The sequence below is a fragment of the Anomaloglossus baeobatrachus genome, unplaced genomic scaffold, assembly GCF_048569485.1.
Source record: "Anomaloglossus baeobatrachus isolate aAnoBae1 unplaced genomic scaffold, aAnoBae1.hap1 Scaffold_691, whole genome shotgun sequence".
NCBI lineage: Eukaryota > Metazoa > Chordata > Amphibia > Anura > Aromobatidae > Anomaloglossus > Anomaloglossus baeobatrachus.
The window spans coordinates 29790-101878 of NW_027445065.1; the positions used below are offsets into that span (position 1 = coordinate 29790).

The 72089-nt window shown below is 48.4% G+C and overlaps 1 long non-coding RNA gene across 1 annotated transcript; it reads left to right on the top strand.

Annotated features, from left to right (window-relative positions):
• The first annotated feature begins 9595 nt into the window (after positions 1-9595).
• On the top strand, positions 9596-30336 carry LOC142286653 (uncharacterized). The gene is made up of 4 exons (XR_012747740.1): positions 9596-9666; positions 10471-10527; positions 14202-14246; positions 30052-30336. It is a non-coding gene; the product is annotated as an uncharacterized LOC142286653 (long non-coding RNA).
• Positions 30337-72089: the final 41753 nt, after the last annotated feature.

A 72089-nucleotide genomic window follows, 5' to 3' on the forward strand; every position in this document is an offset into this window, starting at 1 on the left:
ATGCACACTGTCCAGCGTCAGATGTGGTTGTGCCTCCTCGGAGGCCTCTGATGTCACGGCGGTGGCTCCGAGTGGTGATGTGGCCGTAACGGGCGTGGACGACATGATTTTTGTAATGGGGATTAAAAAATAATATTTAAAAAGGGGAGAAAGAAAAATAAAATAAATGGAGTTTGTGACGCCAGTTGGGATGTTCGGCTGTGATATGGCCGGGCACTGCTGGTGGGCCCCAGGAGTTATGTGGTGATGTGCAGTGCCAGAGGGTTGTCCTCTTGCCCCCCAACTAGGACTCAGTCCTGGGTGATGTTGAGGTAGGGATGGCACAGCAGGGAATAAATCAGCCAGAGACAGGACAGAACAGGGAGCTTTCACCCTTTACTGAAGCTCAGCAGGATGTTAACACAGCATCTAATGATGGAGGTCCTTCCTGCCCTGATGGGAGTCTGGCTTCTCTGCTGTATGGTGATAATGTACTCGTCCCTGCTGCTGTTTCCCTATCTGGGAATAGGTATCTTGGTATCCTTGGATTTCCAAGACAAGAACAATCCAGATTTGTAATCTCTTCTGGAGAGCAGGTGACTGGAATAATGAAGGAAGACTCTCTACTTCTTCTAGAAGTTTCCAGACTCACACGTGCCACTGAGCTCCCAGGCAAATGTCACTGCCCCTTAGGCCTAAAACACACTTCCGCAAAAAAAATGCACGTGTCTTACGGTCCGTTTTTCGGGTCCGTGTTCCGTTTTTTTGGGGTGTTTCTCCGGTACGTATGGCATCCGTGTGATGGCGTATGTGAGCCGTATGTGTGTGGAATGTCTGTATTGACATAAAATACGTCCGTGTGCAGTCCGTTTTTTAAGATCCGTATTCTTACCCAATTAACGATTTTAATCATTCATCATGAGATCCTGGTGCTGTTGTTTGCTTTTAATTGACCTGATAGATTGGTAACAAGTGTTTCTGATTTTGTGATGAAAAACGGACACAGACGATACGTGCTGAACACGGACATAATCCGTGTGCGGTCCGTGCAGGAACGGACCCATAGACTAAAGCGGGTCTGTGCCTGCGTGCTGCCGGCCAAAAACGGACATGTCGTCCGTGTAAAAAAGCACACACACGTACTTACCACTTGGACACACGTTCCGTGTGATTTTACGTGTGTGTGCCATCTACCATAGAATAACATGGGTCTCCGTGTGTACGTGTCTCCGGTACGTGCAAATTCGTACCGCACACGTACAAAAAAAACGGATGTGTGTTGCGGGTCTTATAAAAAGGCTGCAGTCTCTCAGTTTTGTCACCGGCCTTGAAGGCACCGATGACCCAGGGACTGAGACCCTGACAGGTTTCTAGAAATCACCTCAGGACAAGAGCTCTCCTCAGTGCACTCCTCACACGTCCACTCACTGCTGCTGACTGAAATTTACCTCACAACTCAGCTCCTCCTTTCTCCTCCTAGGGGTCACATTCAAGACATAGATTTTCTCTCTAGTGACAGCCTCACTAAGGGAGTGTGTGTAAATGTGTGTTCTGTTGTGAGCAGCAGAGAAAACCAAACTCTCATTAAGACTATGTGCCCACGTGTGCGCTCTGCACCGCAGCTAAAAGGTGCGCTTCAGAGCGCAGTTGAACAGCTGCGTTCTGAAGCGCATGGTGCCGGCAGAGAACGTGCACTCTGCATGCTGCCTCTCCCTATAGACAGCATGCAAACCGCACGGAAGAAGTGACATGTCACTTAGAACGCGCGCTTCGGGCAGCAGCCGAAGCGCTGCGCTCTAATACGCCACGTGGGCACGGCCCCTGCAAAATCTCCAAAGATTGTGCAGGGGACGCAGGACGCATGCAGTTACGCTGCGGTGCAGATCGCAGCGTAAGTGCATGCAATACGCACACGTGGGCACATAGCCTAAGGCTGCTTTCATCCGGTTATTGCTGTGTGGAACAATCTGGCACTTTGCAGAAAAAACGCAACCGTTTTTTTTTTGCCGCCAGTTGCGTTTTTTCTGTGCCCCATGGCCTTGCGTTCGGTCCGTTTTTTGCCGGATGCGGCATATTTAACCAATGCGGCGACCGGATGGAACGTTGCCTGGCACGTTTTTTTGTCTGGCAAAAAAAAACCGCATCACGCCGCATCCGGCCGATGCGGCGCTTTTTCCAATGCATGCCTATGGACGCCGGATGCGGCACGATGCAGCAAAAACCGAATCCGGACGCCGCATGCGGTCTTTTGCACAGCGCATGCTCAGTAGCGTGCCGCAACCGGCAAAGAACAGACGGGCCGCATGTAAAAACATATGCAATGGATGCGTTTTTTTTACCGCATCTGTTGCATAGGTTTTAGAGCCGGATTTAGCCGCACTGCTAAAACCGGATGTGTGAAAGCAGCCTAAGGCTAACAATACATGTTATACAGATGGCAATACACATGTAGTTATATGATATTATTTGTGGCGACTAGGCACAGGGCGCCACATGGTGACAACGGACAGAGGTATGCGCATCACCGCTGATGACGCTGGGCAATGCGCATTGAATAGCATGGTAGCACGTCCCTGTGGGCCACTGTGAGCATACTACCATGCTAAGAGGGGGGAATGAGGGGAGGATGTTCTTGTGTCTAGTCCCCGTGCTCATTAGCATATCATAAAGGATCCTTAGAAATACTTTTTCTAAAGATGCCTTTATCTATGCTACTAGATAGAAAAACAGTTAGGCCGGGATTAGAAATACACACTCAGAACTGCTCGTAGTACTGCATATTGCACCTGACAGGTTCCCTTTAATGATCTTCTGCTTTTTCATGGTGATCGCTAACTGGAACTTTTATTTTATAGATGTTCTTTAGAATAAGATTGAGATGCGACATCCAGAGCTGCTATTGCCACTATTCTATTAATATAAGGACATCATACACATTAGTCGAATACGGCAATATCATTGGGTTTGGCCAACAGTCATCTGGGAGATATTGGTCAGGCGTATCTGATTTTGGACTCCAGGAGACATCAGACATGCTCCTCTATAGGAGAGGCGGCCAAGATGGATGTTGACCAAACCGACTGATCTAATGCAGAGGCGGATCTAGGTTTTCCAGCAACAAGGGCAAGAATTAGGTTTGGTGCCTCCAACGCCACACTCCATTGAGTAGTTGTCCAATCATTCATATGTGATTTAGAAACTTACCGTCACGTGTCGGCGAGCTGCTCCTCCTAATTCTCTCAATGTTCAGTGGAAAACCACAGTGAGAGACACAGGAAGAAAAGTCAGTGGTCACTTTCCTGTGTCACACAGAGTTTTGCATGAACTTCGCCAACGGTCATGGCGGCATTGGGCTCTATTCAGATTGCAGATTCTGATGGTTTCCTTGGTGTCTGGGATCAACACTGGCAGACTCGGGTGTTGACCTGTGTGCTGTGTGCTGATTTACAGGCAGGCTAGCAAGAGTTGATCTCTGCTGGTCTGCATTAGAGATGAGCTAACCGAACCGAACAAGGGCTGTGTTCGCCATCCTTTATCAAACCTTTATCGAAGCTGTATCAAACCGCATTGAATTCAATGGAAGGCCAAACATAAGGCACAGGAAACACCTTTTAGGTGATTAAAAAGCTTCCAAAACAGTACAAATATGTTTTACAGTCCAACTGTCATGATGCACTTAGGGAGAAGCTGAAGTTACAAGCAAATGCAGTTAGCAGGCAAACCACCAGAGGGCAATAGAGTAGTCAGAATACCGGGTCAGCAGTAGGAAGTCTAGACAATAGGACAGGGATAGACAAATCGTGGTCAGGTGATATCCAAGGATCAGAAGCCGATAAGTCTCAGATACAGCAAAAGGGAGAGACAGAGGCCGGAGTCATGAATATGGCTACAGGTCAGATGCCGGGAAGTCCAAGTGTAGCACCCACGGGGGAAGGGGTTAATGTTACTCATCGCCAGAATCGGTGATTTCGAGTCTGGGGATGTCTTTGGTGGCCCTCGCCCGGTTTCGTGGCCCCGAGGTCTACAATAAAGAAGGGGGGAAAGGTGATGATGGTGGAGGATTTGTCTTGTAACGCCACCTGTGGTACGCGACCAAGGAATAGCCGCCGCTGCTGTCGCTGTCCTCCGGGGCGGATGGTTATAGCAGCTAAGATGGTTTTGCTCCTCACAGGCAGAGCGGGGCCCCGGGGAGGAAAGATAGGGTGGTAGTCTATGGTGTTGTAAACTGGGGAGAGGGGCTGAAGACACCTACAGTAACTGGACGACACAGGCTGGTAGTTTCCTTTACCTTTTACTGGTCAGTTGTTATAGTCCCAGTGTTACGGGGGACCGGCAGATTAGGACCAGGGGTATATATCCCAATCGCCAGTCGGGGCCCACTGTGCTCCAGATGGTAATGGAGCTGCTGGCACCCTGTGGGTTAGGCAGAGACTATAGAGCTGGATGGCTCTGAGATAACTCAAGGAACCGGTCACGTGTGTAGGGACACGTCAGACCGGACGACAACCCAGTTAGCGTTTCGGTGGAGCGGACGCTACTCCGACCACGTGTGTAACAACACGTCAGGCCGGATGGTAACCAGTTAGCGTTGACCGAGAAGACCGCTGCGACAGCGCCCTGTCGGCCACGTGTATAAGACACGTCAGGCCGAGCGGTTCTCCGATTAGCGTTTCTGGCCACCATTCGACTGGCCACGTGTGTAAAGGACACGTCAGACCAGGTAGTCACACCAGTAGCATTTGACTGGGAAGCCGAGGAGGATAATAGGGTTCACACACCCAATCCATAAACACCCTGTTAACTTCACAGGGGTTCTGGGGTGCGCTGTCCGTGCGCGTAGAGGGCACAACCGGACAGGTGGCGCAGCAGGTACACTGTCCGTGTGCATAGAGGGCACTCTCGGACAGGTGACGCAACAGGTATTCTGTCCGTGTGCGTAGGAGGCACAACTGAACAGGTGACGCAGCAGCCGCAACCCAGTTAACACAACTGGACTGCTCTAGCACAACAGGAACGGTAGCAAGAAAGCACGGCGCCTGACCCTCATGTGCTGAGCCACGAATCTTGGCGTGACAGGCACCGTTCGCCTAGCCCTACCTACCGCTTCCAACAAGGCTTATGCCACCAAGAACTCTAAATGAAGACTGCGCACCTCCATGTTGTCTCCAGCCCCTTTTATAACCTGGGTCCGCCCCAAAACCAGGGTGGAACCACTAAGGTCCAATAGCAGAGTGCCATGTCATCAGTGACGTCACATGCGACCTATCCGGAACCGCCACGTCATTGATGACCTAATGGCAGCCACACCCCAAACACTTCACCAGTTATCGTCTGACGACCAATGGGGAGGTGCCAGATCATAGCGGCGGGCCTCTGCGAGCCAGTACGGAGTTGCCACATCATCAGGACACCTGACACCCTCTGCCCTATCAGGGCCTGCCACCTCACGGACATGCTCAGTGAGGTCCTTACCGGACCTAGCCTCTGATGCACTAAGTGCCTGAGCATGCTCAGTAGCCTGAGCAACAGGCTCAGAAAGCAGACTATCAGTTTGAGCATGCTCAGTAGGCACATCCCAGAACTTAGACACAGCACGAAGTCCAAGTACCTGTGCAAAGAGGCTGTTAGGGTTAAGTGTGGGAGCATGCTCAGTAGCCTGAACTGAGGACTTAGTCTCAGACATAACACAATCAGGCTGAGCATGCTCACTAGGCAAAACACCGTGCTTAGACTCTGGCTGGGGTAAATCGCCGCACGCATGCATACTAGCCGCCTCTCCACACTTAGACGTGGTGGAAGGAGCAGCCAACTGGACGACCCGAGGCACGGCCAAGAATGGCAGCCGGCGCCTGGGTGCAACAGCAACCGCAGCAGGCTGTTTGCGGCTATGGCAGCGTCGGTTCGTAACACCCAGGTTACAGTGGTCCGGTCAGCCAGGGAGCAGTGAGAAGTCCCTTCTCTGTCAGGTATGTTGGAGGCCTTCCTTAATGCGCTCTTAATGTGGGTCGCTGTGGCCTGGAGCAGCACAGCGCCCCTCTTCCTAGGTGCAATTTGCCTTGTCCCTTGTGGCAGGCAGCGTGAGCCAGATGTAGGGCCCGCCTATACTTCTGCGACCCCGGGCTTTATTATGCTACTGTGTGGCACCCCTGAGGCTTCCGTCGCCACAGGAACATTGCACCCCAGCCAGAGGTGTGATGTCCCATCCTGGGTAAGGAAAGGAGTGAACGTCGGTCCACAGGCAAAGCTGCACTACACCTATTGTTAGGTACACACAGGGACCAGGGACAGTGGCAGCAACCCTCCCATGCTGCATGCTGGGAGGGGCCGTAAGACCCATCCCTGCTCCCATAGGGTGGTAGCTTAGCAACTGGGGGGTGGGAGGAGCCACCCGAGAGCAGAGTAGTAAGGAAGGTCAAGAGAAAGAGTTTCAGTTTACCTCAGGGAGGAGGGGAGTGAGGAAGTCTGCGGGAGGCAGAGAAGTGAGAAGTGAGAGTCTGCAGAGAGAGCTGAAAGGAAAGAGCTCTAGTCAGTCAGGAGCAGCAAGAAAAGAAAGTGACGCTTCCTGGTGAAGACCCTGGAACTCCGAGGGTCCAGGTGACACCAAGCAGAGAAAAGAAGGGATTCCAGGGCCACAGATAGCTTTCAGGCTGGTGGCCCGTTCCACAATAAGAAGGTTCAGTGGAGGGATCAAGCTGCACACAGGGGACGGTCCCTAGAAACTGGAGGAGGAAAAGTCATCTCCAAAAGTAAAAACCGAGGCCCAGGGAAAGCTGCAAGCTCCCCGGGCCACAGCCCACAGCAGAACCTCTAGAAAGGGGGTAAATAACCGACAGGCGAGCCCCTGGCCCGGAGGCTGTAGTGGAGGCCGAGCCAGGTTCAGCCAACAAGGGCAAGGCTTAAGGAGACAGCTGAAGAAAGGAACACATAGAGGGGTGCACCGGCTTTCATTCTAGGATCTACTCAGAATCGGCGGAGGTCCCTGACAGTGGGTTCCAGTAGTCCAAAGGCACCAGTGTGCTGCAGCCCAGGAACTGTGAGTAAAAACATCTTGAAATTGCATCCCCTGGTGTTGTCTCCGTTATTCCGCCTGCATTATTCCATCACTACATCGACACTCACAAGCACCAACAGTGTGCCCCGGGGTACTGCTCCACCTGTGGGGGGCAGGACCATCCAAGCTGCCATTCCACCAGCCCTGGAGGCCCCATACAGCAGCGGCGGCTTAATAGCCGCAAACTACAGGTGGCGTCACGAATATTAACTTTACTTTAATCACCCCCACTGAAGCCATATTAATTGACCCCACCAGGGTACGGAGTTGGGCCCAGCCACCACTGACGATCCCCGGACTAGTCCGGCCCGGCACCGGGTATCCCATAGCCCTGGGGTGGGCGAGTCAACTGCGCCGTGGGAGTCTCTGTTGGGCCAGGCAGCGTGGAACCTCCTGCCCTCCGGGTTTACTGCTGGGCCGTTAGTACCTGACAGTCGAGGGCCCCGGTGTCCTGATTCGGTGCTTGGTCCTGGAAAGCTTCAAACAGCTCTCAAACAGTGACAATTCTCTTTCACTGCTACTAGAGTTCTCACTTTTCTCTTCCTGTTCCTCTCTCTCTAACCCCTCCCCAGCCCAGAATGCACAGGGAAGCTCACCCTAAACAGGACTTGAGCTCCCCCTTCTGGCCTTGATTAGGAAATGTTGTGTGTGTGTGATTGTACCTGGCATAGAGGGCTCCCCACTTCTTCCAGGCATAGCATTACCCTCCAGTGAGAACAATGCCACTGTGGCTCCCATGACCACTAGGGTGCCACACAAGTACAAACAAAGGAGGAGGAAAAACAGGTTGGGACCAGCATAAGACAGACAATGAAGGGTACACAGTACACAGGAGCAGGTAGTCAGGGACTGAGACAGACGGACAAACAAAGGAGGGTACAGGTCAGAACAAGATAACAGGCAAGCAGGACAGATCGGGTAACTCACCTGAGCCAGTAATACACGCTGCAGAGCATAAACTATCACTGGCACTGAACTAGAGATGCAGCACCACAGGATACAGCATCCCGGAACCGGAATGGGGTAGGGAGGAAATAACCCCTGACATGACCAGGCCGGAGCTGGATGAAACCACAGTAGCAGATACCAGCCTCAATCATGACACCAGCACCACTTTTTTGGCATAGTGATTAGCTTCCTAGGCTATTGCCAGAAGAAATACAGAGGTGGATGAGAGACAGGTATAGGGCTGATGCCCCCATACCCCTGCTAGTACAGACAAGACACAACTTGGAGGCCTATTTACTAGTCTCAACATTCAAAATCCTTTCATGGACAAAGAGGTACAATAACATCAATTGCCCCTCTTCCCATAGGGCGTTAAAAGACCAGGGCGGTACGGTCCATGTAACACACAGGCCTGTGGGCCGGCATTTTAATTTGATAAAGTGAGCACACCCCGACTGTGTTTATGTTTACATTTAATTACATGTATAAATTTAAACCGTATTTATTTAATACTGTTACATGTCAATTAATATCGATTAAAACATGCTCTTCATGCTGGTTTTACAGATAGAATTAATTTAACTCCAAGTTCCCAGGGAATTCATGTGTTGCTTCATAGGAGTTTGTTCTTTTTTTTTACTAATTAATATATTTTTAATTTATTTATTAATAAATTAATATTTCAACTACTCTCCTCGCATGAATCTCTTTTAAACTGTGGAGGTTTCATTTAGTTCATGGTTTTTGGTATATAATCCTCTGATTGGAATGTCTGGAAGTTAAGAAATGATAGGGACTCAACAAAGAGAGGTCGCCTTGCTGCTGGCTGTTGGGCTCACATAAACCTGGTCATTTTTGTGGCTAAGTATCTCAATTTTTACATGTTTTCCATAGCAGTAATGCATGTCTTTATTCCCATATTCATTGCTCTACATATCTGAGCACTAACGAGTGCAACTGTCTCCTTTTTGTTACTATGTTTCATACTCAGTTTGCACCTGTTCACATTAGAACGGTAGGATGTGCCATCAGTCTTTTTCTTAGATTACAGGGTCGTGCCTTCTGATTGAGCTCTTGCTTTTCAGTCTCAGGGGATTTTAATTCTCCATTTGCATGTTCCTGTCCTCCCATAAATTGTAGGTTTTTTAACCCAGAGAGAGGCAATAATTTGATAGGGGCCCAACAAAAGAGGTCACCTTGCTATTGGTTGTTGAGCTCAAATAGAATTGGCCATTTTTTGGTGCCAAGTATCTCAATTTATACATGTTTTTCATAGCAGTAATGCATGTCTATATTCCCATATTCATTGTTCTTAGCACTACAGAGTGCAACTGTCTCCTTTTTAGATACAAAAGTAAGATATTGGCTAAGACAAAAGTCAAGATCACGTGTGCATAAGTGTGATCCTGTGCGTAGCAGATATTGGCTATTACACAGATACAGAGCAAACCAAGGAGAGACAAAGAGAACCAGTGTACTCTGTGCTAGATGACTGTAGCACCTTGTTGCCAAAGTTATATAAGGACATAGAAGACTATTCTGTTATGTTCCAGTTATTGGCCGACGTTGTGCAGTCTATTGTATCCCTTGGAATCGCTCTTCTATAAATTACATCTCAGGGAGCACAGCGCATCACACTGACTCCTGGACGCTTGCTTGAGCCATCACTGACTACTGAGGTCTCACCGGTCAGTTACTACTTATTTAATTTATCCTTGATTAAGATTATCAAAGTAACGAGTTTTAGATATAAATCTGTTTGTTGACCTGTATCTGTCTCTCCTGAACTGTCGGCAATCGCTTCTTTATATAAGAAAAGGAATAAGAGCCACCAGAGCTCGCTTCTTTTGGAGATACAACAGCACTTTGTACATGGGCCATGCCATTTATTGCAAATGATTACAGGTTGATCTGCAATATCAGAGAGAGGACAAGAATAAGTGTGCCACTTTGTTTTTATACCCTGCTTCTTTAACCAATAACTCTATAACCCTATAGTTTACCTATACTGGTCTGGTGAGGTGTTGTGATCCAGACTTACTGGTGGTTGTTGTGGATTATTGCTGTGAGTGGTTGTGGTGTTAACGCTTGTTGTCTTTTTCATTGCTGCCTTCCTGCTCTTGCTTTTCTGTCTTTTATTGTTTGTTCCTGTGAGTTTGCAGTGTGTCTGAGTTTTGGTTTCCTCTGTCTGTGTTTTCATCACACTCCTGCCACTTCATTTCCTTGGAGGGTATCAAATTAGAACATTAAGGCATGGGACACTCAGGCGTAATCTGGAGATCAAGGATATCCTAGGGTATAGACAGAATATGACTGCAGACTATATCTTTCTCTGTCGGGCTCCAGCTGTCCTGGACTGCAATATGATGGCTTACACTTTTATATTATATTTATACCTTTATGCATCCTAGAACTTTATTTGCTTTGCAGCTGCAGACTGGCATTGAGCTTATACATATAGAAATACAGTGCATGTACTTTATGTTTTCCAGACTCTACAATCTACTTGGACATGGCTCTGCTGACCCTTTTTCTGGTGATGATCCCCGGTATGGAGCATTAATACATTTGTATCTTCTAGTTATTACTTAGGTTAGCAGATGATGTTGGGATCAGAAGCTTCCTGCAGGGACAGATGTACACAGGGGGGGATTCAGACAGTTCTCTCTGGTTCAGGGGAACCAATTGTTAAACATCCGATTCCCCAGACGAGGGAGGAGCAGCATTCTGGGGGCCGGAATTGGGGATTATGTAGGGGTCAGGATGGATGACATATGGGGACCAAGATGGGGGATTGTATGGGGACCAGAATGGAGGACATAAGAGGACCAGCATGAATGACATATTGGAACCAGGATGGGGGATTATATGGGGATCAGGATGGATGACATCTGGGGACCAGGATAAGGGATTACATGGGGACCAGGATGGGAGAATATATGTGGACCAGGATGGAGAACATATGGTGATCAGAATGGGGGACTATATGTGGACTAGGATAGAGGACATATGAGGTCCAAGATGAGGGATTATATGGATATCAGGATGGAGGGCATGTGAGGTCCAGGATGGGGACTAGGATGGGAGACTATATGAGGACTATCATGGAGGACATAATATATGTCCATATATGAGAATATATGTGGACCAGGATTAGGGATAATATGGAAATCAGGAGATATATGACGTATAAGAACCAAGATAGGGGATTAAACGAGGACCAGTATGGGTAATTATATGGGAACTGGGATGGAGGAAATATGAAGACCAGGATACCAGGACAGGGTGAAAGACATATAGTGATCAGGATGAGGGATGATATGTGGACCAGGATAGAGGACATATGAGGTCCAAGATGGGGGATTATATTGGGAGCCAGGATGGAGGACGGAAGAGGACCAGGATGACATAATGGGACCAAGATGAGGGATTATACGGGGACCAAGATGGGGATTATATGGGAACAAGAATGGAGGAAATATGAGGACCAAGATGAAGGATTATATGGGGGCCAGGATAGATAACATTATGAACACCAGGATGGGGGATGTTACTGCATAAAGACGTCAGGATGGGGGACATTATTACAGGATGGAAGACATTATTACAGGATGGGGACATTATTACAGGATGGGGGACATTATGACAGGATGGGGGACATTATTACAGGATGGGGACATTATTACAGGATGGGGGACATTATTACAGGATGGAGACATTCTTACAGGGTGGGGACATTATTACAGGATGGGGGACATTATTACAGGATGGGGACATTATTACTGGATGGGGACATTATTACAGGATGGAGGACATTATTACAGAATGGGGACATTATTACAGGATGGGGACATTATTATAGGATGGAGGACATTATTACAGGATGGGGGACATTATTACAGGATGGGGGACATTATTACAGGATGGGGACATTATTACAGGATGGGGACATTATTACAGGATAGAGGATATTATTACAGGATGGGGACATTATTACAGGATGGGGACATTATTACTGGATGGGGACATTATTACAGGATGGGGACATTATTACAGGATAGAGGATATTATTACAGGATGGGGGACATTATTACAGGATGGGGACATTATTACAGGATGGAGGACATTATTACAGGATGAGGACATTATTACAGGATGGGGATATTATTATAGGATGGAGGACATTATTACAGGATGGGGGACATTATTACAGGATGGGGGACATTATTACAGGATGGAGACATTATTACAGGATGAGGGACATTATTACAGGATAGGGACATTATTACAGGATGGGGACATTATTACAGGATAGAGGATATTATTACAGGATGGAGGACATTAGTACAGGATGGGGGACATTAGTACAGGATGGGGGACATTATTACAGGATGGGGACATTATTACTGGATGGGGACATTATTACAGAATGGAGGACATTATTACAGAATGGGGACATTATTACAGGATGTGGACATTATTACAGGATGGGGGACATTATTACAGGATGGGGGACATTATTACAGGATGGGGACATTATTACTGGATGGGGACATTATTACAGGATGGGGACATTATTACAGGATAGAGGATATTATTACAGGATGGGGACATTATTACTGGATGGGGACATTATTACAGGATGGAGGACATTATTACAGAATGGGGACATTATTACAGGATGGGGACATTATTATAGGATGCAGGACATTATTACAGGATGGGGGACATTATTACAGGATGGGGGACATTATTACAGGATGGGGACATTATTACAGGATGCGGGACATTATTACAGGATGGGGACATTATTACAGGATGGGGGACATTATTACAGGATGGGGACATTATTACAGGATGGGGACATTATTACAGGATGGAGGACATTATTACAGGGTGGGGACATTATTACAGGATAGAGGATATTATTACAGGATGGGGGACATTATTACAGGATGGGGACATTATTACAGGATGGGGACATTATTACAGGATAGAGGATATTATTACAGGATGGGGGACATTATTACAGGATGGGGACATTATTACAGGATGGGGACATTATTACAGGATGGGGGACATTATTACAGGATGGGGACATTATTACAGGATGGGGGACATTATTACAGGATGGGGACATTATTACAGGATGGGGGACATTATTACAGGATGGAGGACATTATTACAGGATGGAGGACATTATACAGGATGGGGGACATTATTACAGGATGGAGGACATTATTACAGGATAGGGATATTATTACAGGATGGGGGACATTATTACAGGATGGAGGACATTATTACAGGATGGGGGACATTATTACAGGATGGGGACATTATTACAGGATGGGGACATTATTACAGGATGGGGGACATTATTACAGGATGGGGACATTATTACAGGATGGGGGACATTATTACAGGATGGGGACATTATTACAGGATGGGAACATTATTACAGGATGGGGGACATTATTACAGGATGGAGGACATTATTACAGGATGGGGGACATTATTACAGGATGGGGACATTATTACAGGATGGGGGACATTATTACAGGATGGGGACATTATTACAGGATGGGGGACATTATTACAGGATGGGGGACATTATTACAGGATGGGGACATTATTACAGGATGGGGACATTATTACAGGATGGGGGACATTATTACAGGATGGGGACATTATTACAGGATGGGGACATTATTACAGAAGGTGGCCAGGACAGAGTAAATTGTCACATGATGGGGGACTTTATTACAGGAAGGGGCCAGGATGAGTGACATAATTACTATACGAGTCCCAGAATTAGGAACATGGATAGTTGCTTTATGGTGACAAGAGGGAGACATAATTACTGAAGGGGCCAATTAGGGGAAATTACTACTGCTGTAATATATATTTACTATTTACTTTTGAGGATACTGTTTTCCATAGTGTAAATATGTATATACTGTGTGATGGAGACATATAAAGGAGACGCAGTGACTCAGAGCCGGGGCCAGCCGTGATTTACCTGAATTGTCTCTTGATATCATGGAAATTACATCTTAGTAATAACCACTAATTACACTGTTTTCATTTTTATGACCCAAAACATATGAGAAATGATGAGAAATGGAGATAAAGGTTATTTCCGCAGCCTGGTATAAATGATATGTGATACATACTGGCAGGGAAACGGCTCTAACCTCTTCTAATCCTAATTTTGTGTCCACAGTTGTGCAGTGTCTAAATGAGAGACCAAGACATTGGAGGCTTCCAAGTAAGAAAGATTTCTTGAGTATTGTCACAAACCACCGGGGGGGTCACTCAGAAATCCCCCGCGCTGGCTACCAGTACGTCACAATCGGGGGGTAACAAGTGGGGGTCACCCCTCCTTTATACCTCCCGACCGACAGACAGAGCACGTGACGCGCTCTCTAGCGCCCCTCTTATAGTCAGGCCAATTATGGAATTGCCCGACAATAAGCAAGGAGGCCGCTATACTACTTATGCCGATTATTGAAGGGTCCCCGGTGAGAGTAGGGTATATATTCCCCCGACCTCCGCGGGCGGAATATATAATACCTTCCCGAATCTCACTGGCCTCCCCACAATAATCCTTGGCACAACTCGCTGCCACCAACCGCTTCACGGTAACTATTAGCCGAACACACAGACGTGGGATTCAAGATCGAGATAACAGAACAGCCCAAGATTAATTATATAATTTAATCGCCTAAAGCACACTAGAAACTACAATATATACAATAGGGAATCTACAGAATATACAGTTATGTCAGAGTACAGTTACAGATAAAGCATGGGTTATAAACAGGTATGCAATTACATCAGTTACCTTGTGTGTCTGGCCACAGGGGGGCGCTGTAGACCAGGTTTCCAGGAACTCCCACAGATGTTTCCTACACGTGCCCCCAGCGAGAAGAACGCTGGAAAATGGCCGAAGTAGGGTTATCAACCTGGGCAGATCCAGGTCCCCTCCTACCTTCGTGACCTCACAGGGAGCACTGCCACTCCCCCTGCATGGATCAGAATTATCCAGCAAAGGGGATATTGGCCATAACTTTGCCTGGGAGCGTCGTAGGCGGACGCCAATGCTCTCATTGTGACAGTTATGAATTTAGCTACAGAACGAGGGGACTCATGACCTGTCTGCCAGTTCCCCATTGGCTGATATCACGCCTGGGGCATTTCCCAATGTCCTGCTCCCATAAAAAGGGGGTGCCGGCATCGTCCACATGCGGAGACACCATTTTTATGGTTGCCATATTTATCGGAAATATGGCTTGCGAGATATGAACCATTTTTTACTGGAGTCGTTCTGTCTGCTAGTTCCATAGCCTTGCTAATGAGATACAACTCTTGTTACAGGGTGACGGCAGGGAGTCATCCTGTGTCCTTTGTCCTAAAGCCACCTAATTTCCATATCACAGGACATGGCCATGGAGTTTGTTGCTAAACCAGTTGTGTGAAGGAAAGGGGGGTTGACACCAGGAGAGGGCTTCCTGACATACTTGAATATCATGATTTATCGTCATCTCTCCGGATTTACCTCACACCTCCCCCCTTTTGAGGGCGCTAGGGGGCAGCACACTCCGGTGTTCCCCCGTGCGCCCGTCCGCGACCTCTCCTTGTCGGGACAGCCCGTCTGCGTTACCGTGGTCACGGCCCCTTTTGTGGCGAATGGTGAAGTTGTATTGCTGGAGCGCAAGGCTCCATCGCAACAATCGCCCATTCGTCCCAGAGACGGTGTGCAACCAGCTGAGGGGATTGTGGTCCGTCTCCACGATGAAGTGGCGCCCGTATAGATAGGGTTGCAGACGCTGCAGGGCCCACACTATGGCCAGGCACTCCTTCTCCATCGTGCAATAGGCAACTTCCCTTGGTAACAGCTTCCTGCTCAGGTACAAGACTGGGTGCTCTTGGCTCGCAGAGTCCACCTGGCTGAGCACCGCACCGAGGCCGAAGTCACTGGCGTCGGTCTGTACTACAAACGGCCGCGTGAAGTCGGCTGCCTGTAGCACGGGCGGGCTGGACAGGGCGTCCTTTAGGGCCCGGAAGGCTGTCTCGCAGTCCATTGTCCAATCGACTGCAGAGGGCAGCTTCTTCTTGGTGAGGTCCGTCAAGGGCTTTGCCAGGCTACTATAGCATGGAACAAACCTCCTATAGTACCCAGCGGTCCCCAAGAAGGACATCACCTGCTTCTTGGTCCTGGGGGTGGGCCAGGATGCGATGGCCTCCACTTTCTCAGGCTCGGGCTTCAGCGTTCCCCCACCTACCCGGTGACCGAGGTACTGGACCTCGCTCATGGCCAGCTGACACTTTCCCGGCTTGATGGTCAAACCTGCCCGGTGGATCCGCCTGAGCACCTGTGCTAGATGCTCTAGGTGGTCCTCCCAGGTGGGACTGAAGACGGCAATGTCATCCAGGTACGCGGCCGCGTACCCTTCAAGTCCCTTGAGCAGGGTGTTGACCATCCGCTGGAAAGTGGCAGGGGCATTCCTCATCCCGAATGGCATCACCGTGGACTCGTACAGTCCAAATGGGGTAATAAAGGCAGAGCGTTCCCTGGCCTTGCGAGTCAGGGGGATCTGCCAATATCCCCGGCTCAGATCCATGATGGTCAGGTACTGAGCCCCGGCCAACTGATCGAGCAGGTCATCGATGCGTGGCATTGGGTACGCATCGGCGACCGTGACCGCATTGAGCCCCCTGTAGTCCACGCAGAACCGAGTGGTTCGGTCCTTCTTAGGGACGAGGACTACAGGCGAGGCCCAAGCGCTGTTGGATGCCTGGATCACCCCCAGCTTCAGCATCTCGTCAATCTCCTGGCGCATGTGTTGCTGCACCTCCAGGGAGACCCGATATGCTGAACGCCGGATCGGGGGATGATCCCCAGTGTCCACGTGATGGACAGCCAAGTCAGTCCTTCCGGGCTGGTTGGTAAACAACCCCCGGAAGGGGAGGAGGGTGGCCCACAGCTGGTCTTCCAAGAGCTGGTGGCCAACCTCCACATCCTCAATGGATCCGCCTGCCCTAACCTGGGCTAGCATATCCAAGAGGGTTTCCGCTTCTCCCTCCTCGGGCAGGTTGCACACGGGGAGCGCACACGCCTCCCGCTCATGATGTGCCTTCATCATGTTCACATGGAAGGGCTTCCGCCTTCCACGGGCAGGGTCCAGGGTGACCAGGTACGTCACAGGGTTGAGCTGCTGGTACACGAGGTATGGGCCTTCCCAGGCTGCCTGAAGCTGGTCCTGTGGTACGGGGACCAGTACCCACACCTTTTGACCCACTTGGTAGGTCCTCTCACAAGCGTTCTGGTCGTACCAACGCTTCTGATCGGCCTGGGCTTGAGCCATATTGTCGTGTACCAGTTGCGTCAAGGCCTGCATTTTGTCCCGGAAGCGCATGACATACTCGATAACCGACACTCCAGGGGTGGCCAAATCCCCTTCCCAAGCCTCTTTCACCAGAGCCAGGGGGCCCCGCACACGTCGCCCGTACAGGAGCTCAAACGGTGAGAATCCTGTTGAGGCCTGTGGAACCTCCCGGTAAGCAAATAACAGGTGTGGGAGATACCGCTCCCAGTCACGCCCATGGGAGTCGACCAACATCTTAAGCATCTGCTTTAAGGTGCCATTGCACCGCTCGCACAGGCCATTAGTCTGTGGATGGTACGGGCTGGCCACCAGATGTCGCACCTGGACTTGCTTACAGAGGGCCTCCATCAGCTGGGACATGAATTGGGTCCCCCGGTCGGTGAGCATTTCCTGCGGAAAACCCACTCGGGAGAAAATCTCCAGCAATGCGGTGGCCACCTTGTCAGCCCGAATGGACGACAAGGCCACTGCTTCTGGGTACCGGGTGGCATAGTCCACTACCGTCAGTATGAAGCGTTTCCCGGAGCTGCTGGGGATGGCCAGCGGGCCGACCAGATCCACAGCCACCCTCCTGAAAGGCTCATCGATGATGGGCAGAGATACCAGTGGGGCTTTGGGGCGTGGCCCCGCCTTCCCCACTCTCTGACAGGTTTCACACGAACGGCAGTAGGCAGCCACATCGGCCCCCATTTTTGGCCAGTAGAAATGCTGGTTTAACCTGGCCTTGGTCTTAGCGATCCCTAGGTGTCCGGCCATCGGAATCTCATGTGCGATCCGCAACAACTCCGTCCGGAACGGATAGGGTACCACCAACTGTCGGTCCCTGGGCCACGCCTCCGGTGAACCCTGCTGGACCGTGGCCCGGTACAGCCGTCCTTGGTCCCAGACCACTCGCTCCGGGTCCGAGTCCGAGGGAGGCTGTGCCGCCTGCTCCTTTAGAGCTTTCAGGCTGTCGTCAGCTTCTAACGCTGCCTGAAACTCCTGACTAGATGTGGCCAGAATCGACGAGACTGTCACATCTTCAGTCAGTACCCCGGGACCTGTGTCCTGGCCTCCACCTGACTCGGCTGCCACTTGGTCAGAAGGGGAAGAGCTATCGGACCTCCGGGAGGCCCCTTGGCTTCCAGCACTCCCACTGCGGGTGACAGCGGCCACAGCCGCTGCGACCGTGGGTCGTGCCTGCTCCTCCTCCGTTCCTGACCAAGTCGCCGGCTCAGGCAGACCTACCTGGCTTCCTGACACCCCGGTTGTGGGGGAACCCTGCACCGAGATCTTACCTGGGAGCACTTCCGCTCCTGGACCGGCCCCAATCTCACCTGCCTGTTCCCCCCCTGCAGCAACAGAACCCCGCTGTGAAATCTCTGGGGACCCCACATTTGCTGTGGTAGCCCCCACCCCACACACTGGTCCTCCCCCTGCAGCACCCTGCTCTCTGCTTATCCCTGCAGAGGGCAACAGATCCCAGCTCACAGGCTGGTTACTTGTAGAGGCATTGTCACACCTTTCTCTGACCCCCTCCCCTGTCACAGCTGCAGCTGAGTGTGTGTCTATGGTGTCTATGCAAGCAGAAATATCAGAGTTCACTCCCTCCTCCCTTACATCATTCATAGATAACACATTAACATTGTTAGGAGTCATGTCAGTACGGGCTGAAGGTTCAGCCCTTGGTTGGGGCCCAAACTGGGAGGTTATCTGCCCCAAATCTGTCCCAAGTAGCACGTTTGCAGGGATCCGATCAGTTACCCCCACCTCCCTCACCCCTCGCCCTGCGCCCCAGTCCACATAAATGTCAGCAACAGGCAGCGCCGGGTCAGTGCCTCCAATCCCGGAGACAGCGAGGGTTTTTCCAGGGATCAAGTCTTGGGGGGACACCATCTCAGGCCGCACCAGAGTCACCTCCGAGGCGCTGTCTCGCAGTCCTATGGTCACAGACCGGCCGACGGTGACAGGTTGGAAGCTGTCCAGGGACCTACCACCACCCCCACCCACACAATACACCTTGGGCGGCCCTTGGGACGGGGACGGAGCCGGGGCCTTGGGACGCTGAGGGCACATGGCCTTGAAGTGTCCAGGTAGGTTGCACTGGTGGCACCGTCTTGGTTCTGCCACGGGCCTGGAGAGGGGAGTTGAGGGGGACACCCCCTGCAGTCTAGGGGCAGGTGGGGCAGTCGCAGAGTTCATCTTACCCCCTCTCCAGGTGCTGCTGGTGGCTGCTCTCCTGGCTTCAGGAGCCCGATTGTTGGTGTAGTCATCTGCCAGGGCAGCTGTAGCCGTGGATCCCTTTGGCTTCTGGTCTCGGATGAACTGGCGGAGATCCTCAGGGCAGTTCCACAAGAGTTGCTCCGTGATGAACAAGTCCAGGATCTCCGGTCCGGTGGAAAGCTGCAGGCCTTGGGTCCAGTGGTCGGCAGCTCGGGCAAGTGCCCGCCGGTGGTCAGCCCAGGAGTCCTTTGGTCCCTTCTGTAGGCTCCGGAACTTCTTGCGGTAGGACTCTGGAGTGAGGTTGTACTGTTGGATCAGGGCCCGCTTGATGGTGTCGTAGCCCTGATCTGCCTCAGCAGGCAAGTCCCCAAGGACATCCAGGGCCTTACCCCTTAAACGGGGGGTCAGGTATTTGGCCCACTGGTCCTTGTTCAGATGATGCTGCAAGCAAGTCCGTTCAAAAGCAGTCAAGAAAGAGTCCAAGTCTCCATCCTTCTCCAGCACTGGGAAGTCCTCAACACGGACCTTTGGAAGTTTGGTGTCTGGAAGGTCACGGGTGGCTGATGAGGGCCGGAGCTGAGCTAGCTGCAGCTGGTAGTTACGCTCTGCCTGGCGCTCTTCACGCGCTGCTTGCCGCTCACGCTCGGCCATGAGTTCCTTGTAGCCCTCCCGGTCTCCAGCCTGGCGTAGGGCCATAGCCATTTGAAGAAGGCTATCCGAGCCTCCCAGGCTCGGTGGAATGGCACGTGGTGATCTGCGGCCCGCTGCGGAGCCTGGTGCTTCACTGTCCATTGCAGAGCGGAGGGCTGGCGTCTGGCTCGTTGAGGACCCTTGGGCGAGCTGCTCCTCATCTTGTCCAGCAGTGCCCGGTTGTGCAATGTCCTCTGCAGAGCTGTTTTCTGGCGTCGAGCTCCTGGAGGACTCGTGGACAACCTCCTCATCGTCTCTGGCCTGAGCATCGGCCATTCCTTTGGCTTTGCTCCTGGTGCTCTCAGCCATTCTTGCAGACTTTTGGTCACTGACACAGAACTGACACCTGATGCCTCCACACACCTTACAGTATCTGCACTCTGACACTCTAGTGTTGAGCTAGTCTGAAGACCCCAGCAGCCACAGCTGCTGCAGGCAGTCTTTAGTGTCTGGGAGTATGGGTCTCACACTCACACACACTATTATCTCGATCCCACCGCTATGCCACCAATATGTCACAAACCACCGGGGGGGTCACTCAGAAATCCCCCGCGCTGGCTACCAGTACGTCACAATCGGGGGGTAACAAGTGGGGGTCACCCCTCCTTTATACCTCCCGACCGACAGACAGAGCACGTGACGCGCTCTCTAGCGCCCCTCTTATAGTCAGGCCAATTATGGAATTGCCCGACAATAAGCAAGGAGGCCGCTATACTACTTATGCCGATTATTGAAGGGTCCCCGGTGAGAGTAGGGTATATATTCCCCCGACCTCCGCGGGCGGAATATATAATACCTTCCCGAATCTCACTGGCCTCCCCACAATAATCCTTGGCACAACTCGCTGCCACCAACCGCTTCACGGTAACTATTAGCCGAACACACAGACGTGGGATTCAAGATCGAGATAACAGAACAGCCCAAGATTAATTATATAATTTAATCGCCTAAAGCACACTAGAAACTACAATATATACAATAGGGAATCTACAGAATATACAGTTATGTCAGAGTACAGTTACAGATAAAGCATGGGTTATAAACAGGTATACAATTACATCAGTTACCTTGTGTGTCTGGCCACAGGGGGGCGCTGTAGACCAGGTTTCCAGGAACTCCCACAGATGTTTCCTACACGTGCCCCCAGCGAGAAGAACGCTGGAAAATGGCCGAAGTAGGGTTATCAACCTGGGCAGATCCAGGTCCCCTCCTACCTTCGTGACCTCACAGGGAGCACTGCCACTCCCCCTGCATGGATCAGAATTATCCAGCAAAGGGGATATTGGCCATAACTTTGCCTGGGAGCGTCGTAGGCGGACGCCAATGCTCTCATTGTGACAGTTATGAATTTAGCTACAGAACGAGGGGACTCATGACCTGTCTGCCAGTTCCCCATTGGCTGATATCACGCCTGGGGCATTTCCCAATGTCCTGCTCCCATAAAAAGGGGGTGCCGGCATCGTCCACATGCGGAGACACCATTTTTATGGTTGCCATATTTATCGGAAATATGGCTTGCGAGATATGAACCATTTTTTACTGGAGTCATTCTGTCTGCTAGTTCCATAGCCTTGCTAATGAGATACAACTCTTGTTACAGGGTGACGGCAGGGAGTCATCCTGTGTCCTTTGTCCTAAAGCCACCTAATTTCCATATCACAGGACATGGCCATGGAGTTTGTTGCTAAACCAGTTGTGTGAAGGAAAGGGGGGTTGACACCAGGAGAGGGCTTCCTGACATACTTGAATATCATGATTTATCGTCATCTCTCCGGATTTACCTCACAAGTATACAATGCACAAACATTGTGAACACACACATATACTGTATAGACACAATACACATACTGTACACACAGATACTGTATACATATATACACACTTACTGTATACACAGAATACACATACTGTCCACATACACACATGATATATACATACATACCATACACATACTGTACACATACACACATATACTTTATACATATGATACACATATACACATACACACATGATATATACAGTACATACCATACACATACTGTACACATACATATACATACATATGATAATAATCAAAATTTCCGTAAAAATATCACCATTAAATATCAATAAATATCAAAAAACCTTTAGATAAAAATCTGTAAGGATTCAATAAATAAAGGAAATGATTATGTAAATAATGTTAAAATTATTACTTTTATTCAATGATTAAAATAAATATTCATTACAAATCCATATAAATACAAGGCAGGAAAAATTCCCATAGATTAAAGCAGCGGTTTTACTAGGAAAATAAAGTGCTTAGTGCTGAGATCACTTTTTAATAAATATCTATCTATTTATCATATATAACAAAGTGCACAGTGCAAAGTTTAAATATCCGAATGGTATGCTATATATGAACAGGAATATGGTATAATTATTCTATGTAACAAAATGTTATAACCATATACTAATTTGCAAGGGAAATTATACCTACAAAAGTGGTCTTTGAATGTTCCAAACTATGCCGCTATGCCCCAACGCGCGTTTCAGCGATCCTTTCCTCAGGGGGTGCTCGAGATCAAACTCGAACTCAAGCTTTTTGCTAAAAGCTCGACAGTTTGAGTTATCTTCGAGAAAGGTTCGATCACCAAAAAGCCTAGCTAGTTACTAGCTGGCTTTTCACTGTAATAGTGTGAGTCGCTGAGATTCACGCTATTATCAAAATTGCAGCGTATTGTGTGCAGGGGGGACACGGTTTAGATCTGTGCTGCTGCTGAGTGCTGAGAGAATGCCGATCGCCATTATTTTTTTTCCCCCCCCTAACCATGTGTACAGTGGGGCGGGCTAGCATGTCAGCCAATCACAGACACACACACAGCTAAGTGGATTTTTGCCAGACAAGCAAGAGCATGTGTCATAGGCTGTGCATGTCACATGTCCTTGCCTTATAAAATACAGCCATTTTCCACTTCGCCGCCATTATCTGCCTTCTGCGTGTGGGTGACAGTCACTGCTCACGCACCTGCTGCCGCCACTCCTGCTGTATGCACTATAGACATAGTGCAATCTACACAGCGCTGTAGGGATTAGGGACTGCTGGTTATTTCAGCCCTTTTCAGGGCTGATTTACAGGCTTTCATAGCCATAGCTACTAGGCAGGTCCGTGCAAATGCTGTGTATGGCTTTAGATAACAGCGTCTGGCTACCTCAGCTCCGGAAATTTCTTGCTGCATTTTTTCATTAGCAGGGATAGAAAGTGAGGCTTCCTTTCCTGTCCTGCTAACCACAGCACCCGGGCACTGTACCCATCTGCCCATTTTTGCCACGCTATTTTATTTGCCCAAAGAGCTGACACTTTTTTGCCATCCTAAAAGTGTCTGGAATACTAACTTAGTGTTCCTTTCCTGTCCTGGTACACACAGAACCCGGGCACTGTACCCACCTGCCCAGTTTTGCCACTCTATTTTAATTGCAAACTGTGCTGCCACTGTTAGGGCCATACTAAAATTGACTGGGATAGTCAGTGTTGTTTCTTCAGCTGTCAATAAAGCTAGACCACCGCTGCAATCTACACCACCTCTCCATTTTTGCTACCACATTTTAAGTGCACAATCTTGTCGCTAACAAAATGAGTGGCAAAATGACAGATGCTGGTGGAAAGGGGAAGAGGCGTGTTGGAAAAGGAAAAAAGGTTTGTGTCCATGGGGAAGGTGGGAAAGCTACATTAACATCTGCTGAAGATAGGCCATCTTCCAGCAAAAGTAAGATGTCTACTACTTTCCGTGGACAATCCGATGTGCTCCCTTTTTTACGGAACCGAACAACTGTAACAAAGGTAGATGATGCACAAAAAAAGAACATGCTTGAATGGATCTCAAGTGGTTTAACAAGTGACCTCTCCTCCACCTCAACTTCAACATCCAAAAAACAACAGTCCTCTGAGTTCTAATCCCAATCACACTTGCTTTCTCCCAGCTCTCAAGTCTCCACCTGCCCTGCACAGTATGGTGGAACAGAGATGGCTGAGTCTGCAGAGCTGTTCAGTCACACTAAAGGCTGGGAATCAAAGGTCTGCTTCCAAGCTACAGTGAGTACAGACCAGGAAATGGTCTGCAGTGATGCCCAGAAGCTTTGTGACTCAGATTCAGGCCCTGATGACCAAGTTTCTGAGCATAATGTAGACCCTAATTCCCAAACCTGTTGGTGGAGACAATGAGGAACATACTGATGACGATGAGACGCAGATACCAGATTGGGATGACAACTTAACTATTCAGTCAGGGCAAGAAGAGGCTCGGTCTGAGGGCGAGGGGAGTGCAAACACAACGCTTGATGATGAACTTCTAGATCCCACTTACTGTCAACCCACAGTCAGGCACTCGAGGAGGTCACCAGAGGCGGTGGAGGAGGATGCAACTGATGACGAAGTTACCTTGCGTCTTCCTGGACAGAGCTGGAGTACTGGAAGCACGTCAACAACTGCATCCTCAGCCACAACTCTACCTCTAAGCACAAGTCGGGGTGGCTCTGCAGGTCGCATGGGCTCTAAGCCTGGCCTAGCCTGGTCCTTTTTTGACCTTGCAAAGGATCTCCCAAATCATGTGATCTGTAAAATTTGTCGGCAATCTATAAGTAGAGGCCAAAACCTCACCAGTTTGACAACTTCTTCCATGAATCGTCACATGAATAACAAGCATAAGTAACAGTGGGAAGCTCACCGTGCTGCAATGCGGCCTAGCGGAGCGGGCCAAACACCGTATGCTCCTTCAAGTTCCTCTGCGTGCTCTTCATCTTCTATGACTATGGGGACAGCTGTCACACCTGTTTTACCACGCAGACCTTCCACCACTTTAACGGCAACAGGCAGTTTGCTTAGCAGGTCGTCAATTGGTTTGGAAGGGGAAACAAGTGCTGGTGTAGAGCTCTCTCAGACATCGAGAGCACCAACTTTGGATGAAGGCAATATCATGTCTCCGCCTGCACTTTCCTCACAGACCTGCAGTTTTCCAGGGACACCCTACTCAACACCGTCTCCACACAGTAGCCAGATCTCTGTCCCTCAGATATGGACAAATAAAAGGCCATTTCCTGCGACCCATGACAAAGCTAAGAGGTTGACTTTATCCCTCTGTAAGCTCTTGGCTACCGAAATGCTACCTTTCCGCCTGGTGGAAACAGAGGATTTTCGAGACCTTATGTCCATCGCAGTGCTCCAGTACCAGATGCCCAGTCACCACTACTTCTCCAAGAAAGGTGTGCCTGCGCTACACCAGCATGTCGCACACAACATCACCGCTTCCTTGAGAAACTCTGTGTGTGACAGGGTGCATTTCACCACCGATACTTGGACCAGTAAGCATGGACAGGGGCGTTACATGTCGCTGACTGGGCACTGGGTAACTATGGTGATAGATGGAGAAGGGTCTGCTCAACAAGTCTTGCCGTTCCCAAGACTTGTGCGTCAATCCTCTGTATGTCGAAGTTCCTCCACTGCTCCTGCCTTCTCAATCTCATCTGGGTCCAACACCACCGCCCCAAGCCTGCCTGGTCAGGCCACCCACATTGTAACTGCGCACAAGGAATCCCGCACACCTCCTTACTATGCTGTCTTGGAGTCACACAGCGGAGGAGTTGTGGTCATCTCTTGTGAGCGAGTTTCGTAAACGGTTGTCTCCACTCAACCTGCAGCCTGGTAAGGCCGTGTGCGACAATGCTGCAAACCTGGGTGCGGCCCTACACCGGGGCAAGGTGACACAAGTGCCTTGTATGGCTCACATGTTGAACCTTGTTGTCCAGCAATTTTGAACCCACTATACCGGCTAAGATGGGCTTCTGCACAGGGCACGGTCACTCTCTGCTCACTTCCGCCGTTCAAGCGCCGACTTACATTGCTCCAGAAGTCTTTCGGCCTGCTGGTTCATCGCCTGAAATGCGATGTGCCAACATGCTGGAATTCGTCTCTCCACATGTTACAGCGACAGTGGCAGCACCACCGAGCCCTGGTGCAATACGTTATGACGTATAGCCTGGGCCAATGAGATGCAGAGGTGGGGCAGATCACGCTGCTGGAGTGGTCTCAGATCAAGGACCTATGCACTCTTCTGCACAGTTTTGACATGGCGACGAATATGTTTAGTGCTGACAATGCCATTATCAGCATGACGATTCCAGTCATTTACATGCTGGAGCACACGCTAAACACTATTCGGAGTCAGGGGGTGGGACAAGAAGAAAGGGAGGAACTACAGGAGGATTCATATGCGCAAGGGACAACAACATCACCAAGGTCTAGACGGTCAGCATCACCAAGGCGGCAGGCATGGGACGGTGGGGGAGAGGGATTAACAAGGGCGCATGGAAGGTGTTGAGGAAGGTGCAGGAGAACATGAAGAAATGGAGGACGAACTGTCCATGGACATGGAAGACTCAGCGGATGAGGGAGACCTTGGTCAAATTTCGGTTGAACGAGGTTGGGGGGAGATGTCAGGGGAAGAAAGCACGGTTATTAGCTCGCCGCCACAAACACAGCGTGGACTTAGTCCGCATGGCTGCGCAAGACACGTAAGTGCCTTCTTGCTGCACTACCTACAACATGACCCTCGGATTGTCTGTATTAGAAGTGATGATGACTACTGGCTTGCCACACTATTAGATCCCCGGTACAAGTCCAAATTTTGTGAAATAATTCCAGCCATAGAAAGGGACGCACGTATGCAGGAGTATCAGCAGAAGCTGTTACTCGATCTTAGCTCGGCTTTTCCGCCAAACAACCGTGCAGGTGCAGGGAGTGAATCTCCCAGTTGTAACTTGACAGACATGGGACGGTCTCGTCATCTTCAACAGTCTACCCGTACCAGTAGCACCGTATCTGGTGCTGGTAACAGCAATTTTATTGAATCGTTTCATACTTTTTTTAGACCGTCCTTTGTAAGGCCACCAGAGACAACAAGTCTGACACATAGTCAACGGCTGGAGAGGATGATACAGGAGTATCTCCAAATGAACATCGATGCCATGACTTTGCAAATGGAGCCTTGCTCATTTTGGGCTTCAAATCTTGAAAAATGTCCAGAGCTCTCCACTTACGCCTTGGAGATTTTGTCGTGTCCAGCTGCCAGCGTTGTCTCTGAACGTGTCTTCAGTGCTGCTGGGTGTGTGCTGACAGATAAGCGCACGCGTCTGTCCAGTGACAATGAGGACAGACTGACGTTCATCAAAATGAACAAGTCATGGATCCAGAAGGAATTTACTACCCCTGTGTCATCCTGGGGAGAGTAAATGCTTGTGGATTTGGAATGTGCTTGATGCAAATCTAGCTGTGAATTGTACAACTGGGGCACAAGTGCTGCCACTGAAGGGGTGTCTGTGTGGCCCAATTTTAGGAAAAAATGGAGACTCTGCTTGGAGTCCCCTTGCTGTGTTTTACCTGATTTTAGAACGGCATGCCATGCCTATATCTGTGTCTCCTCCTCTTTTTCCTCATCCAGCTCTTTTGTTTTCGCATGAGTATAAGTCCTTGTCATTTTCCCATGTGTTTGTGGTATGTTGTGAGTTGTTTATCACCTTTTGGACACCTTTGAAGGGGTTTTCTATGTGTTTTTATGTGTTTGTGATTGCCTCCCATTGTTTCCTATGGGGTTCGAGAGGTTCGTTGAACGGTTCGCCGAACCGAACTCGAACGCGGCCTTCGTTTGACGAACCGAACCGAACTCGAGCCTCTAGAGGCTCGCTCATCTCTAATCCGGACTCATTGATGCCACTTCAGAACTCTCCAACGCTTTGTTTCCATCCATTTCTGGGGCTTCTTGAAGTGTTTGGGGTCATTATCCTGCTGGAAGACCCCCGACCTAGGGCTATACCCAGCTTTCTGACACTGGCACTACATTGCCACACAAAATGCTTTGGCAGTAGTCAGATTTTATGATGTCTTACACACAGTCAGGACCCCCAATGCCAGAGGCAAAAAAACATCCCCAAACATCTCTGACCTCCATCATGTGTGACTGTAGGTGCTGTGTTCTTTTCTTTGTTGGCCTCATTCTTTTTTCGGTAAACAGTAGAATGATTCGCTTTACCATAAAGCTCTATCCTGGTCTCATCTGTCCACAAGATATTTTCCCAGAAGGATTTTAGTTGCTCACGTACATTTTAGCAAACTGCAGCCTGGCTTTATGTCTCTGTGTCAGCAGTGGGGTCCTCCGGGGTCTCCTCCACAATGATTCATTTCATTCAGATGTGCAATGATAGTTTGGACTGAAGCTGATGCTACTGAGCCTGCTGGATCACTTGAACTACTCTGGACCTTGAGTGGGGCTTAACCACCATCTGGACTATCCAACATTGCAACCTTTCATCAATTTGTCTCTACTGTTTATGTCCAGGGAGATTAGCTACAGTGCTGTGGGTTGTACCCTTCTTGGTTCTGTTGTGCACCATGGACAAAGAACTAGCAAAGAAGTATTACCATTTGGGAACTCATATATATTGTACTGTGCAAGCACCACTATAGGGCTTTCCATCCCATCCCTATATCAGGGTCAGGGAGAGGGAGAGCCGACGTGGAACGGGGGCGCCCGGTAACTTATGGTGTCATACCCTCCGTTGTTAGGTAGGGATACACTACCCTTATAGGGCTATATTAGTTTCCCTTCCCTTTCCTAAAGTGAGTGTGTATAAAACTCCTTGGTTATTTACAAGGATAACGTGATCCATTCTCATTTATATGTTTGTGTGTCCGTTTGTGGGTACATTTTAATGAATATTAATAAAAATTGCACATTTTAAAATAGGGTTGAGATTACATGTTAGCACCATGGACAAAGGAACATGAAGATCTCTGGAGATGGACTTGTAACCTTAAGATCATTTATATGTTTTAACAATTTTGGTTCTCTTGTCCTCAGACAGTTCTCCTTTTTCTGTTCTTCATGCTTAGTGTGGCACCCGCAGACACACAACGCAAAGATTGAGCCAACTTCTCCCCTTTTTATCAGGTTTTAGGTGTGATTTTAATATTGCCCACACCTGATACTTATGTGAGCGAAATACACTCCTGCTATGCCTCTGGAACTCCAAATTAATAAGATTTGTTTTACAAGCGCTTGGGAAATCAATACAGCGCACACTTGCTTTATGGTGTACTGAAAGTTTCTGCTTTATTAGTACATGTCACCAGTTTATATAGCGTCATAGGCAAAGGGAAAATTGGCTCCAACTTATGAGCCAAAAGGAACAAAAAGGAGCGTGAACAGAAATGTGAAACCTCCCCGCCCGTCAGTGCTAGCTGAACCCTATGGCATCATTAGCTATGAGACAGATAGACGCTATAGGAGCACAATGGATTGTATTCTCTCACACTTGCCAGAGGGGAGTCTGAACGAGCATCACATGCCTCAAACAAAGCTGTTTACCCACAATTTTGGAAAGGTGCCAACAATATTATTTGGACCACTTTTGGGGTTTTGTGTGAAATTATGGCCAATTTTTCCATAAATTTAGACAAAAAGAGTTTGACATTTTTTCCATAAAACAACATTTCTTCAGTACACGGGCCGTATTGTCCAAAAACGTAAATTGAAGTTTCTGATTCCCAGCCTGTACTTGACTCCGCTTCCCAAACTGTCAACGTAAAGAAACAAGACAAGAAAGTAAAATGGTGAAAAATAGAGAAATAATGATTAGTAACAAAAAATATCTCGTTTGATTTTGTAAATATTTTGCACATTTTTTCTTTTCTTGATCTGTATGGCTGTAAGGGTGAATGTGATTAATGTGATACAGTGATATGTTTATGTTAAAATGTTACAGATCTTAGTCTCTGTGTCCTGAACAGTCGGGTTACGCTGGGATCCTGTGATGAGCGCTGTAACCCTCCTGCGCAGCCTTGCCTTCTGTCCTTACGTCGTGGCTGTTTTTGTGAAGAAGGATTTGCTCGAGCTGATGACAACCGATGTATTCCACGTGCTGAATGTCCATAATAAACACCGGGGACAAGAAAACTCAGCACAACGTATAGCGGTTATATTCTGAGATATCACCACGTCTATTTGTTTTTGTTCCTGCACCTGAAAATAAAAGCAAAAATTATTATTATTATTATTATTATTTATTATTATTATTATAGCGCCATTTATTCCATGGCACGTTACAAGTGATAGAGGTATACATAAAAAACAAGTAGAAGAAAATGTAATCTAATATATAAAGCCGAGTGTATATGTGTATATTTATGTGTGTATATGCATATACATGTGTGTGTGTGACAGACAGACAGCGACAGAGACAGACAGGAAGAGACAGAGACAGCGAGAGACACAGACAGACAGGGAGAGACAGAGATGGAAAAACAGACACAGACAGACAAGGACAGACAGAGATAGAGAGAGACAGAGACAGTCAAAGAGAGACAGAGACAGACAAAGAGAGACAGACAGTGTCAGAGAGAGACAGAAATAGACAGACAGACAGACAGACAGACAGACAGAGAGATAGAGACAGACAGAGACAGACAGAGAGACAGAGACATACAGAGACAGAGACAGACAGAGACATACAGAGACAGACAGAGAGAGAAAGACAAACAGAGAGAGAGATATAGACAGCCAAACAGACAGACAGACAGATACAGAGAGACAAAGACCGACAGAGAGACAGACAGGGAGAGACAGAGACAGACAAACAGAAACAGAGACAGACAGAGAAAGACAGGGAGAGAAACAGACAGTGAGAGAGACAGAGACACAGATAGAGACAGTCAGGGAAAGAGACAGAGAGAGACAGAGACAAAAAGAGTGAGACAGGCAGACAGACAGAGATAGAGAGACAGACACACAGAGAGAGACAGAGAGAGAGAGACACAGATAGAGACAGTCAGGGAAAGAGACAGAGAGAGACAGAGACAAAAAGAGTGAGACAGGCAGACAGACAGAGATAGAGAGACAGACACACAGAGAGAGACAGAGAGAGAGAGACGCACAGATAGAGACAGAGAGACAGACAGGCACACAGAGACAGAGAGAGACAGACACACAGTTAGAGACAGAGAGAGACAGACACACAGATAGAGACAGAGACAGACAGACACACAGAGACAGAGAGAGACAGACACACAGATAGAGACAGACACACAGATAGAGACAAACAGAGAGACAGACATACAGATAGATACAGAGACAGACACACAGAGACAGAGAGAGACAGACACTCAGTTGCTACCCCGGGCAATGCTGGGTACTGCAGCTCATTAATACAAATAAAACACTATTCCTCTTTGACCTTTATATGAATAATTTCTGCAGATCCTGAAACTAATAATCTTTTTGAAATCCCTCACATTGTGTGTCCGTGGCTGAGCTTGTGAGTCTTAGCCTCTTAACCATCTTATTCTGCTTTTTCAAGGTGGGCACTAACAGGACCCCCATACACATTGCCCGAATACGGCAATATCATCGGGTTCAGCCGACAGTCTACTGTGTAAGAGGGCAGATGATCTGGGAGATATTGGTCAGGCGCCTCCGATTTTGGACTCCAGGAGACATCAGACCTGCTTCTCTATAGGAGAGGCGGCCAAGATGGATGTTGGACAAATCCCCCGATCTACTGCAGAGGTGGAGCTACGTTTTCTGGTGCCAAAGGCAAGAATTAGGTTTGGTGCCTCCACCCCCACACTCCTATGAGCAGTCATCATGTGACAAATCATTCCTATGTGATTTGGGAACTTACAGTCACGTGCCGGCGAGCTGCTCCTCCTAATTCTCTCAATGTTCAGTGGAAAACCACAGGAAGAAAAGCCGGTTGTCACATTCCCGTGTCACACAGAGTTGTGCCCAAACTTCACCAACTGTCATGGCGGTATTGGACTCTATTCAGATTGCAGATTCTAAAGGTTTCTCTGCTGTCTAGGAAAACACTTGGGTGTAGACCTGCTGTGCACTGATTGATAGGCAAGAGTTAATCTGTGCTGGTCTGCATGCTCCTCACATCAGCTCCCCTCCTATTTATACTGGTGGAATCCTTCTACACATGCCAGCTTATCTGAGTAGTTTTTGGTTGTTTCTTCTCCATCTGATCAGACCTTCATGCCGCCATGTTGCAGCCGTGACTCATCTTATCACATTGATCACTGCAGCCCTGAAAATAACAAGGTCACATATATTGTATACATACATTTACCTCCTGAATAAACAATCCCCCACTCTGCACCCCTGACTATAGACATGTGCCAGACTATACATTATACAACTAGCCGCACACCATTCACAATATACAGTGATAAGCCGGCAATGTGCCCCCCATTGATTACAATCTCTGCCGCTCAATAAATAAATATAAACTAATCAGTCTCTCGGACTCTCCTCTCAATTAATTTTATGGCTGTGTGCACACATTGCGATTTTGTAGCAGAAAATGCGCTGCGTTTTCCAGTACAAGTAAATGGTGTGAGATTCCTGAATCTCGTGCACACGTTGCTTATTTTTTTCCCTGCAGATCTGCAGTATGTCAATTCTGACAGCGTATTTCACCCACACTAATGACTGGGGGAAAATATGCAACAAAAACGCATGTAAAAACGTGTATTTTATGCAGTGTTCTTCCTGTTGACACAATAGGATTGGGAGCACAATTTTATTCAGCAAATCCTGAATGTGTGCACAAAGGCTTAATCCTTGTCCTATGTTCTCCCCCCATAATTTATCATAAGTCCCTGATAGCTTCATAATAAATTGCAGAGTGAGGGAGACAAGACACAAGCAGGACCATATAATAAATTGTGGGGTGGGGGACGATGCTATGAGGGCAATATAATGAATTGTGGGGTGGAGGGGGATGCTATGAGGGCTATATAATGAATTGTGGGGTGGGGGAGGATGCTATGAGGGCCATAAAATGAATTGTGGGGTGGTGGACGATGCTATGAGGGCAATATAATGAATTGTGGGGTGGAGGGGGATGCTATGAGGGCTATATAATGAATTGTGGGGTGGGGGAGGATGCTATGAGGGCCATATAATGAATTGTGGGGTGGGGGACGATGCTATGAGGGCCATATAATGAATTGTGGGGTGGAGGGGGATGCTATGAGGGCCATATAATGAATTGTGGGGTTGGGGAGAATGCTATGAGGGCCATATAATGAATTGTGGTATGAGAGGATGCTATCAGGGTTATTTAATAAATTATGGAGTGGGGGAGGATGCTATGAGGGCCATATAATGAATTGTGAGGTGGGGGAGGATGCTATGAGAGCCATATAATGAATTGTGGGGTGGGGGAGGATGCTATGAAGGCCATATAATGAATTGCTGGGTATAGAGGAAGCTATGAGGGCAATATAATGAATTGGGGGGTGGGGAGGATGCTATGAGGGCCATATAATGAATTGTGGGGTGGGGGAGGATGCTATGAGGGCCATATAATGAATTGTGGGGTGGGGGAGGATGCTATGAGGGCCATATAATGAATTGTGGGGTGGGGGTGGATGCTATGAGAGCCATATAATGAATTGTGGGGTGGGCGAGGATGCTATAAGGGCAATATAATGAATTGTGGGATGGGAGGATGCTATGAGGGCCATATAATGAACTGTAGAATGGGGGAGGATGCTATGAGGGCCATATAATGAATTGTGGTGTGGGGGAGGATGCTATGAGAGCCATATAATGAACTGTGGGCTGAGGAAGGATGCTATGAGGGCCATATAATGAATTGCGGGGTATAGATGAGGCTATGACGCCATATAATGAATTGTGGTGTGGGGGAGGATGTTATGAGGGCCATATAATGAATTGTTGGGTGGAAGCTATGAAGAACTCAGCATCCTCCCCCACCATCCAATTCATTTTAAATGAAGCCAGTCAGGTCCCCCATGCCCTCCAAACCAACAGCGTTCACATCTGTATGTCAAAATTCCCTGCCTAACCCACTCTGTGTAATGTTAAACTAAAAAAATGAATGTTTAAAAGACGCATTTATAAACTGTGCTGCCCCTGTGCTAATTAGGGCCTTGATTAGTCAATGGGGCATTTGTTTCCCAGACTAGTCGGCCATGTTTCCATGTTATCACACCTCTGTGAGTGGGGGTTATAACATAATTTCCATGAGATGGCATCACCACCAGCCCTTGGAAATCTTGTGCATGCGCGCAGCTTTGCACTCACATTGAATCTCATCTGAAGTCAGGTGTACCCATCCCGGCTTCAGAGAGGCGCACTAATGTCATCATGCACCCCCTCCCCCGTTCTTCATAAGGCCCTGAAGCCCCTCTTCTGCCCTCTTCTCATCTCAAGCCTCCCCCTCCTTATCGCCCCCTCCTCAGTCTATTAAAAAATAAGTCAGCACTCACCTCCCCATACAGGCCCCCGCCGCACCGCTTCTTCTCCTTTACAGGTCCCCGACACACCGCACTGCACAGCACCGCTGCTTCTACTGCTGGGTATTTTTCAAATGATACATGCGCGCGCCGTACTGGTGCCATCAGGGCACGCGCCTGTGTCACACAAAACATGCCAGGCAGAAAACAGAGGGCAGATTCCTGCGTTGCACTGCCAGCAGTGTGCAGAGCTGCGGGATCGCTCCCGTCCCTGCCCGGCAGCATGCTTATGATGAGGGCAATCTGGTGAGGGGCCCCCCAGAGTTTGGGGCTCTGAACAACAGACAGGATTGCCCTCATTACTTAGAGACCAAGAAGGGCTCTCTGAGCCTCCGGGCCCCTGTGCCACTGAACCGGCTCCTTCAGCGGTATATCCGCCACTGCCGAGCGTAAATGAGCATCGAACGCACTCGAGCACCAAGCCTACTCGAGCATCTAGTGTTCCCGAGCACACACTCAAACTCCAAACTCAAATACTGATTTTGTTCTAAAGTCTGTGCTCAGTACGAATACTGAACTTTAATGTTTCGGTGTGCTCATTTCTTCTCAGTCATGCTATGCGACTTCAGACTAGTGAACTGTTACACGTCGTGGCTCTCTTATTGCAAGGAATGAGGTGGTCCCCCATTCCTTGTCTGCCACGGGCCCTCCTGCTCAGCAGCGCCAAGGGTCTGTGAGACTGCGCAGTCTGCAGGAGTTGCCTTCTCAGAGACACAGCAGAAGGGTGACACCTAGTGGTTCTCCTCTTGCAAGGAATGGAGCGGTCTCCCATCCCTTGCCTGCCACGAGCTCTCCTACTCAGCATCACGGAGGCTCTGGGAGGTTGCGCAGTGTGCAAAGGATACATGCTCAGGGAAGCAGCAAGACTTCCCATGTCTCTGCACATTGTGAAACCGGGGATCCCGCCTTTATGACCCAGAGGCAGGAGGATGAGCATGTGCTCCACGTGACGTCTTCTGATTCGCTCACTGATATCACATGGCCCCATGACGAGGCTGGTGATGTGCTGAATCCTGACTGGCTGGGCCAGGACGTCACTAACCCTGATTGGGTCACGCCCGTCTCGCGCCCGCCCTTGGGTGGAGCTACACCTCCTTAAAAGCTCCCCCTGCCATCATGGCGGTGTGCGACTGTCCTTCTATGTTTGGATGTCTGGCAGCATGCTGCCATGCCACTGCTTAGGCATTATTGTCTTTTGTGGGCTTTGCCCTTGCTGCTCAGGCAGCACCTAGTTGGCAGGTCTTGCCCCTGCCTTGCTGCTTCGGCAGTATCCCGTTTAGCAGGCTGTGTTCCTGTCCCAGGTGAGCTCCTCGAGTCTCTGTCGGACTCACTTGGTTTCTGAAGCACACGTGCGTGGGCACCTCTGTGCTACCCCCGTGCCATATTCCTGTGACTCCCGCTGGCACACGTGTGTAGGCACCTCTGTGCGTCCCCGTGCAACACGTACACCGTACGAGAAGCCCCGAGCCATACAACCCTCACAGGTTAGGGCGGACCGGTGTACATAGATCGTCTGTGACGTTCCAGACGATCACTAGCAGCAACCCGCTCACTCTTTCCTGACCATAGCAGCAGTCCCTTACACCGCACAGTGGACCTTGACCGGCGGAAGCTGTCCATTTCCCATCTTGGCACGCTTCCCCGGGTCCCCCTCGTAACATTACGGTCGCGCCAAAGGTCTGGCTATGGCGGAAGAGCAGCAGCAGTTGCTGCGTTATGTGCAGCAGTTGGAGTCACGATTGGCAGCAGTGGAGCGGTCTTCCCCCGATAAGGCTGCTCTAGCAACAGTCGCCACCCAGGCGGCTACTCAGGCTGTGGAATTGTGCGGAAGGTCGCCTCGCCTTGCGCTCCCAGAGCGCTTCAGCGGGGACAGCTCTTAGTGCCGTGGTTTCATAAACCAAGTTACCACCTACTTGGAGTTGTCCGCGACTGATTACGCTACTGAGAAGGCGAAGGTAGCCTTCGTCCAGTCCCTGCTCACAGGGAAAGCGCTAAAGTGGTCCACGCCGTTGTGGGAGCGCGGAGATCGGGTGGTGAATCACCTTCCAGTTTATCTTGAGGCCATGAGAAAGGTGTTCCTCGGGCCTCAAGTCACCCACGACTCCGCGCTGCGGCTCCTACGCCTTCGGCAAAGGTCCACTTCAGTCGGGGACTTTGCTGTACAATTCAGGACACTCGCCGCAGAGCTAGACTGGCCAGATAAAGTCCTGGTCCCTGTGTTCTGGGAGGGTCTGGCAGGGTTCGTCAAAGACGCGCTGGCCACGCGTGACGTGCCGACCACCTTAGAGTCCTTGATTCGGCTTGCCTCTCGCATAGACATCCGCCACGCGGAGCGGAGGCTCGAGGTCTCTTTGACACCCACGTCTTCCTGGTCTACAGAGCCTCTGACTCCCCTTCCCCACCAGACCGGTCTCCCAGCCAGCTCTATTGATGATTCTGTGGAGCCAATGGAAATCTCGACAGTGGTCTCCTCTACCACAGGTTCTCGGCCGTCGGTCGATTGCTTTACCTGTGGGCAGAGGGGACATGTAGACACCCGATGTTCAAAATCATCGGAAGAAACACAGTGTCTTGTTCCACCTCCAGTCAGCGTGAGGAGGGTCACTTCCGTTTCCCTAGACCAGGTGCCACCTGGTAAGACCCTCATTTCCCCTGACCCAAGGAATGATGTGCTGTCATGGGATCGTGCCTCCAAAGGCAGGGGTCACTTCAGGGTCGACGGGACCAGAGACCCTGCGGTCAGGCATTATTGGGGGCCGGCGGTAGCCCAGGATGTACAGAAGAATATGCGAGTCTGTACGTCGTATGCATATAATAAACCGTTCAGGCAGAGACCTGCGGGTCTTCTTCACTCTGCGCCATCTTTCGCACCTGGGGACCCAGTGTGGCTGTCTTCTAAACATATCTACCTTCCGGTACAGACAGCCGAGTTCGCTCCTAGGTACCTGGGCCCGTTTACAGTAATAGAGCGGGTAACCCTGGCGGTATATCGACTCCAGCTCCCTCCATGCTGGGCTATTTCTAATACTTTTCATGTATCTCTTCTGAAACCCGTACGACCTAAAACCTCGGGGTCTCTGCTGTCCCAGGTTGGCTTCTCGTCCGACGACCCTGAAGTAGCGAAGCTAGTAAGAACAAAAATTGTACAGGGCAAGAGGTACTTCCTCGTGGAGTGGGTCGGTCGTGGCCCGGAGCATAGGTCCTGGGAATTGGAGGAGCATGTCCACGCCCCAGGTTTGGTGGCGGCCTTCAGGCGCAGGCGAGGGGGGGGCCCTAGACGGGGGGGTAATGTTACACGTCGTGGCTCTCTTATTGCAAGGAATGAGGTGGTCCCCCATTTCTTGTCTGCCACGGGCCCTCCTGCTCAGCAGCGTCAAGAGTCTGGGAGACTGCGCAGTCTGCAGGAGTTGCCTTCTCAGAGACACAGCAGAAGGGTGACACCTAGTGGTTCTCCTCTTGCAAGGAATGGAGCGGTCTTCCATCCCTTGCCTGCCACGAGCTCTCCTGCTCAGCATCATGGAGGCTCTGGGAGGTTGCGCAGTGTGCAAAGGATAGATGCTCAGGGAAGCAGCAAGACTTCCCATGTCTCTGCACATTGTGAAACCGGGGATCCCGCCTTTATGACCCAGAGGCAGGAGGATGAGCATGTGCTCCACGTGACGTCTTCTGATTCGCTCACTGATATCACACGGCCCCATGACGAGGCTGGTGATGTGCTGAATCCTGACTGGCTGGGCCAGGACGTCACTAACCCTGATTGGGTCACGCCCGTCTCGCGCCTGCCCTTGGGTGGAGCTACACCTCCTTAAAAGCTCCCCCTGCCATCATGGCGGTGCGCGACCGTCCTTCTATGTTTGGATGTCTGGCAGCATGCTGCCACGCCACTGCTTAGGCATTGTCTTTTGTGGGCTTTGCCCTTGCTGCTCAGGCAGCACCTATTTGCAGGTCTTGCCCCTGCCTTGCTGCTCCGGCAGTATCCCGTTTAGCAGGCTGTGTTCCTGTCCCAGGTGAGCTCCTCGAGTCTCTGTCGGACTCACTTGGTTTCTGAAGCACACGTGCGTGGGCACCTCTGTGCTACCCCCGTGCCATATTCCTGTGACTCCCGCTGGCACACGTGTGTAGGCACCTCTGTGCGTCCCCGTGCAACAGGTACACCGTACGAGAAGCCCCGAGCCATACAACCCTCACGGGTTAGGGCGGACCGGTGTACATAGATCGTCTGTGACGTTCCAGACGATCACTAGCAGCAACCCGCTCACTCTTTCCTGACCATAGCAGCAGTCCCTTACACCGCACAGTGGACCTTGACCGGCGGAAGCTGTCCATTTCCCATCTTGGCACGCTTCCCCGGGTCCCCCTCGTAACAGTGAACCCTTACATTGTGACCGGTACACGCTTTGAGGATTCTCTGCTGTGATTTGTATATTTCCAGCCACATTCCAACTAGACTGTGTCTGGCCTGCACCCTTCTAGATGGCATGTGACCGCATGTATGCAAATCACGCGCCCGCTGCTCCCGGAGAAGCCTGACAGTGTGCACTGTGAGGAAACTTGTAACCCAAAACTAGACAACTCCTTTAACAAGGAATGACTTAAACAAAAAGTGGTTACTAAGTCACTTTACGAGCCCCAGAACTTTAGTGTCTTGGGAAGAACAAATTAGCCACTTTTGTTCGCCAAGGGTATTTAGACACAAGTTTAGGGCAGCAAGCTATGAGTAATGGTCAATATGGGATCTCGGAATTTATAGGTCCTAGAAGACTTTCTATATACCCAAATAACTTGAAGATTTGTTTACTAAGCTGTGAGTGAAGGTTATTTTTTATGATCTCTGTCCTTGTTGATGGATTTCCTGCACAGTTTATTTGGATCTGTAGCGAGTAGACACGTTAGGCAGACAAGTAGTCAACGATCAAGAGGTCTTCTGGCCGGGAGGATCCCATGGAGCTGATCTGGCCGAGTTGAGTCCGTACAATGTATAATAAAATAGTCTTGGAGGAAGTGCGGTCTCCAAGAAAGAAGAAGGAAACATAGATTCTCCCGGTCACTGATGGTTACATCAGGATAAGCTGAAATGCAGAAAACATCTCGTCTTCACAAAGGACTCATGGACGGTGATTCAGACCTTATCAAGACAAGACAAAATGGAGTATCAGATACAAAAGTAAGATATTGGCTGAGACGAAAGTCAAGCTCACGGTTGCATAAGTGTGATCCTGTGCGTAGCAGATATGGGCTATTACACGGATACAGAACAAGCCAAGGAGAGACAAAGAGAACCAGTGTACTCTGTGCTGGACGAATGTAGCACCTTGTTCCCAAAGTTATATAAGGATATAGAAGACTATTCTGTTATGTTCCAGTTATTGGCTGACGTTGTGCAGTCTATTGTATCCCTTGGAATCGCTGTTTTATACATTGCATCTCAGGACGCACAGCGCATCACACTGACTCCTGGACGCTTGATTGAGCCATCACTGACTACTGAGGTCTCACCGGTGAGTTACTACTTATTTAATTTGTCATTGTCAAAGTAACAACTTTTAGATGTTTGTTGACCTGTATCTGTCTCCCCTGAACTGTCTGAGCCACAAGAGCTCGCTTCTTTTGGAGATACAGCAGCACCTTGTACATGGGCCATGACTTTTATTGCAAGTGATAGAGCAAAAGGATAAGTGTGTCCTGGTATATATCATTGTTTTCTCTATTACCACGTTTATACAGCATATACATGTATACATACACCTAACTATTTTTTTAAAGCTGACTCTATTTATCTATCTATCATGATGAGTGCACCACTCCTTATATACAGGGTCCGGAGAGAGAGAAATCATCTGTGATGTTCTGCTTGTTAGACGCTTTGTTCGGGAGTCAGTCACGTTCACTCCCCTCCTATATATGCTGGCTGGTGATGTGTTGTGATGCAGACCTACTGCTGGTTGTTGTGCATTATTTTCTGTGAGCGGTTGTAGTGTTAACCCTTGCTGTCTTTTTGTTGCTGCCTTTCTGCTCTTGCTTTTCTCCTTAGTTGCTTACTGTTTTTTTCCTGTGCATTTGCAGTGTGTTGGGTTTTGTTTTCCACTGTCTGTCTTAATCTGTGTTTCCATCACACTTTTGCCCCTTCCTTTTCTGGAGGGAGGTGACATGTTAGATCTGATAACAAGAACAGTAAAGCATGAGACTCTGGCGTCTCCACCTTCAGGGGTAACGCTTGTTGTCTTTTTTGTTGCTGCCTTTCTGCTCTTGCTTTTCTCCTTAGTTGCTTACTGTTTTTTTCCTGTGCATTTGCAGTGTGTTGGGTTTTGTTTTCCTCTGTCTTTCTTAATCTGTCTTTCCATCACACTTTTTCCCCTTCCTTTCCTGGAGGGAGGTGGCATGTTAGATCTGATAACGAGAACAGTAAGGCATGAGACTCTGGTGTCTCCACCTTCAGGGGTAATGCTTGTTGTCTTTTTTGTTGCTGCCTTTCTGCTCCTGCTTTTCTCCTTAGTCTCTTACTGTTTTTTCCTGTAAGTTTGCAGTGTGTCCAAGTTTTTTTTCCTCCTGCCCCTTCCTTCTTATCTTCCTTCCTTCCTTCCTTCCCTGGGAGGATAACAGATTAGATTTGGTCACGGGAACAGTAAGACATGGGAAACGGCATCTCCACCTTCAGGGGTAGTCTGGAGGTTAAGGATATCCTAGAGTATAGACTGAATATGACTGCAGATTATATCTTTCTCTGTCGGGCTCCGGCTGCCTTGGTCTGCAATTTAATGTCTTACGCTTTATATTATTTTTATACCTTTATATATCCTAGAATTTTACTTTCTTTGCAGTTGCAGACTGGCATTGAGCTTATACATATAGAAATACAGTGCATGTACTTTATGTTTTCCTGACTCTGCAATCTACTTGTACATGGCTCTGCTGACCCTTTTTCTGGTGATGATCCCCGGTATGGCGCATTAATACATTTGTATCTTCTAGTTATTACTTAGGTTAGCAGATGAGGTTGGGATCAGAAGCTTCCTGCAGGGACAGATGTACACAGGGGGGATTCAGACAGTTCTCTCTGGTTCAGGGGAACCAATTGTTAAACTTGCAGCCGATTCCCCGGACGAGCGAGGAGCAGCCCCCGACCTGGTTCTGGAAGCGCACCGTCCTCAGACGCACATTCAGCTGAAATATATTGTGGTGCAGGTAACCCTTCATGCACTGCAATAGTTATAATACTCGCCGGCTTATCAAAGCAAGAAAAGGTCACTGCTGGTCCAGGAATGGGTAGGAAGAATTATTATTTTTATTTCATTGCAGAAGAGCTGCCATGTGGGGGATTGTGTGAGGATCAGAATGTATGACATATGGGGACCAGGATGAGGGATTGTATGAAAACCAAGATGGAGGACATATGTGAACCAGGATAAGGGATTACAGTATATAGTGACCAGGATGGGGGATTATATGTGAACCAGGATGGAGGAAATATATGGACCAGGATGGGGGATTATATGTGAACCGGGATGGAAGACATAAGAGGAACAGGATGGGGATTATATGGGAACCAAGATGGAGGAAATATGAGAACTAGGATGGAGGAATATACAGGGATCAGGATGGCGGGATTTCTCCATTGTATGTGGTATTATTCATTCACTATGTGGTAGTAATATTTGGTCTGGTCATGGTGTGGTGGTATTTCTCCATTGTATATGGTATTATTCTGTCACTATGTGGTAGGAATATTTGGTTTGGTCATGGTGTGGTGGTATTTATCCCTTGTATGAGCTATAATTCAGTCACTATGTGGTAGTATTATGTGGTCTGGTCATGGTGTGGTGGTATTTCTCCCTTGTATGAGCTTTAATTCAGTCACTATGTGGTAATATTATGTGGTCTGGTCATGGTGTGGTGGTATTTCTCCCTTGTATGTGCTATAATTCGGTCACGATGTGGTGGTTATATGTCATCTGGTAATGGTATGGTGGTATTTCTCCCTTGTATGTGGTATTGTTTGGTCACTATGTGGTGGTAATATGTGGTCTGGTCATGGTGTGGTAGTATTTCTCCCTTGTATGTGGTATTTAGTCAATATAGTGACCAGAAAAAGGGTAACCAAGTTTAAGCTTTTGAATTTCAGGCTCCATATCTCCCCATCCACTACATATTTGAGTGTGAGACTGCCTTCATTTTACAGAGAATCATCTTTTCTTGGGAAATCTTCTTCAAGGCTTGTCTTCAATTCCAGCCAGTGATGTTTTGCTTGGGAATCAAAAAATGGCGACAGTTATTTCTATAATATGTGTCAGAATTACTTTTACTTTGCATTGTCACAATGATTCCTGTATCTTATAGTGGAAATATTTATATACTGTGTGATGGAGTTATATAGCGCATTGACGGGGCCAGCCGTGATATACCTGAATTGTCCTTGTTATAATGGATAATGACATCCTCTTAGTAATAACCACTAATTACACAGTTTTCATTTTATGATCCAAAACATATGAGAAATGCTGAGAAATGGAGATAAAGGTTATGTCCGCAGCCTGGTATAAATGATATGTGATACATACTGGCAGGGAACGGCTCTAACCTCTTCTAATCTTCATTTTGTGTCCACAGCTCTGCAGTGTCTGAATGAGAGACCAGGATATTGGGACCTTTCAAGTAAGAAAAATATCTTGAGTATATAATGCACAACATTGTGAACACACACACACTGTATACATACATACACACACTGTATACATACATACTGTACACATACATACACACATACTGTATACATAATACAATACACATACACTGTATACATACATACACACATACTGTATACATAATACGATACACATACTGTATGCATACACATATACTGTATACATACATACACACATACTGTATACATACACACATACTGTATACATACACTGTATACATATATACACACAAACTGTATACATACACACATACTGTATACATAATCAGATAGACATACTGTATACATACACGCATACTGTATACATACACATACTGTATACATACATACGATACACATACTATATACATACACATTTATAGTATATATACACATACTGTATACTTACAATACAATACACATACTATATACATGCATACACACATACTGTATACATACACACACACATACTGTACACATACATGCACACATACTGTATACATACACATACACTGTATACATACATACTCACATACTGTATACATAATCAGATACACATACTGTATACATACACACATACTGTATACATATATACACGCATACTGTATACATACACACATACTGTATACATACATACACGCATACTGTATACATACACACATACTGTATACATACACTGTATACATACACATACACTGTATATATACACATACTGTATACATAATCAGATACACATACTGTATACATACACACATTCTGTATACATATATACACGCATACTGTATACATACACACATACTGTATACATAATCAGATACACATACTGTATACATACATACACACATACTGTATACATAATCAGATACACATACTGTATACATACACACATACTGTATACATACATACAATACACATACTATATACATACATACACATTTATAGTATACATACACACACATACTGTATACTTACAATACAATACACATACTATATACATGCATACACACATACTGTATACATACGATACACATACTTTACACATACATACACACACTGTATACATACATAGTTACACATACTGTAGACATATGATACACATACTGTGCACATTCCTACACACACACTATATACCTACAAATGGTACACATAATGTGCACATACATACTCACAATATATTATATACATACATATTTTACACATACTGTATACTTACATACTGTACACATACTGTACAAATACAGTCATGGAAAAAAGTGATGGCACCCTTGAAATTGTTCCAGCAAATCAAGTATTACTCCAAGAAATATATTGGAATTGCACGTTTCGTTATACACAGGTTCATTTCCTTTGTGTGTATTGGAGCAACACAAAAAAAGACAAATTGGACATAATTTCACACAAAACTCCAGAAATGTGCCGCACCATATTGTTGCCCCCCTCAACTTCATATTTGGTTGCATGTTCTTGGGAATAAATCCCTTCCATCAGTCGCCTCCTATACCCATCCACAGCTTCTTAGAATCTCGGACTCTTCTTTATAAATGGCTCCAGGTCTCATATCTGAAGGTGTTTTCTCTTCTCCCAATTTTCAGATTTCTATACAGGTGTCAATGGGATTTAGATCCTCTTCAGAACTCTCCAGCGCTTTGTTTCCATCCATTTCTGGGGCTTCTTGAAGTGTTTGGGGTCATTGTCCTGCTGGAAGACCCCTGACCTAGGACGTACCCCCAGCCTTCTGACACTAGGCACTACATTCTTACCCTGAATCCTTTGGTAATCTTCAGATTTCATGCTGTCTTGCACACAGTCAAGTTCCCCCCCAGCGCCAGAGGCAGCAAAATATTCCCAAAACATCTCTGAGCCTCCACCATATCTGACTGTAGGTGCTGTGATCTTTACTTTGTAGGCCTCATTCTGTTTTTGGTAAACAGTAGAATGATGTGCTATACCAAAAATCTCTATCTTGGTCTCATCTGTTGACAAGACACTTTTCCAGAGGGATTTTGGTTACTCAAGTATGTTTTAGCTTTTTTACGTCTCTGTGTCATTAGTGCGGTCCTCCTGGGTCTCCTCCATACAGGTTTTCTGTCTATGTATCTGCAGTGGGGTCCTCTTGGGTCACCTTTGTAGCATTACATTTCATTCAGATGTAGACGGAGAGTTTGCACTGACACTTATGCCCCCTGAGCTGCAGGACGACTTGTATTTCTCTGGATTTTGATTGGGGCTTATCCGCCATCCAGACTATCCTGCATTGCAACCTTTCATCAGTTTTTCTCTGCCATCCAGGGAGGGATTAGCTACAGTGTCATGGGTTGTAAGCTTCTTGGTTATGTTGTACACCGTGGACAAAGGAACATCAATATCTCTGGAGGTGGACATTTAACCTTAAGATCATTTATAATTTTTAACAATTTTTGTTCTCAAGTCCTCAGACAGTTCTCTTCTCTTCTCCTCTTTTCCATGCTCAGTGAGGCACACACAGACAATGCAAAGGTTGAGTCAACTTCTCCCACTTTTGTCTGGTTTCAGGTGTGATTTTCATATTGCCCACACCTGTTACTTGTCACAGGTAAGTTTCAATGAACATCACATGCTGGAAACAAAGTTGTTTCCAGGAAAGGTGCCAACAATTTTTTCGCCAGTTTTGGGGGTTTTGTTTGAAATTATGTCCAATTTCCTTTTTTTCTCTGTTTTTTGTGTTGTTCCAATACACACAAAGGAAATAAATATGCGTATAATAAAATGTGTAATTGATATAATATTCATACATACAGTACAAACCTGTTGTCTGGAAGGACCATGGACTGTTATGGATGGAGTGGAGTCTTCTCTGCTCTCTACTCCATCAAAATACTTCACTTCTTACACAACATAGAAATATATGAAACCTTCTTTAAAGGATCTGTTTAGGATTAGAGAAAAGGGTCAGACAATTTTACATTGTCTAATAAATTGTCTAATAAATATAAATAAAAAACAAAAATTTAATTAATCTGCAATATAAATAAAAATATTAAACACATTAATGTCCTGGTTAATCTACAAACCTCCCAGAAACCAGGAGAAGCTTCACCAAAAACCATAAATACATCAAATTTTGAGTATGGTAATTCAGAAAAAAAGAAGTTTCTAAAAATTATTTTATTGAACTTCAGTAAAAATACAAGAAAATACAAAAAAGTATAAAGCAGAAATTACTTGTTTGACATGATAAGCCGTGCTGTTATGCTTTCTCATCCCTCCACCCCGACGTATGTTTCGTACTTCTTCTAAATGTGTAATTTGTAATTTAGAGCTCTGCACATAGAACTTTCTCTATTGTGAAATCACAGAACCAGAGAGAATAGACGACCAAAAATCCCAAATGCAGAAAGGTGAATCTTCATTAGGGTGTTTGATGAGCGGCACAATAGCAACATAGCACAATAGCCGACATCAGGAAGTCCCGGATAAAACAAAGTGATTACTTAATGAATCTATGAGAGTTGACAATCCATATACACAGTATAGAGAGGTAGTAAAACTGTACATAGTATAGACATAATTGCCATTGGTAACAAGTATGGGTTAAAGCAGCCATAGAAGTCACATATAGTAGGTACCAAGAAAATAATGACTAAATTGTCATAGGATGATAATGGCTGTTAAGCCCGAAAACCAGGACCATAGGTTCAGAAAGAATCAAAGGGGCAGGTGCCCATCATGGTGTATACATACCCAGGGAAATCCGGGAGAGACCGGGTGCCAGCGTCCACCCGACGGCCGTTTCGGCGAGAAAAGCCTTCATCAGGGTGAAATCATGCTAGAACTTTATTGTACGGATTTTTGACTTGTCCCCACAGGCAACAAAGTGAACCTGTCCCATTTATAGTAATAATATTATAGCCCCATATATTAATTATTATATATGGATATATATTTTTAATAATATCAGGTAGATTAATATTAAACTTGGGTTATTTGTAAATGTGTTTTTTGTGACAATCACACTCATTGCCAAACATTTTTTAATTACTGTGCTGGTATCTTTTTGATGTCTTACTCATCATGTCAACCTTGTCAATTTTGTTTCTTACTTTTTTTGTATTGTCTTGTATTTTTAATAAAGTTTAATAAAATAATAATTTTTAGAAATTTAGCTTCTTTTTTTCTGAATTGGCATACCTAGAGTTTGATGTATTTAAGACAAATAAAAACACTATTTCTCTTTTACTAAAACCGTCCAATACATAATTTCTGCAGATCCTTTTGAAATCTCACAGAGAACACATTTTATTTCCTTGACTGAGCTGGTGAGTCTTAGTGTAATGCTACCACCAGGGGGCGCAGGTACACAGGAGAGATGTAGAGCTCCTAGGTGTACTACGGCGTCTGCCCACTAGATGTCATTAGTATGTAGACTGGGAGGTAGCAGAATGGTCGCACAAGTCAAGAGCCAGAGTCGGGAGGTCACGTCAGTGCAAAGGAGGAAGAGGAGCCGAAGTCACGTGGAAGCCTAAGGTCAGTAGATGGGAGGTAATGTCAGATACAGATGGGGAGCAGAACAGTAGTCAGATTGCAAGTCAGGGTCAGAAGCCAAAGGGGAACATTAATACAAAAGGGGGAAGCGGGACTGAGGGAACAAGACAAACGGAGGGTAATGAAGTCAAGGAGAACAAACAAGACGGACGGAGCAGAGGAAAGGGAGCGGAGTTGGGCTAGTGGGACGAGGATCAAAATGAACTAACGGGAACCAGAAGCGCACACTGCAGAGCAGGAACTATTAGTGGAAACGTTCCGGTGGAACGCCCAAAGAGCCCAAAGATAAAGCAAGACGATTACCGAAATGAGGCACCAAACAAGCACCACCCACTGGCAAGGACCCAGGGAATACAAACAACTCAGCAATAGACATAACCCAATGGCTCTACAAGGAGCAGAGCCAAAGGTGAATCTTAAAGGGGGTGTTACACGCAGCGATATCGCTTGCGATATCGCTGGCGAGCGTACCCGCCCCCGTCGTTTGTGCGTCACAGGCAAATCGCTGCCCGTGGTGCACAATATTAGGAGCTGTTACACGGACTTACCTGCCTAGCGACGTCGCTGTGGCTCCTTTCTAAGGGAGCGGTCTGTGCGGCGTCACAGCGGCGTCACTATGCGGGCGCCCAATAGAATTGGAGGGGCGGAGATGAGCGGCTGTAACATCCCGCCCACCTCCTTCCTTCCTCATTCCTGGCAGGTAAGCTGTAGTTCGTCGTTCCTGAGGTGTCACATGTAGCAATGTGTGCTGCCTCGGGAACGACGAACAACCTGCGCCCTCAATAATCAACGATTTTATGAAAATGAACAACGTGTAAACGATGGACGATTTGGTATTTTCCATCGTTAACGGTTGTTCGTGCGTGTCACACGCAACGACGTCGCTAACGATGGCAGATGTCGTCACAGAATCCATGACCCGGCAATATATTGATAGATACGTCGTTGCGTGTAACGGGGCCTTAAGGATTACGTGACGACATTTGGCATCGTTAGTGACGTTGTTGCGTGTGACACGCACAAACGACCATTAACGATGGAAAATACTCACCAAATCGTCCATCGTTGACACGTCGTTCATTTTCATAAAATCGTTGATTGTTGAGGGCGCAGGTTGTTCGTCGTTCCCGAGGCAGCACACATCGCTACGTGTGACACCTCGGGAACGACGAACTATAGCTGACCTGCGGCCGCCGGCAATGTGGAAGGAAGGAGGTGGGTGGGATGTTACAGCCGCTCAACTCCGCCCCTCCGCTTCTATTGGGCGACCGCTTAGTGACGTCGCTGTGACGCCGCACGGACTGCCTTTTCTGGGTCAGCACTCTGTCCGGTCATGACTGCTGGCGACACCGCCAGAGTGTTTCTCGGCCGGGAAATCTCAGCCAGCACCGGTCTCTGTTGGGTACGTCTCCGGTATTGGCACTCTTCCCATTCGATCTCTTGTTGCCATTGTGCGGCCTCTTGTGCAGTGGGCATCCGGGTCACTCCTACGGCAAATAGGCCCCGGCATCCCACTTCTCTCCGGAACTTCACCTTTTCTCCCGGGTACAGCGTATGAAGGCGTTGTGGTAAGCCCTCAGTGTCCAGGTTAACCCGGTTGTAGAAGAAATGGTCACCGGTCTCTTCGTCCTCAATGAATCCATAGCCCTCCGCCTGATTGAATTTGACCACGGTGCCAACGGTGCACTGCCGATCAAACTCGTCGCTAAGGGGACCGGCCATTATCTCGCGGGCCACGGTCTTGGCTAGTAACCTTTCCTGCACCGGATCGGGTTCAGGCGGTGGGGACGTTCGCTGAGTCAGGGGCGTCGGCTTTACCGGCTCCCAAAAGAATCCCCACTCATCTTCTTCTAGCTCCCGGGCATGTTGCTCTTCCGGGGCCGGAACTGCTGTGTGGGTTGGAGGTCCCACCTCGACTGGCGTGAACACCTCCGGACACTGGAGTGGTGCTCCCAGGACTTCGCTTCCCGGCCGTAGCTGTGCCTTGTAGGTGGCCCGGACTTCATTCGAGGTCTCACCGGTCGCGGCATCCCAGGAAGTGACCCACGTTACTTTTGTGGGCCGCTCCGGTCCTCCTGGCACAGCCGGTAGGTTAAGGGTAAGTCCTTCCGCGGTTGCAGTCTGCTTCGGGCGTCCTCTCCCCAGGCTGGTTGCTACCAGCGCGCCCACTGCAGCATGCTGTTTTCTCGGGGTCTCCAACTCGCTTGGAGTCGGTCTCTGGGTTGGCGTTTCTTGCAATGGCGCCGGGGCAAGTGGAGACGCTGGGGATGGTGGAGGCGGGCCTTCTTTTCCCGCTCTTGCATACGCTCCACCCCCAGTCTCGCACATCAAATCGACCCGGCCGAGACGGTTCTTCTTTTTTTCCTGTAACGCCGCCCACTTCACATGTCTTCATCAGCATCCTGGGGCCAGCACCTCCCCTCTTTGAGCGGCGCACTCCGCACTTCTTTTTCTTCACCGGCCAGCCCCAGGCTTTTCTTTTGGCGCCAATTCCTCGCGCGCTCACTGTGTTCGTGAAGACGGCGGCCATCTTGCCGCCATCTTGTGCCCGGTCCAACGCCTTAGGCACCACTTGTTCTTCCCACCATGGAATCGGGACCCTTCGCCAATAATCCGGATCCTGCCGACTACGCCACATGTAACGGGGTGCCGGGGGTGCCTCGGGGATTGTAGTCGTGGCCCCTTTTTCTCTCAGGCTTTTAGGCCACGCCCCCTAACCACACCCATTTCACAGTCACGCCCATATCCACTCCCCATCCACACCCATTCAGCACAAACACGCAGGCAGCCGGCAGGCCTCCAGCACGGACACGCAGGCAGCCGGCGGGCCTCCAGCACGGACACGCAGGCAGCCGGCGGGCCTCCAGCACGGACACGCAGGCAGCCGGCGGGCCTCCAGCACGGACACGCAGGCAGCCGGCGGGCCTCCAGCACGGACACGCAGGCAGCCGGCGGGCCTCCAGCACGGACACGCAGGCAGCCGGCGGGCCTCCAGCACGGACACGCAGGCAGCCGGCGGGCCTCCAGCACGGACACGCAGGCAGCCGGCGGGCCTCCAGCACGGACACGCAGGCAGCCGGCGGGCCTCCAGCACGGACACGCAGGCAGCCGGCGGGCCTCCAGCACGGACACGCAGGCAGCCGGCGGGCCTCCAGCACGGACACGCAGGCAGCCGGCGGGCCTCCAGCACGGACACGCAGGCAGCCACAGTGAGGCGGCCGGTCGCCCGCACAGTGAGGCGGCCGGTCGCCTTCACAGACAGGCGGCCGGCCGCCTTCACAGACAGGCGGCCGGTCGCCTTCACAGACAGGCGGCCGGCCGCCTTCACAGACAGGCGGCCGGCCGCCTTCACAGACAGGCGGCGGGCCGCCCGCACAGAGAGGCGGCCGGCCGCCCGCACAATGAGGCGGCGGGCCGCCCGCACAGACAGGCGGCGGGGGGGCGCCCGCACAGACAGGCGGCAGGGGGGCGCCCGCACAGACAGGCGGCAGGGGGGCGCCCGCACAGACAGGCGGCAGGGGGGCGCCTGCACAGACAGGCGGCAGGGGGGTGCCCGCACAGACAGGCGGCGGGGGGCGCCCGCACAGACAGGCGGCGGGTGGCGCCCGCACAGACAGGCGGCAGGGGGGCGCCCGCACAGACAGGTGGCGGGCCGACCGCACAGACAGGCGGCCGGCCGACCGCACAGACAGGCGGCGGGGGGCGCCCGCACAGACAGGCGGCAGGGGGGCGCCCGCACAGACAGGCGGCGGGGGGCGCCCGCACAGACAGGCGGCGGGGGGCGCCCGCACAGACAGGCGGCCGGCCGACCGCACAGACAGGCGGCCGGCCGACCGCACAGACAGGCTCCGGCCGGGGGTGAGGGGGGAGGGAGGGAAATCAGCGCTGGGGAGATTAGTTTACTGTACCAGCAGCAGCACAGGCAGCGCTCCTCTCTATGCCACGTCTACTAGGATGGTAGGAGGGAAAAGCAGGGAGGCGGAGAGAGAGTGGGTGGGCGGAGCCCGGGAGCCGGCCGTCCCGCCCGTGGCAACGGGACAAACAACGTAAAGCGTGAAAGTCCCGCTGTATCCGGGACGGTTGGGAGGTATGCAGCATGTTAGAATGTGTACATAAGATCCCGCTGGTGGTGGCCGCAGCTTATAGGCCCCAAATCTGGTGACAGGTTCCCTTTAAAGTGAACCTGTCAGGTGCAATATGCACTCAGAGCCAGGAGCAGTTCTGGGTGTATATTGCTAATCCCTGCCTAACCGTCCCTGTATACACTAGCATAGATAAAGAGATCAAGAACAAATATTTTTAAAGATCTTATATCTTATGCTAATGAGCGCGGGGACTAGTCACAAGGGCGTTACTTCACTTGGCTAGTCGGCTCGCATAGCATGTTAGCATGTTATTACGCCCCTGTGTGAGTACTAATACGCTATGTGAGCCGACTAGCCAAGTGAAGTAACGCCCTTGGGACTAGTCCCCGCGCTAATTAGCATAAGATATAAGCTCTTTAAAAATACTTTTTCTATAGATGCCTTTATCTATGCTAGTGTATACAGGGACAGTTAGGGAGGGATTAGCAATATGCACCCAGAACTGCTCCTGGCTCTGAGTGCAGATTGCACCTGATAGGTTCCCTTTAAAGGGAACCTGTCACCAGAAATTTAGCAAAAAAAATAAAAGATTCCCCTCTGCAGCTCCTGGGCTGCATTCTGGAAAGGTTCCTGTTGTTATTGTGCCCCCTTTGAGACCTAAAAAAATACTTTATGAAGTCTTACCTTTTTGTATGCAAATCTGTTTTTATGGTCACGGGGGCGGGCTGCCTGGCGTCCGTTATTCCCCCTCCTGCCGTTGTACGCCGTCCCCCATTGCTCATTTCCATACATGAGGACGCCTTCCTCATGTAACTGTCCTCCTGAAGTTTTGTGCATGCCCAGTGCCACTCTCGCGGGAGTAAGCACTGTGCAAAGTGTGAACGCTTTTGAGGTGATTGCGCAGGCGCGAGATTATGGGCGGCGCTGTGATTGTCATCAGCAGCGTCATCCAAGTACCTGCCCATAATCTCGTGCCCGCGCTTCTCACTCTGCCTTCACCGTTATGCGCAAGCACTGGCCATATGAACCACGTTACCTATTACCATGGGCGCGAGATTATGGGCGGCGCTGTGATTGTCATCAGCAGCGTCATCCAAGTACCCGCCCATAATCTCGTGCCCGCGCTTCTCACTCTGCCTCCACCGTTATGCGCAAGCACTGGCCATATGAACCATGTTACCTATTACCGTGGGCGCGAGATTATGGGCGGCGCTGTGATTGTCATCAGCAGCGTCATCCAAGTACCCGCCCATAATCTCGTGCCCGCGCTTCTCACTCTGCCTCCACCGTTATGCGCAAGCACTGTCCATATGAACCATGTTACCTATTACCATGGGCGCGAGATTATGGGCGGCGCTGTGATTGTCATCAGCAGCGTCATCCAAGTACCCGCCCATAATCTCGTGCCCGCGCTTCTCACTCTGCCTCCACCGTTATGCGCAAGCACTGTCCATATGAACCATGTTACCTATTACCGTGGGCGCGAGATTATGGGCGGCGCTGTGATTGTCATCAGCAGCGTCATCCAAGTACCCGCCCATAATCTCGTGCCCGCGCTTCTCACTCTGCCTCCACCGTTATGCGCAAGCACTGTCCATATGAACCATGTTACCTATTACCGTGGGCGCGAGATTATGGGCGGCGCTGTGATTGTCATCAGCAAAGTCATCCAAGTACCCGCCCATAATCTCGTGCAAGCGGTAATAGGTAACATGGTTCATATGGCCAGCACTTGCGCATAACAGTGGAGTCAGAGGGAAAAGTGCGGGCACGAGATTATGGGCGGGTACTTGGTTAACGCTGCTGATGACAATCACAGCGCCGCCCATAATCTCGTGCCTGCGCAATCACCTGAAAAAGCGTTCACATGCGCAAAACTTCGGGAGGACAGTTACATGAGGAAGGCGTCCTTGTGTATGTAAATGAGCAATGGGGGACTGCGTAAAGCGGCAGGAGGGGGAATAACGGACGCCAGGCAGCCCGCCCCCGTGACCATAAAAACACATTTGCATACAAAAAGGTAAGACTTCATAAAGTATTTTTGTAGGTCTCAAAGGGGGCACAATAACAACAGGAACCTTTCTAGAAGCAGCCCAGGAGCTGCAGAGGGGAATCTATTACTTTCATTGTGAAATTTCTGCTGACAGGTTCCCTTTAACTGGTAGAGGAGCCAGGATAAAGCAGAGCTGAAGCTGTTGGGAAGCTAGGACCCAGCAGCTCCACAGGCAGGAGACCACTGATCGGTAAGCTAATAGAAGTCTGCAGATGTCACTCTGCATAGGTCATTACTGGCCAGTGCTATCTGCAGGAGAGAGAAGTGCTGATTGCACGGTCTCCTCAGCGTCCTGACTCCCCGCGTGTCTGCAGCAGTGAGAAGCCGCACACGGGGAGTCAGAGAACAGCTGCAGGGAAGCTCCGGGCTGGGGATGTCCGCTCTGGGGGAGGGGGGGGGGTCGGCTCTGGTGCAGGGGGGGGCGGCTCTGCTGCAGGGGGGTCGCTCTGCTGCAGGGGGTGATTCATACCTCAGCAGCAGTCACAGGAGTAGGTGCGCGCTTGGCTCTGTAATGAAGAGAAACAGCGAGGCGGGGCTACAGTGGGTGGGTGGAGCCCGGGACAAACAGCCTCACGGGCGGGACCGGGATCAAAGGCTCAGAAGAGGGACTGTCCCGCTGTATCCGGGACGGTTGGGAGGTATGGCTTTGTCTACCCCAGCGGGGGTATCTTCAGGGGAAAACACTGCACCTCCTTGTAAGGGGTCTGCCCACCCCTTACAACATGACCAGGGTGTGATGAACGAGCATGGAGAAGAGAGTTGACAGCTGTTTGTTTCCGGAAAACATCCCTTTGGAGAAGATTAGAGGGGTCACGCTTGACAGTAACATCCAGGAAATCAACTGTAACCGGATCATAGCGGAAGGTCAGGCGGATATTCAACTTTTTGATAGCAATATTGTGCCTTATATAATCTTGGTCCATTGTATGTGCCTTACATAGTATATTGTTCATGGTGATCTGTCCTCGGTTTGCATCAACCCATATCTCTCTCTATCTTGCCATCTAGTGGCCGTTTATATAAATTACACCTTTGCTCTTATATTGAATTTACAATATACCATTGATGCTTAGCATTGTGTGTCAGCCTCCTGTTCATATCATCATTTTAAACCTTTTCAAATGTTTTATGTAATTTTGTCAATAAAGAGATATTAATTTTATTTATTGTGGTTGTTGGCTATTTCTTTGAATCGGCTGCACTGTAGATCTAAAGTAGTCTACCGAATCCAATGTAGTCCACAAACTGATACCTGAAAGACATAAATTTTATTATTAAAAAAATAAACCCAGCAGCTCTGACTTAGTTCATGTCATTCCCACGACCCCATGATGTCCCATGATTATGTAGCACAACCTATGCGGCCTGGTCGTGAGAGTGACGCTTCATAGGTCACTCCCAGTTAGGCTGCACTCTGCGATACCCGGTGACAGTGAAGAGCGGTGATGATGTCAGTAACGTCACTGTAACGCCTGCCTGGATCAACAGACTCAGGTGGGATGTGATGGACAGACTAGACGGAAGCCACTAACAAAGCAGGACCCCCAGAACCCTGAAACCCTTTAACCCCTATACAGGGATTTGGAATTACACAGGGCCCTGGAGATCACTACCTGTGGAAGGCTGCAGTCCGATGAGAGTAGTCGTCAGGCAGGGTCAAACCAGGAATTGCGGAACAGGGACAGAATCGGCAGACAAGGACGTAATCAGAAAATGTAGCAGAGGTCAAATCCGGATCGGGCAGCGAGGTATAAAAACAGCAGCAGAAGGGTAGTCAGGAAACACGCAGAAGTCAGCACACAGGAATCACAAAACAATAGGGCGGATCAGGAGCCAGGAAATCAGAACTATCTCTGGCAGTGGTCACATGACAGGAGGGGGAATAAGAAGGGTGTGGTGTCTTCCCATTGGCTGCAGGTGAATGCTGGCAACTTCACCTGGAAGACACCCACAGTCAGCCAGAGGTACTGCAGATCCCAAGATAACCCAGCCCAGTGGATGATCGGAGCCTGCGCCCACCAGCGCCACTGGCATCGACTCCTCTCCCATCACCAGCACCATCCACGGCAGGAACACGGCGTCACCTGGCGATCGGCGCGGAAGTCGCTGGAGCGGACTCCGGTGGTGATGTAACAGTTACCGCTTACTACAGCTCTCACTGGGTCGTATAGAGGGCAGCGCCAAACTCGAAATATCTCATGAGTGATGACGTTATTGAGCTACAGATGTCATCACTGCTCTGGCTGGGTCACATAGAGGGTAGTACCAGACCCGGAATGTCTGACGAGTGATGACGTTACTGACATAATGATGTCATCACGGATGTCACCGGGTCACATAGAGGGCAGCGTCAGACCCAGAATGTCTGACGAGCGATGACGTTACTGAGATACTGATGTCATCACTGATCTCACCGGGTCACATAGAGGGCAGCGCCAGACCCGGAATGCCTGACGAGCGATGACGTTACTGAGATACTGATGCCATCACTGATGTCACCGGGTCACATAGAGGGCAGCGCCAGACCCGGAATGTCTGACGAGCAATGACAGTACTGAGATACTGATGTCATCACTGATCTCCCCGGGTCACATAGAGGGCAGCGCCAGACCCAGAATGTCTGACGAGCGATGATGTTACTGAGATACTGATGTCATCACTTTTCTTACCGGGTCACAGAGGACAGCGCCAGATCCAGAATGCCTGACGAGCGATGACGTTACTGAGATACTGATGTCATCACTGATCTCACCGGGTCACATAGAGGGCAGCGTCAGACCCGGAATGCCTGACGAGCGATGATGTTACTGAGATACTGATGTCATCACTGATCTCACCGGGTCACACAGAGGACAGCGCCAGATCCGGAATGTCTGACGAGCGATGATGTTACTGAGATACTGATGTCATCACTGATCTCCCCGGGTCACATAGAGGGCAGCGCCAGACCCGGAATGTCTGACGAGCGATGACGTTACTGAGATACTGATGCCATCACTTTTCTCACCGGGTCACATAGAGGGCAGCGTCAGACCCGGAATGTCTGACGAGCGATGATGTTACTGAGATACTGATGTCATCACTGATCTCCCCGGGTCACATAGAGGGCAGTGCCAAACCCAGAATGTCTGACGAGCCATGATGTTACTGAGATACTGATGTCATCACTGATGTCACCGGGTCACATAGAGGGCAGCGCCAGACCCGGAATGTCTGACGAGCGATGATGTTACTGAGATACTGATGTCATCACTGATCTCACCGGGTCACATAGAGGGCAGCGCCAGACCCGGAATGCCTGACGAGCGATGATGTAATTGATATACTGATGGCATCACTGATCTCACCGGGTCACATAGAGGGCAGTGCCAGACCCAGAATGCCTGACGAGCGATGACGTTACTGAGATACTGATGTCATCACTGATCTCACCGGGTCACATAGAGGGCAGCGCCAGACCCGGAATGCCTGACGAGCGATGATTTAATTGATATACTGATGTCATCACTGATCTCACTGGGTCGCATAGAGGGCAGCGCCAGACCCAGAATGTCTGACGAGCGATGATGTTATTGAGATACTGATGTCATCACTTTTTTTACCGGGTCACATAGAGGTCAGCACCAGACCCGGAATGTCTGACGAGCGATGACGGAACTGAGATACTGATGTCATCACTTTTTTTACCGGGTCACATAGAGGGCAGCGCCAGACCCGGAATGCCTGACGAGCGATGACGGAACTGAGATACTGATATCATCACTTTTCTTACCGGGTCACATAGAGGGCAGCGCCAGACCCGGAATGCCTGACGAGCAATGACGGAACTGAGATACTGATGTCATCACTTTTTTTACCGGGTCACATAGAGGGCAGCGCCAGACCCGGAATGTGTGACAAGCGATGACGGAACTGAGATACTGATGTCATCACTGATCTCACCGGGTCACATAGAGGGCAGCGCCAGACCCGGAATGCCTGACGAGCGATGACGGAACTGAGATACTGATGTCATCACTTTTCTCACCGGGTCACATAGAGGGCAGCGTCAGACCCGGAATGCCTGACGAGCGATGACGTTACTGAGATACTGATGCCATCACTGATGTCACCGGGTCACATAGAGGGCAGCGCCAGACCCGGAATGTCTGACGAGCGGTGACGTTACTGAGATACTGATGTCATCACTTTTCTCACCGGGTCACATAGAGGGCAGCGCCAGACCCGGAATGCCTGACGAGCGATGATGTTACTGAGATACTGATGCCATCACTGATGTCACCGGGTCACATAGAGGGCAGCGTCAGACCCGGGATGCCTGACGAGCGATGACGTTACTGATATACTGATGTCATCACTTTTCTCACCGGGTCGCATAGAGGGCAGCGCCAGACCCGGAATGCCTGACGAGCGATGACGTTACTGAGATACTGATGTCATCACTGATCTCACTGGGTCGCATAGAGGGCAGCGCCAGACCCGGAATGCCTGACGAGCGGTGACGTTACTGAGATACTGATGTCATCACTTTTCTTACCGGGTCGCATAGAGGGCAGCGCCAGACCCGGAATGCCTGACGAGCGATGACGATACTGAGATACTGATGTCATCACTTTTCTCACTGGGTCACATAGAGGTCAGCATCAGACCCGGAATGCCTGACGAGCGATGACGATACTGAGATACTGATGTCATCACTTTTCTCCCCGGGTCACATAGAGGGCAGCGCCAGACCCGGAATGTCTGACGAGCGATGACGTTACTGAGATACTGATGTCATCACTTTTCTCACCGGGTCACATAGAGGTCAGCGCCAGACCTGGAATGCCTGACGAGCGATGATGTTACTGAGATACTGATGCCATCACTGATCTCACCGGGTCACATAGAGGACAGCGCCAGACCCGGAATGCCTGACGAGCAATGACGTTACTGAGATACTGATGTCATCACTTTTCTCCCCGGGTCACATAGAGGGCAGCGCCAGACCCGGAATGTGTGACGAGCAATGACGTTACTGAGATACTGATGCCATCACTGATCTCACCGGGTCACATAGAGGGCAGCGCCAGACCCGGAATGCCTGACGAGCAATGACGTTACTGAGATACTGATGTCATCACTTTTCTCACCGGGTCACATAGAGGTCAGCGCCAGACCTGGAATGCCTGACGAGCGATGACGTTACTGAGATACTGATGCCATCACTGATCTCACCGGGTCACATAGAGGGCAGTGCCAGACCCGGAATGCCTGACGAGCAATGACGTTACTGAGATACTGATGTCATCACTTTTCTCACCGGGTCGCATAGAGGGCAGCGCCAGACCCGGAATGTCTGACGAGCGATGATGTTACTGAGATACTGATGTCATCACTGATCTCCCCGGGTCACAGAGGGCAGCGCCAGACCCGGATTGTCTGACGAGCGATGACGTTACTGAGATACTGATGTCATCACTGATGTCACCGGGTCACATAGAGGGCAGTGCCAGACCCGGAATGCCTGACGAGCGATGACGTTACTGACATACTGATGTCATCACTGATGTCACCGGGTCACATAGAGGGCAGTGCCAGACCCAGAATGCCAGGTGTTCTCATGAATGCAGTCTTATCAAGGAGACTGTCTTCTTATGAAGGCAATCTTCTCAAGGAGGTGGTCTTCTCAAGGAGGCAGTCTTCTCAAGGAGGTGGTCTTCTCAAGGAGGTGGTCTTCTCAAGGAGGTGGTCTTCTCAAAGAGGTCGTCTTTTCAAAGAGTTGGTCTTCAAAGTACTTTGTCTTCTGAAGGAGGCGGTTTTCTCAAAGAGGTGGTCTCAAGGAGGTGGACTTCTCAACGACGCTGTCTTCTCAAGGAGGTGGTCTTCTCAAGGAGGTGTTCTCTCAGAGTTTTTATCATAATGAAACCATTAGATTACATGTTTCACTTTGGCCTGGAGGCAGGGGATTTCTCAGAACTCTCTGCCCTCCTACTTCAGGCTTGTTATTTCACTTTCATATGGTCTGGAGAACAATCTGCAGCTTCTTCATCATTGGAGACTAAGGTAACGTCCTCTCCTTCTTAGGTTTTATTATTTCCAAGACTTTCCATAAAGGGACAAAGACCATTACTCTTGTACTGGTGGAATAATCACAATGGTCTCGGTGGAAGAAAGTGGAACCATTGGAATCACTAAAACATGTTCCGCTGTATTTCCAGATCTTCCATCTCTTACATCTGAGGTTTGTAGGTGCACTCGCTTCCATAGTGTGAAGTTGGGGTTGCTAGTAACTGACTGCCCTATAGATAGCTTATTAAACTTTTTCACCGTTAGACCACCGGAACTTTTTACATTAAACATTTCCCAACTCTAGGCCACCAGGGATGCCGACAATAATGTCTTCACTATGCTCGATTGCCATGGATTTCGGCATTAACTACTTCAATAGAATGGATCAATGATGTCATTAATGTAATTTGTACCAAGACCATCAAGCAAATTTATATTAATCCTTTAATTGCCCTAGACCACCAGGGATCTTATTGCCCCTGGTGTTAGTGAACCTTTGCTAAGAACCATTATACATGTATGAACTGTTCATTGACACTTAAAATCTTCTCTGAAGCAAAACTAAGCACCTGTGTTGGGTAAAGGGAGCCCACTGTATAGACATGGGGACCCTAAAAAAGAAGGGATTCAGATTGTATTCCCTTTTCTTCACGGTCTTTGCTATAACCATCCATTCCCTTAATCTTTTTGAAATCCGATCATGTATCAGTTATAGCCCTGTCTCCCTCTTAAGGGCGCTTTACACGCTATGACATCGCTAAAGCGATGTCGTTGGGGTCACGGCTATTGTGATGCACATCCGGTTGCTTTAGCGATGTTGCTGCGTGTGACACCTATGAGCGATTTTGAATCATTGCATCGGTGACATGGGGGTCCATTCCCAATTATTGTTGCAGCTGCAGGTACGATGTTGTTCGTCGTTCCTGCGGCAGCACACATCGCTATGTGTGACACCGCAGGAACAAGGAACCTCACCTTACCTGCGGCCGCCGGCAATGAGGAAGGAAGGAGGTGGGCGGGATGTTACGTCCCGCGCATCTCCACCCCTCCGCTTCTATTGGCCGGCCGCTTAGTGACTTTGCGGTGACGCTGAACGCACCTCCCCCTTGAGGGAGTTTTGTTTGGCAGTCACAGCGACGTCGCTGAACTGGTATGTGTGTGTGACGCTGCCGTAGCAATAATGTTCGCTACGGCAGGGATCACCACATATCGGCCGTACGACGGGGGCGGGTGCTATCTCGCTCGACATCGCTAGCAATTGCTAGCGATATCGCAGCATGTAAAGCGGCCATTAGGCTCTGTGCGCACGCTGCAGATTAGGTGCAGAAATTTTCTGCACAAAAACGCACGTTGTGGCAGAAAGATGCACCAAAAAATGCATGCATTTTCTTGGTGTGTTTTGGTGCATTTTTTGGTGCGTTTTGGCACATTTTTGGTGTGTTTTAATTAATTTTTTTTATGCCTTTTGGTGCATTTTTGTGCTTTTTTGGTGTATTTTTTGGTGCGTTTTGGTGCATTTTTGGTGAATGTTTTGGTGCATTTTGGTGCCTTTTATGGTGCATTTTTTGGTACCTTTTTGGTGCATTTTTTAGTGCATTTTTGATGCGTTTTGTTGAATTTTATGGTGCATTTTTGGTGTGTTTTGGATGCATTTCTGGTGCATTTTTTGATGCATTTTTGGTGCTTTTTTGGTGTATTTTTTGGTGGGTTTTAAGGCATTTTTTTTTTTGGTGCAGTATTGGGGCATTTTTGGTGAATTTTTTTGGTGCGCTTTGTTGAATTTTATGGTGCATTTTTGGTGCGTTTTGGATGCATTTTTGGTGCTTTTTTGATGTATTTTTGGTGCGTTTTGGTGCAATTCTGATACATTTTTGGTGCATTTTTGGTGTCTTTTTGTGCCATGCTTTTTTTTGTGAAATCAATGGCTGAAAAAGCTCCAAAATTCAGGAATAAAAAGTACCAAGAATTGACACGCTGCTTCTTTTTTCTGCACCCAAAACTGCAAGGAAAAGAGAAGCAACACGCGCACTGCACTTCTGAATTCTCATAGACTTAGCTGGGATGAGGATAGACATGCAGATTTGGGCAACAAACTGCACCAAAAAACGTTTTAAAAATGCATAAAAAACGCAGTGGCGCACAACGCCTTTTAGGACAAATTTGCTCATAAATGCTTATTGATGGCATCAGCGCCCAGGCACACGGAAACCCACGCACCTTGTAAAGTTGCATTAGTGGATGTATATATAGAGGGTATATTCTGGGCAGATATTATCAGTTATCATATCTGTAATTGGCATTAGGGAAGAAGGTATAAAACATAGAGGGGAATGCACGGGATTAATCACAAAGATAACAAAAACTGCCAAAACAAAGCAAAAGCCAAATGGGAAATAAGACGAGACCCTCAATTTTGTAGAAAGCTGCGACCACATGAATGTCATCAATGACAATATTTCTAACAGCCTCCGCACAGATATTTGCAGATTCTACTTACATTTGTTCTATTGTTTCCTTTTTACAATTTCATTTATAACTTGCAAAAGAAAAAGTTACAAATGTAGCAGAAGTGAAGCTGCCAGCGAAGCGTCTCCTTTCTGCATTGTGAAATACAGCGACATCTCTTACCCGGAGTCCGCTACATTTCTACATCCTTCAGTTTTTTCCTTTCCCTTTACTTGAGTACAACTGTTATTTTAGATAATAATAATAATAATAATTACCAGCCAGACACGCACATGTATCATTTCCTAATCAATTTGTTTATGTAAACATACACTTTATAGTTAACTTGCACTTTCATAATCTATTACAGATGTAATTCTTTATTTCTATATACACAGGTACACTTTATATTTGTTTACATTTAATTACGTATGTATATAGACTGTGGACTGTAGACTGTGAGCCCTCGCGGGCAGGGTCCTCTCTCCTCCTATACCAGTCTGTCTTGTACTGTTAATGATTGTTGTACGTATACCCTCTTTCACTTGTAAAGCGCCATGGAATAAATGGCGCTATAATAATAAATAATAATAATAATAATATATATACACCGTATTTATTCAATACTGTAAGGCTAGTTTCACACTTGCGTTGAACGGCATCCATTGCATTGCGTTGTGTGACGGATGCAACGGATCGTACAAAACAACGGAAAGCTTTATATTTTCTTTTCTTCTTTACAGTTTTACCGGCGGCAGACTATTGTGAACGATCAGTTGATCACCCGGCTGCCGGACGCTCAGCTGATCGCTCTCAAAAGCCGGCTGCCGGGCGCTCAGCTGATCGCTCTCAAAAGCCGGCTGCCGGGCGCTCAGCTGATCGCTCTCAAAAGCCAGCTGCCGGGCGCTCAGCTGATCGCTCTCAAAAGCCGGCTGCCGGACGCTCAGCTGATCGCTCTCAAAAGCCGGCTGCCGGGCGCTCAGCTGATCGCTCTCAAAAGCCGGCTGCTGGGCGCTCAGCTGATTGCTCTCAAAAGCTGGCTGCCGGCCGCTCAGCTGATCGCTCTCAAAAGCCGGCTGCCGGGCGCTCAGCTGAGCGCTCTCAAAAGCCGGCTGCCGGGCGCTCAGCTGATCGCTCTCAAAAGCTGGCTGCCGGGCGCTCAGCTGATCGCTCTCAAAAGCAGGCTGCTGGGAGCTCAGCTGATCGCTCTCAAAAGCCGGCTGCCGGGCGCTCAGCTGATCGCTCTCAAAAGCCGGCTGCCGGGCGCTCAGCTGATCGCTCTCAAAAGCAGGCTGCTGGGAGCTCAGCTGATCGCTCTCAAAAGCCGGCTGCCGGGCGCTCAGCTGATCGCTCTCAAAATCCGGCTGCCGGGTGCTCAGCTGATCGCTCTCAAAAGCCGGCTGAATGATGAGCATGCGCAGTGAAAAAATAGAGGATTCAGCTGCTCAAAAAACATTACATGCTGCATTCCTTCTGCCCGGCGGAAGCAACGCAGTGTTGGCCAGCGGAAGCAACGCAGGTACTTCTGTCACAATCCGTCATACATACAAGTCTACGGGAAACAGCAGAATCCGTTAACGGATTCCGCTGTTTTCCAAAAGGGCGGTTGCGACTGAAGGTAATTAACGCAAGTGTTAAACTAGCCTTACATAGTAACTATTATTGATTAATACATGGTCTTAATGCTGGTTTTATAGATAGAAATAATAAACTCCAAGTTCCCAGGGGATTAATAGGTTGCTTTATAGGAGTTTGTTCCTTGTTTTTTAATTAATATATTTTAGATTCACCTATCAATAAAATAATATTTAAACTACTCTCCTCGCACAAAGCTCTTTTAATCTGAGGATGTTATTTTTTCTCATGGTTTTTGGTATATAATCCTCTGATTGGAATGTCTGGAAGTTAAGAAATGTAAAGTTTCATGAAGACTATTCATTTATGTTTAAAACAGGTAAATGTTCTTTTCCTGAGGCAGTACCAGAGGAAGGAAAAGAGGCAGCATCGAAGGCAGGAACAGAGGAAACTCTCTAGGCAAGCACGAAAAAGAACGTCAGAGGCAGAACCATAGGCAGTACCAGAGGCAGCATCAAAGGCAACACCAAGGGCAGAACCACAGGAAGGCATAAGAGTCAAGCACCAAAAGCAGCATCAGAGGCAGAGCCATAGGCAGTACCAGAGGCTGCATCAAAGGTAAGCACTAGAGGCAAACCACAAAAACTACACAAGAGGCGGAACCATAGGCAGCATCAAAGGCAAGCACTAGAGGCAGAACCACAAGAAGGCATTAGAGGCAAGCACCAAAAACAACATTGGAGACAGAACAATAGGCAGAACTAGAGGCTGAATCAAAGGCAAGCACCAGAGGCAAACACCAAATACTACACCACAGGTAGAACCATAGGCAGTACCAGAGGCAAGCACCAGCAGCAGAACCACAGGAAGGCATTAGAGGCAAGCACCAAAAACAACATCGGAGATAGAACCATAAGCAGTACCAGAGGCAAGCACCAGAAGAAGAACCACAGGAAGGCATTAGAGACAAGCACCAAAAACAACTTCAGAGGCAGAACCATAGGCAGTACCAGAAACAGCATCAAAAGCAAGCACCACAGGCAGAACCACAGGAAAGCATAGAAGGCAAGCACCACAGGCAGAACCACAGGAAAGCATAGAAGGCAAGCACCACAGGCAGAACCACAGGAAAGCATAGAAGGCAAGCACCACAAATAACATCAGAGGCAGAACCAGAGGCAGCATTAAAGGCAACACCAGAGAGAGAACCAAAGGAAGGCATCAGAGATAAGCATCAAAAGCAACAACAGAGACAGCATCAGAGGCAGAATCAGAGGAAAGCACCAGAGGAAGAACAATAGGCAATATTAGAGGCAAAACCATAGGCAGTACCAAAGGCAGCATTGGATGCAGCACTAGAGGCAGAACACTAGGCAATACTAGAGGCAGAACCATAGGTAGTACCATCAGATGCAGCACCAAATGCAGCATCAGAGGCAGAACCATAGGCAGTACCAGAGGCAGCACAAGAGGCAAAACGATAAGAAGAACCATAGACAAGTATAAGAGACAAGCAACAATGGGAGCACCAAAGGTTAAACCAAAGGCAAGCACCAGAGGCAGCACTATAGCAATGAACAAGGGAAACAAGAGGCAGCATCAGACACAGCACCAGATTCAATACTAGAGGCAGCACCAACCATAGGCAGTGCCAAAGTAAGAACCAGAAGCAGGACCAGAAGCCAGATCAGAGAGCCATAGGCAGCACCAGTGGCAGGTCCTAGCAAGATGAAGGATATAGGATACGTAGAGCTGCTGGTGCTGCCTTTGACATTGTTTAGATCTCTACCATCCTATCTTCAACATATTTACCAATGGATATTTCCTGTATATGGACCAGTTTTGTCCCTGTACCTGTCTGCAGTACTCTAAATCCTTCATTAGAAATGGTGATCTAACGTGTATCCTTGCATTTTACAGGTCACTTTCCTTTAAAAGAGGATGGTGATTTTTCATTTAACTATTTTCTTCCTATTTCATAAACCTGGTAAGTGTCATTCATGGATTATCTATCTATGATCTATATGTTTGCATAAAACAATCTCAGCAGCATTAATCCTGCGTTGCTCTGGATCCAGACTTCCCCGGCTCTTGTACAGCAACGTTTCGGCATAATGTTGTTAAGCCATTCTCAAAATAATAAATCCGACCATCTATCCAGTGTTGGACTTGGGAGCCAAGGGCCAACCGGTAACAATGACTCTGGGGCCACTGTTCCGCTACATGCAAATAGTACATTACCCTTATTCATAAATTTACCTCTGCAATTAGTATTTACTGGGTAGTTTGTTAATTGAATGATGAGTTTCTACTTGTATCTGAACATAGTGTGCCAGTGAGTGTTCATATATTAGGTGAGGTGTGGTGTGATGGGCCCACCAGGTGACACACCGGTTGTCCTGTGGGCCAGTCCAAGTCTGCATCTATATAGCTATCTCCCAATTTTACAAACAAGGGTTGGCAAAAGTGGTTTAAAGAGCATGAAAAACAAACTGAATGTTCTCTTGTAACACAAGTAAAATTTGGCGGCAAACCTGGGGCCCCATTTTGATCTTTATTATGGCATCCCCGCTCTTTGATGTACACCATTGCAATTCATCACAATAAATCTGATGCCAAAATTAAATACTGATTCTTCTCCTATATCATGTTTCTTTTAAAGATGGCGTCCAGTGCGGTGTTACACTGTTACAACCCCCCGCTGTGGCCGCCGTGCTCGGATCTTCCGTTAATTTGAGTTGCCACATGCATTTAAATGGCGTGGAACTGGTCCGGGTCAATTTATACTGGTTAATTCCAGGACCAAACAACAAAGTCAAAGAATATCTGCACCCGAAAACCAAGATTGAGAGTGTCAGGAGCAGAAAATCTCGTCTGATCTACCCAGAATTTAGAAAAGACCTGTCCCTGACCATCGATGATGTGCAACTGTCCTACACCGACACCTACATATGTGAAACGTCTCTGGTGATAGGACAACAGAACAGAAAGTCTATCGGGACCGGAACGTATCTACTAGTGTATGGTGAGCAAAATATCCATCTATCAATCCATCCCTCTATCCACCAACCCATCCATCCCCCCATCCATCCATCTATCCACCCATCCATCCATCTATATATTTATTTAATATATATCTAACAATTTACTTCTTCATACCTTCAATAATTTTCAGATGACTTGACCTCATTTATGAACGATAGTGCCATCATCTGTAAAGTTCGAGTGCAAGCAGCAAAAGACGTGGATCTAGTTTGGGATCTCCAGGGTCTAGAATACAACATTAGATCCAGTGTGATTCCAGATTCAGACAGCTCATACTGGATCATCAGTGCGATGAGGGACTGGAGTCAGCGGTGCCCGGGGAACACGACCATCACCTGTAATCTCCGGTACAAGGGGCAGAGTCTGGTGGAGCGCAGTATGGAGGCTGCCTGTGCAGGTACAGTACCAGGATGGATAGGAGTATATATTATATTATGCAAAATGGAATGTGCATAACTGCTATGAATAATAGAAATGAGAGCTGTTTAGCCATTGTCTTGATCAATGCAAAGGAGCCCCAAAACCAAACGCCAAGGTAATCTCTATTTTTGGGGTCCCTAACCTATGTGTAACCTCACCTGCAGTTAAAAAACTTGCTCTGTATGGGAATCAAAGGTCCTTTGCTTCCCATACAGAGCAAGTTTTTTAACTGCAGGTGAGGTTACACATAGGTTAGGGACCCCAAAAATAGAGATTACCTTGGCGTTTGGTTTTGGGGCTCCTTTGCATTGATCAAGACAATGGCTAAACATTTCTCGTTTCTATTATTCATAGCAGTTATGCACATTCAATTTTCATGTTTTTCCCTTTTTTCAGATAGTCCATTGTATTTTTCAGTCTAGTATTCCCATAGCAGTTCTGCTTTTCATTATTCCCCTATACATTGTGACTGGTGTGCAACTCTTTATCCTATTATTTAAATATTTTGCTGACAATAGTGTATCTGCTGATGATAATGTGTCTGTTGATGATATTGTGTCTGCTGATTATACTGTGTCTGCTGATGATGTGTCTGTTGATGATATTGTGTCTGCTGATTATACTGTGCCTACTGATCATAATGTGTCTGCTGATGATAGTGTGTCTGCTGATTATACTGTGCCTACTGATCATAATGTGTCTGCTGATGATAGTGTGTCTGCTGATTATACTGTGCCTACTGATCATAATGTGTCTGCTGATGATAGTGTGTCTGCTGATGATAATGTGTCTGTTGATGATATTGTGTCTGCTGATTATACTGTGTCTGCTGATCATAATGTGTCTGCTGATGATAGTGTGTCTGCTGATGATACTGTGCCTACTGATCATAATGTGTCTGCTGATGATAGTGTGTCTGCTGATTATACTGTGCCTACTGATCATAATGTGTCTGCTGATGATAGTGTGTCTGCTGATGATAATGTGTCTGTTGATGATATTGTGTCTGCTGATTATACTGTGCCTACTGATCATAATGTGTCTGCTGATGATAGTGTATCTGCTGATGATAATGTGTCTGTTGATGATATTGTGTCTGCTGATTATACTGTGTCTGCTGATCATAACGTGTCTGCTGATGATAGTGTGTCTGCTGATTATACTGTGCCTACTGATCATAATGTGTCTGCTGATGATAGTGTGTCTGCTGATTATACTGTGCCTACTGATCATAATGTGTCTGCTGATGATAGTGTGTCTGCTGATTATACTGTGCCTACTGATCATAATGTGTCTGCTGATGATAGTGTGTCTGCTGATTATACTGTGCCTACTGATCATAATGTGTCTGCTGATCATAATGTGTCTGCTGATTATACTGTCTGCTGATCATAATGTGTCTGCTGATTATACTGTGTCTGCTGATCATAATGTGTCTGCTGATGATAGTGTGTCTGCTGAAATAGTGTTTGCTTGTTTGTTAATAATAATGTGACAGCTGATGATGGTGTTTACTGATAATTATGCCCATTTTGATTAGAAGTGTCTGGTAATATGAGGATTACTGCTGATATGAGGTGACTGGTGATATCTGAGCCTGTTGGTGGAGGACTGTATGGCCGGATCCCTTATGGAGGGACTCCGCATCACCGCAGCTCTGCAGTCATGCAGTATTTTGGCCGTAGATTAGCTGCACTCATCTCTCAGCTTGTAATGAGCCGCGTACATGAGGTCTAAGCCTGATCCCATGTGCCACACTCCAGTCACATCCCCAATAAAAGGCATATTCTGTGCGGAGATCGGTGTCTTCTGGGTGGAGTTTGACCACATATAACTGATTGTTTCCATTTCTTTAGGTGCCCTCCATTCTCCTCCGCACCCCGTCCTGCTCTATGTCCTAATTCTGGGGAACTCTTTCATAATCCTAATTATAATTATTGTTATATTTTTCTGGGTGACCAACAAGAGGAATATTGGAGCCCGCGTTGAGGCGCCGTATGCCATGTTTTCTGCTACCTCAACAAGAAAATGTAATGGTCGAACATAAAGATGTAGATCGGGGGTGAACAACCTGCTGGACAGAATCTGTGTCTGTATGAAGATTACTGGGACCGTCTCCAACTATGGACCGGCCGATCCTCACAGTGGGACTCCAGCAGGACGGCTGGAGCAATGGACAGTCGGGTCTGCTGGTGTGTCTGCATCTCCGCTCCGCCGTATTGACTCTAACATCGGAGGATTGATTTGTTCATTGATAAACTCGGTCCAAAGGCAAAAAGATTTTTAAGCCATGTCATAAGTACCAAAATCCTGCACCCACTGCCTGTCCGAGGAATCAGGAAAATACTACAAAAGGATCCAAACACCTCCTAGAAAAGAACTTTATCATGCTTATTCCCTTCCAATCCCTTCTATCCTCTCGTCTTCTCTGTTCCTTCCAGACTCTTCTGTCCCACCACACAATTTTCCAGACTCTTCTACCTTCTACACACAATTTTTTAGACTCTTCTGTCCCTTCAACACAATCTTCCAGACTCTTCTGCCTCCTGCACACAATCTTCCAGACTCTTCTGCCTCCTCCACACAATCTTCCAGACTCTTCTGCCTCCTCCACACACTCTTCCAGAGTGCCTCCTGCACATAATCTTCCAGACTCTTTTACCTCCTGCACACAATCTTCCAGACTCTTCTGCCTCCTCTACACAATCTTCCAGACTCTTCTGGTCCCTCTCCACAATCTTCTGGACTCTTTTGCCTCCTCTACACAATCTTCCAGACTCTTATGCCCCTCCACACAATCTTCCAGACTCTTCTGCCTCCTGCACACAATCTTCCAGACTCTTCTGCCCCCTGCACACAATCTTCCAGACTCTTCTGCCCCCTGCACACAATCTTCCAGACTCTTCTGCCTCCTCCACACAATCTTCCAGACTCTTCTGCCTCCTCCACACACTCTTCCAGAGTGCCTCCTGCACACAATCTTCCAGACTCTTTTACCTCCTGCACACAATCTTCCAGACTCTTCTGCCTCCTCTACACAATCTTCCAGACTCTTCTGGTCCCTCTCCACAATCTTCTGGACTCTTTTGCCTCCTCTACACAATCTTCCAGACTCTTATGCCCCTCCACACAATCTTCCAGACTCTTCTGCCTCCTGCACACAATCTTCCAGACTCTTCTGCCCCCTGCACACAATCTTCCAGACTCTTCTGCCCCCTGCACACAATCTTCCAGACTCTTCTGCCCCCTGCACACAATCTTCCAGACTCTTCTGCCCCTCCACACAATCTTCCAGACTCTTCTGCCCCCTGCACACAATCTTCCAGACTCTTCTGCCCCTCCACACAATCTTCCAGACTCTTCTGCCTCCTGCACACAATCTTCCAGACTCTTCTGCCTCCTCCATACAATCTTCCAGACTCATCTGCCTCCTCCTTACAATCTTCCAGACTCTTCCACCTCCTGCACACAATCTTCCGGACTCTTCTGCCCCTCTATACAATCTTCCAGACTCATCTGCCTCCTCCTTACAATCTTCCAGACTCTTCCACCTCCTGCACACAATCTTCCGGACTCTTCTGCCCCTCTATACAATCTTCCAGACTCTTCTGGCCCCTCTCCACAATCTTCTAGACTCTTCTGCCTCCTGCACACAATCTTCCAGACTCTTCTGCCTCCTGCACACAATCTTCCAGACTCTTCTGCCTCCTGCACACAATCCTCCAGACTCTTCTGCCTATTTATTTATGTAAATAAAAATTGCTGTGAGGCAAAAGTTTTATTGCCACTTCTTAAATTAGATTAATACCATCTGCGAACCCCCAAAAGTAGTGCAGCCCTGATGTATAGTTACAAGCCTTTTAAGTTGCATTTGTAAGCTTTTATTGAACATCGTCATTCTTACATTTATGGTTGAACCTCTCAGCTGGGACTGGAGCGATCTGTGACATTTACAAACAGCGCTCAATGCCAGGTGGATAGTCTAGAAGCAAGAAGAAGTCATACAGGAACAATTCAGCACGAGAACAGTTTGATAATAATAATATAATAATTTTTATTTTTATATTAACATATTCTGCAGCACTTTACAATTCAAACAGGACATTTGTATTGTCTGGTCCGGCCATCAGTATAATAAGTACGGTATTCACATAACGCTACTGCGGAGAGGATGGGTTGGATGATAAATAGATGAGGGAGAAGATGTAGGGCGGTGCAGAATGGTGGAGAGGACAGTTAGGTGATATGAATGAGGGAGGAGATATAGGGTGGTGTGAACTGTGGAGAGGATGGGTAGGTGATAGACAGAGGTGAGGGCGGAGATGTAGGGTGGTGCAGAACTGTGGAGAGGATGAGTAGGGTGATAGACAGAGGTGAGGGCGGAGATGTAGGGTGGTGCAGAACTGTGGAGAGGACGGGTAGGTGCTAGACAGAGATGAGGAAGGAGATGTAGGGAGGTGCAGAACTATGGAGAGGATTAGTAGGTGATAGACAGAGATGAGGGAGGAGATGTAGGGTGGTGCAGAACTGTGGAGAGGATGGGTAGGTGGTAGACAAAGATAAGGGAGGAGATGTAGGGTGGTGCAGAATGATAGAATGATGGAT